The sequence below is a fragment of the Hyperolius riggenbachi genome, chromosome 5, assembly GCF_040937935.1.
Source record: "Hyperolius riggenbachi isolate aHypRig1 chromosome 5, aHypRig1.pri, whole genome shotgun sequence".
Lineage (NCBI taxonomy): Eukaryota > Metazoa > Chordata > Amphibia > Anura > Hyperoliidae > Hyperolius > Hyperolius riggenbachi.
Window position 1 is genome coordinate 241597927 of NC_090650.1, and position 72089 is coordinate 241670015.

Sequence of the window (72089 nt, forward strand, 5' to 3'; positions counted from 1 at the left end):
TGCAAAGCACTAGAAGGGAGTTTAAATGGATTTGCAAAGCACTAGAAGGAAGTGTGTTTTAAGTGCAGACACGACAGAACAAAATGTCATGAAACTGTAGGCTTACTGGCTCAGGGGAACAGAAAAATATTTTACAGACAGGGTGGTATATCTAGGGAGCAGTTTTTAATATTAATGCTTTAGCATCTAATGAACAATCTAAGTGATATAGACTTTGTCATGTATTACAGATAAGATGGAAAAGAAAGTATTTCAACCTAAATTTATAAAAGCTAGGTTGTGAAATTCCCAGCACACAGCCACAATAAGCCACAATTAAGCCTTATATTAAATTGTTAAAATAATGACATTATAAGCAATATGCAGTATGTTTTTTTTTTCTACAGTAAATTTTTATTTTAATTAATCTGATGCTGACCGCGTCATGCCGATTGGCGGGGCGTGGCCGCGGTAGCAGCCCCTGGACCGCCTAACGCCGATCGGAGTAAAGTCCTGGGGCTTCAGTTTGCAGGAGATCACGCGCAGGCTGTGCGTGCATCTCCTGCTTGGTAGGCGTTCCATGGGCGATCACCGCTTGGACACTGTTAGACGGCGAAACCACCGTCACAATTAAAATGATACCACATGTTTCATTTGATAACAATCTAAGCAAGTAAAGGGCAAATAACTCCAAAGTGTGCGTATGGCTTCTGCAGGCCCATTTTTATTGCTATTCTTTCTTTCAAGCACCCAGTCCAGACATCAGAAAAAGGCCACAAATGTCACCATTATGAAAATGAAACAACTAGGGCTATTTATTTAAGCAGGGCTAGATATGTAAGGTTTTGACAATTGTAGTTTTTACACAATTATCCCAAGTTTGATCATAATTTTATTTTTTTTGAATGACGGATTGGGTCTGTTCATACCAATTGTATATGGCACATGGGCCTAAAATGTAAGACACATCAAAATGTATTCTACAATTCAATTCAATTAAAATGAAGTCACATATACCTAATTTGATTACAAACTGGATGCACAGGTACTCATTTTTCTAAAGTTGCACCTATGGAGTTTTTGGAGTTTTTGCAGTTCATTACTGGTTTTTTTTTTTTGGGGGGGGGGGGTGCACTAATTGTTACAGCTCCATTCTTTGTTTGCATAGTCATTTAGGGACCCTTGGAACATATTTGACAAGAGTTAATTAAATGTGCTCTAGTCCCATGCTCTCACAGCCTACTGCACAAGCACAAGTATTGCCCATGCCTGTATAGTAGCGGGACGTCTGTAGATAGACCAGAAGATCATTCGCTTTTGAAGAGTCTTCAGGAGAAGACCTGTGTGTGACAAAGCATGCACTTGACCTGAGGAAGCGGCTTATGCCAAGAAATGTGTTGGCACTGTGCTTTATGTATTTCAATAAATTGAAACTCCCTTTCTGTATTAAACTCCTTTTAATTAAAAATGTAAAACCCTGCTACTATTTTTTATATTTGGGTGCCTCCTACACCTAGTCTAGTATAGTAGCAGGGAGCCACTCATGCATGGCTTTGTGCTACTGCACAGGCACTGGCCACACTTGTGTGTGTGTGGTACTACCGCACTGGTGCACAAACAGGAGGGCAGCCATGAGGAAGAGGATGCCAGTGATCAGTAGTGGGGTGATTAAGAATCAGAAAAGTCTCTAAATCATCCAGATACTGCCCTCTACTAATCAAATTATCTATTTTTCCAACAGGTTTTCTTCTTTTCAGTAGTGACACATGGGTTTGTTGCAAACTATGTGATTGTTGTACTGCAATTCCCACATGTTTAAAAAAAAACTCTGGGGCATAAGATTGCAAAGTGCTTGCAATTACCATATACTACCAACAAGTTCCTGAGGTCTATGATGGGTGAATTGCATGTTTAAACATGCACTATATGTACAAAATCCTCCATGGAAAACCACATCCATTCCCTGTGATGCAAGTGCAGTTGAAAAATTATCACTGTTACTACTATTTCCTTGCACCTACCAATACTACCATTATAGTGTTAAGAATGCACAGGGACCCGCAGGAGCCTGTGCATGTGAGTGATCATGTACATTAGGCATTGCAAAGACATAATGAATATCCACACCCCTGGAGCATTCGATTAAGTTTCAGGGGGTGAAGATATATAGTACGCTAATTGGCAAGTGCAATATTATTCAGGTTTTGGGCCAGTCCATGTCCTCATGAAGATTTTTCAACGTTTTTTTTTTATTCTTTTAAAACTCTGCTTAGAAAGAACTTGTACAAAGTTACTGGCTAGCCTGCCTGCTCGCTGCACACTATTCCCTGCAGTTGGACTGTGCCACTACGCTTTAGGGAGGGCAATCAAATATGAAGGGATTCCTAAGCATCCCTCAGGAGAAGTTAAACTAGTCCATAGCATGTAAGAGTTGTCACATTAATAATTACTATAGGTAATATTTACATAGGAAAATACTAATTTATGATGCATTTTTATGCCAGGACATTTCTGCATTTTATATGTATGATATACATATATTTTGAATTATATTTATTTATATTTTGAGATAGTGTTTATTTTAGTCTACAATTCTGTATATTGTTATATATCTACAACTGGTCAGGTACATCACATCTCTAAGGACACTCTGTGCACGTCTTTTTTTAGGTGCACTCAAAGGGGAAATAAAATAAAAATTACTTCCTCATGTCTCAGTTAGCTCAGCCCTTAAAATCTCTGATTTGGCCTGTCTTCCTTGTTTTATCTATACTGACTGAGTTTGGCAGGTGAAATCTATTATGGCTTTCCTTGAACTTGCTTAGGCAGGCTGTTTTACAGTTACAGCATCTAATAGAGGGAACAGGGGTTATATATTACTCCCATCACATTTACTTTCATCCTTTTAGTCTTACCAAAAAGGGTCATAATTCATAAACATGGTCTACATAAAACAACCTAATATAGAAAAATTGCAATGCTCCTAACGATGAATGGCATAAATAAGAAGAAAGTTGCAAAGTCTAAGAACAGAATATACTACTTAACATGAAACAAACATCAAGTAAAACACTTATAAAATTCCAAAAAGTTAGTTACAGGCAGATAATGTAAACATTTGAAATATATTAAAACCTATCTAAATATATAAATGTAAATTAAAAAAAAATCTGCTTTGCAATGCCCTATACTGCTACCCTACCCAGTGCTGCCTTTCTGTACATAGGGAGGATAAAATCTGAAGCAGCTGCCAGTCCTGCCACATGTGGCTTTATAGACTAGAGTACCAGTGGTTGGTAAGGAGTAGCCTACCTTCCATGTGAGCAACAGTGTCGGACTGGAAGGTGGTAAAGCTAGGGAAATCCACATGCTGGCCAAGCAGCAGTAATTGTGTGTTGCTACTCACACTGAAGACTTGCTACAGGTCTATTGGGAGTGATAACACACGGTTTCTGCTGCTTGGCCAGCAGGTGAATTTCCTCAGGTTTTTCACGTCCCAGTCCGACATTGTTGATCAACATGAAGAAGGGGAGTAAGTACAAATCGTAGGGACCCCAGAATAACTTTTATGGGGTCACCCAATGTTCCAACAACCTTCTCCATCTTAATTTGCTAATCTCTACTGCAGGTGAGCCCAGCTGCCAGAGGTCATATAACAAGTGTCATCATCAAGATCCTCACACTCATGACAAGGGTGGTCAAAATAACACCTTAGCTGGATGATGGACCTGTGTATCAGAGGGAGAGAAAACGGGTAAGTGGTTGGTGACCCCAAAGTAAGAAGTTGGCAACTCCCAAAGCTCTGGGCCTCATGCAGTTACTGGAGCTGCCCCATCTATATTTACTCCAATGGCATGAATCATTCTTAAGCGGTGACCTCATCCTAGACAAGAAAGGTTTCAAAATTTGGACCAAAATTATGCAACTGCCAACTGGATCAAAATAATTTGATAATAGGATTGAAAGTGGCACAGTTAAGACATAAGTTTACTTCAACTGTAATAAAATGGGCTAGGACTGAAAGAAAGTAAAAACTAAACAAAACCTCCAGGTTCCAGTTTATGGATATCTGGTAGGGGCGACAGTCAGTATTATGCAATGAATGCAGGAATCATGAGTACTTTCTGCAACAAAATAAATTCCTCAACTTTGCTGTATCAAATAATGAGTTAAGGATATACATAAAAAATGAAAAAGTGATAGCACTATACAATCATCACATGACTCCATAAACCTAACATGTTTCACCTCCTAATGGAGGCCTTGACATGGGTGAATTCAAGGTTCCCATATAAATATGAAACTACATGCATTGCTTTAAAATGTCAGAGTGTGTAGTCAACCGAAGAGTGAGGCAAAATGAGCCAGCACTATCCCTCTCATATATTTAGCAATATGTCTTATCACACCTATATCAAGAAACCTGTCCAAGGTGCTGCCCACTGGAAGTATGGCAGCCAATCAACACAACTTTGATGATATTGGTGCATATGCATAATGGATATCATATCCAAACAGATGGTTCTATAATAGCTACAACTGTGCCCCTGGACAAAAGTAACCTGACACCTTACCCCTCCAGCAACAAATTAACCCCCGAGGGCCACCTGAGCTGACTCTCAGACCCTTCTCCCCCCAATTCCCCCCAACATTATTGTGCTCCCCGAGGTCCCAGCAAAGTTTTTGGCAGCATAGCATCTCATGTTTCCCAAAGCTCTCATCATCACGGGGGTCACTTCTTTCAGTGACCCAATGCATATTATTGTGTAACAAAAGCACTAGGTCACTGAGAAGATGCGGTCAGGTGAGAATGAAAACGAGAGTGCATGGAGTGCAAGGACTAATAGAGTAGTGTGCCCACCACCAGGACAGGTGAGTTGCTATGCTGAAAAAAGCCAAGCAGAGACCCCAGGAAACACAAGTTTGGGGGAGGCCTGGGTGGGCCTTCAGGATTGTAACCTCTACATAGAGAAACATGTCTGTAATTAAAAAGAAGAATAAAGTGTCCAAGGTAATAGGACAAACTTCCATGGCACATACATGCCATATACAGTATTTTGTGTCTTGGTGTATACTGCAACCACTTTCAAAATAGAAAAGTATCATGCCAATGCTCCACTGAAGTCACTACATATTCGCTGTAACAGTCCCCAGAATGTCACCGGTATAGGAATGATCACCATGGCATGATGGCAGGTACAACCGTTTGCAAATCATTGGGCTGATGCAATTTTTTCCTAAGTGACATTTTCACACCTTGTCAGTATAATGCCTTTTAACCACTTGAGGACCACAGTCTTTTCGCCCCTTAAAGAGACTCCGTAACAAAAATTGCATCCTGTTTTTTATCATCCTACAAGTTCAAAAAGCTATTCGAATGTGTTCTGGTTTACTGCAGCACTTTATACTATCACTGTCTCTGTAATAAATCAATGTATCTTTCCCCTGTCAGACTTGTCGGCCTGTGTCTGGAAGGCTGCCAAGTTCTTCAGTGTTGTGGTTCTGCTATGAACTCCCCCTTCCAGGCCTCTCTATGCACACTGCCTGCGTGTTATTTAGGATTAGAGCAGCTTCTCTCTTATCTTTTACAAGCTGGATAAATCGTCCTCTGAGCTGGCTGGGCTTTCACATACTGAAGAATTACAGACAAGGGCAGAGCTGTTTGCAGGAAGAAACAAGCAGCCTGAAACTTCAGTGCATGAGAACTGCAGGGGGAAAGAAACACACAAATGATCTCTTGAGATTCAAAAGGAAGGCTGTATACAGCCTGCTTGTGTATGGATGTATTTTCTATGTGTGGACATACTGTACATCAACCTACTTCCTGTTTTGGTGGCCATTTTGTTTGTCTATAAACAAACTTTTTAAAACTGTTTTTAACCACTTTTAATGCGGCAAGGAGCGGCAAAATTGTGTCAGAGGGTAATAGGAGATGCCCCCTAATGCACTGGTATGTTTACTTTTGTGCGATTTTAACAATACAGATTCTCTTTAAGGACCAGAGCCTTTTTTTCCATTCTGACCACTGCAGCTTTCACGGTTTATTGCTCGGTCATACAACCTACCACCTAAATGAATTTTACCTCCTTTTCTTGTCACTAATACAGCTTTCTTTTGGTGCTATTTGATTGCTGCTGCGAGTTTTACTTTTTATTATATTCATCAAAAAAGACATTAATTTTGTCAAAAAAATGACTTTTTTAACTTTCTGTGCTGACATTTTTCAAATAAAGTAAAATTTCCTATACATTTGAGCACGAAAGTTATTCTGCTTCATGTCTTTGATAAAAAAAAAAAAAAACATTCAGTGTATATTTATTGGATTGGGTAAAAGTTATAGCGTTTACAAACTATGGTGCCAAAAGTGAATTTTCCCATTTTGAAGCATCTCTGCCTTTTCTAACCACCTGTTATGTTTCATGAGGTGCTAAAATTCCAGGATAGTATAAATACCCCCCAAATGACCCCATTTTGGAAAGAAGACATCCCAAAGTATTCACTGAGAGGCATGGTGAGTTCATAGAAGATTTTATTTTTTGTCACAAGTTAGCGGAAAATGACACTTTGTGACAAAAAAAAAAGTTTCCTTTTCTTCTAACTTGCGATAAAAAAAATGAAATCTGCCACGGACTCATTATGCTCCTCTCTGAATACCTTGAGATGTCTACTTTCCAAAATGGGGTCATTTGTGGGGTGTGTTCACTGTCCTGGCATTTTGGGGGTGCCTAATTGTAAGCACCCCTGTAAAGCCTAAAGATGCTCATTGAACTTTGGGCCCCTTAGCGTAGTTAGGCTGCAAAAAAGTGCCACACATGTGGTATTGCCATACTCAGGAGAAGTAGTAAAATGTGTTTTGGGGTGTATTTTTACACATACCCATGCTGGGTGGGAGAAATATCTCCGTAAATGACAATTTTTTATTTTTTTTACACACAATTGTCTATTTACAGAGATATTTCTCCCACTCAGCATGGGTATGTGTAAAAATACACCCCAAAACACATTATACTACTTCTCCTGAGTACGGCGATACCACATATGTGACACTTTTTTGCACCCTAACTGCGCTAAGAGGCCCAAAGTCCAATGAGTTCTTGTGAGAAAAAATAAAATCTTCTATGAACTCACCATACTCCTAATGGAATACCATTGGGCGTCTTCTTTCTAAAATGGGGTAATTTGTGTGGTTCCTATACTGCCCTGGCATTTTAGGGGCCCTAAACCGTGAGGAGTAGTCTTGAAACCAAATGTCGCAAAATGATCTGTGAAATCCTAAAGGTACTCATTGGACTTTGGGCCCCTTAGCGCACTTAGGGTGCAAAAAAGTGCCACACCTGTGGTACCACCGTACTCAGGAGAAGTAGTATAATGTGTTTTGTGGTGTATTTTTACACATACCCATGCTGGGTGGGAGAAATAGCTCTGTAAATGACAATTGTTTAATTTTTTTTACACACAATTGTCCATTTACAGAGAGATTTCTCCCACCCAGCATGGGTATGTATAAAAATACACCCCAAAACACATTATACTACTTCTCCTGAGTACGGCAATACCACATGTGTGACACTTTTTTGCAACCTAGGTGCGCTAAGGGGCCTAACGTCCTATTCACAGGTCATTTTGAGGCATTTGGTTTCTAGACTACTCCTTACGGTTTAGGGCCCCTAAAATGCCAGAGCAGTATAGGAACCCTACAAGTGACCCCATTTTAGAAAGAAGACACCCCAAGGTATTCTGTTAGGAGTATGGTGAGTTCATAGAAGATTTTTTTTTTGTCACAAGTTAGCGGAAAATGACACTTTGTGAAAAAAAAACAATACAAATCAATTTCCGCTAACTTGTGACAAAAAATAAAATCTTCTATGAACTCATCATACACCTAACAGAATACCTTGGGGTGTCTTCTTTCTAAAATGGGGTCATTTGTGGGGTTCCTATACTGCTCTGGCATTTTAGGGGCCCTAAACCGTGAGGAGTAGTCTGGAAACCAAATGCCGCAAAATGACCCTTGAAATCCTAAAGGTACTCATTGGACTTTGGGCCCCTTAGCGCAGTTAGGGTGCAAAAAAGTGTCACACTGTAAGGAAACGCGGAAAGGCCGCCGTCTCTCAAGGTGAGGCGGCTGTTTCCGCGTCCAGCATGGCGTCACAACGCGGAAAAAACACCGCATGCCGCATAGGCAGTGCGGCGGAATCCGCATTGGTAACGGCGGAATCCGCATCAGAGGCGGCCCCCGCACTAGATACATTGCATGACAGTACTGGTGTGGCTGGGACTGATAGTCCACCAGGATTCAGACTGCGCGAGCACAGAGGCAGAGTTTAAATAGCAGTTAGAAGGGTGTCGGCTGACCAGCTGGGTCAGCTGACAAATTCCACTGCTCTCATTGGACCAGCAATTAGGGAGGTCCTGGAAAGGTCCTAGAGTATATATACTGCTGGTTGTTCACTTGCTCTTTGTCTGGCGTGCGATCACATATGTGGGAGCACCCAGATCCGTAGTCAGATCCGCAAGTGTGCCGGTACCAGCTGGAGCTGTAATCCTACACTTAGCTAGATTCTGTTGTTAGCTAAAGTACTAGTTTGATTGTGATTATATGTTATGACTTTTGCCTGCTTTGACTATCCTCCTGAACTCTGATCTTGTACCTCGATATTTCTGATACTCTGTTGCCGAACCCCGGCTCGTTCCTTGACTCTGTTTCTGCCTCCTGATTTTGTACCCCGATATATCTGATACCCCGTTGCTGAACCTTGCCTGTACTTTGACTCCGCCTTTGCCTCCTGATCTTGTACTTTATCTGTCCGTGTGTGTACGACCTGGCTTGTCCGACCTCGAGAACCGACCTTACTGTTAGAGGCGGTTCCTCGTTCTGTTAAGTGATCCTTCCGCCAGAGGGTTACTTTCAGTATATCCTTCCCGCTGGCAGCCTGACTCCTCCCGCCTTGGAGAGCTCAGGTTTGCGGAAGGAATCTGTACAGTACGCCTTACTGTACTGAGGCCCTGTCCTCTAAGTGTTACTGTTACACCAAAACACTACACTCTACTCAGGTGAACAGAGGTTAGCTAGTATATCGGATTATCAGTGATACTGCAGATCACGTATAATCTGGTATACATCTGTATTCCCATTGATTCTGCAGATCACTGGTAATCAGATCCTCTCTGTGCTTCACCGATCGTTACACACACATGTGGTATCGTCGTACTCAGGAGAAGTAGTATATTGTGTTTTGTGGTGTATGTTTACATATAACCATGCTGGGTGGGAGAAATCTCTCTGTAAATGACACATTTTTGATTTTTTTACACACAATTGTCCATTTACAGCCTGTAAATGGACAATTGTGTGTAAAAAAAATCAAAAATGTGTCATTTACAGAGAGATTTCTCCCACCCAGCATGGGTATGTGTAAAAATACACCACAAAACACATTATACTACTTCTCCTGAGTACGGCGATACCACATGTGTGACACTTTTTTGCAGCCTAGGTGCGCTAAGGAGCCCAACGTCCTATTCACAGGTCATTTTGAGGCATTTGTTTTCTAGACTACTCCTCACGGTTTAGGGCCCCTAAAATGCCAGGGCAGTATAGGAACCCCACAAGTGACCCCATTTTAGAAAGAAGACACCCCAAGGTATTCCGTTAGGTGTATGGTGAGTTCATAGAAGATTTTTTTTTTTTTCACAAGTTAGTGAAAAATGACACTTTGTGAAAAAAACAATAAAAATCAATTTCCGCTAATTGTTGACAAAAAAATAAAATCTTCTATGAACTCTTCATACACCTAACAGAATACCTTGGGGTGTCTTTTTTTTCTAAAATGGGGTCACTTGAGGGGTTCCTATACTGCCCTGGCATTTTACGGGCCCAAAACTGTGATTTTTTTGAAAATTTCTCAAAATTACTGTTCAGGGGTATAAGCATCTGCAAATTTTGATGACAGGTGGTCTATGAGGGGGCAAATTTTGTGGAACCGGTCATAAGCAGGGTGGCCTCTTAGATGACAGGTTGTATTGGGCCTGATCTGATGGATAGCATTGCTAGGGGGGTGACAGGAGGTGATTGATGGGTGCCTCAGGGCGTGGTTAGAGGGGAAAATAGATGCAATCAATGCACTGGGAAGGTGATCAGAAGGGGGTCTGAGGGGGGTCTGAGGGTTTCGGCTGAGTGATCAAGAGCCCACACGGGGCAAATTAGGGCCTGATCTGATGGGTAGGTGTGCTAGGGGGTGACAGGTGGTGACAGGAGGTGATTGATGGGTGTCTCAAGGTGTGATTAGAGGGGGGAAATAGATGCAAGCAATGCACTGGCGAGGTGATCAGGGATGGGGTCTGAGGGCGTTCTGAGGGTGTGGGCGGGTGATTGGGTGCCCTAGGGGCAGATAGGGGTCTAATCTGATGGGTAGCAGTGACAGGGGCTGATTGATGGGTGATCAGTGGGTGATTAGATGGCAGAAAAGATGTAAACAATGCACTTTGGAGGTGATCTGAGGGTAGGTCTAGGGCAATCTGATGGTGTGGGTAGGTGATCAGATTGCCCGCAAGGGGCAGGTTAGGGGCTGATTGATGGGTGGCAGTGACAGGGGGTGATTGATGGGTGGCAGTGACAGGGGGTGATTGATAGGTGATTAACAGGTGATTAACAGGTGATCAGTGGGTTATTACAGGGAAGAACAGATGTAAATAATGCACTGGCGAATTGATAAGGGGGGGGGGAGTCTGAGGGCAATCTGAGCATGTGGGTGGGTGATTGGGTGCCCGCAAGGGGCACATTAGGGTCTAATCTGATGGGTAACAGTGACAGGTGGTGATAGTGGGTGATTGATGGGTAATTAGTGGGTGTTTAGGGTAGAGAACAGATGTAAACACTGCACTTGGAAGGTGATCTGACGTCGGATCTGCGGGCGATCTATTGGTGTGGGTGGGTGATCAGATTGCCCGCAAGGGGCAGGTTAGGAGCTGATTGATGGGTGGCAGTGACAGGTAGTGTTGGGCGAACAGTGTTCGCCACTGTTCGGGTTCTGCAGAACATCACCCTGTTCGGGTGATGTTCGAGTTCGGCCGAACACCTGATGGTGTTCGGCCAAACCGTTCGGCCACATGGCCGAACTAAGAGGGCATGGCCGAACGTTCCCCGAACATTCGGCTAGCGCTGTGATTGGCCGAACGGGTCACGTGGTTCGGACCCGAACGCGCTCTTATTGGCCGAACTGTCACGTGGTTCGGGTAAATAAATACCCGAACCACGTCATATCTCCGCCATTTGTCTGTGGGTTTAGCTTTGGGTAGGCAGGCAGGGTAGTTCGCGCTCCAGCCACGCTAGCCAGGGTCCCCCCAGTCATTGTGTCGCTGCTGGGAATAGTAGTACACCGCTCGCTCAGCCACACTATATAGCATTCTGTTTACTGCCACTCTGTGTACCTCGCTCAGCCACACTATATAGCATTCTGTTTACTGTTCTGTGTCTGCTGGGAATAGTAGTACACCGCTCGCTCAGCCACACTATATAGCATTCTGTTTACTGCCACTCTGTGTACCTCGCTCAGCCACACTATATAGCATTCTGTTTACTGCCACTCTGTGTCTGCTGGGAATAGTAGTACACCGCTCGCTCAGCCACACTATATAGCATTCTGTTTACTGCCACTCTGTGTACCTCGCTCAGCCACACTATATAGCATTCTGTTTACTGCCGCCACTCTGTGTCTGCTGGGAATAGTAGTACACCGCTCACCCGCCACTGTATAGCATTGTGCTCTGTGTCGCTGCTGGGAATAGTGGTACACCGCTCACCCGCCACTGTATAGCATTGTGCTCTGTGTCGCTGCTGGGAATAGTGGTACACCGCTCAGCCACACTATATAGCATTCTGTTTACTGTTCTGTGTCTGCTGGGAATAGTAGTACACCGCTCGCTCAGCCACACTATATAGCATTCTGTTTACTGCCACTCTGTGTACCTCGCTCAGCCACACTATATAGCATTCTGTTTACTGCTACTCTGTGTCTGCTGGGAATAGTAGTACACCGCTCACCCGCCACTGTTTAGCATTGTGCTCTGTGTCGCTGCTGGGAATAGTGGTACACCGCTCACCCGCCACTGTATAGCATTGTGCTCTGTGTCGCTGCTGGGAATAGTGGTACACCGCTCAGCCACACTATATAGCATTCTGTTTACTGTTATGTGTCTGCTGGGAATAGTAGTACACCGCTCGCTCAGCCACACTATATAGCATTCTGTTTACTGCCACTCTGTGTACCTCGCTCAGCCACACTATATAGCATTCTGTTTACTGCCACTCTGTGTCTGCTGGGAATAGTAGTACACCGCTCACCCGCCACTGTATAGCATTGTGCTCTGTGTCGCTGCTGGGAATAGTGGTACACCGCTCACCCGCCACTGTATAGCATTGTGCTCTGTGTCGCTGCTGGGAATAGTGGTACACCACTCAGCCACACTATATAGCATTCTGTTTACTGTTTTGTGTCTGCTGGGAATAGTAGTACACCGCTCGCTCAGCCACACTATATAGCATTCTGTTTACTGCCACTCTGTGTACCTCGCTCAGCCACACTATATAGCATTCTGTTTACTGCCACTCTGTGTCTGCTGGGAATAGTAGTACACTGCTCGCTCAGCCACACTATATAGCATTGTGTTTACTGCCACTCTGTGTCTGCTGGGAATAGTAGTACACCGCTCACCCGCCACTGTATAGCATTGTGCTCTGTGTCGCTGCTGGGAATAGTGGTACACCGCTCACCCGCAACTGTATAGCATTGTGCTCTGTGTCGCTGCTGGGAATAGTGGTACACCGCTCACCCACCACTGTATAGCATTTCTGTACTGCCACTGTACTGCTGCCAGTCAGCGTGTACTTTATGGATAAGTGAAATGAGGAAGAAATCCGGTGAAAGAGGGAGGGGCAAGGGAAGAGGTGTTTCCCCTGACGGTTCACGTACACGCCACAGGGGAGCACCCAAGAAAACCCACTCAATACCGCCCATGTTGTCCAGGACAACAACCCTCACAAATCCAAAAGAACAGGACCAGATAATTACTTGGATGACCTCTCAAGCGTCCAGCAGTGGGTTAAGCAGCACCAGCACATCACGCACGAGGTCCGAGTCCTCAGCCAGTTACAAGGAGCCAGTGGGCACAAAGCTGACACAACCGGCAGCGACACCACGCACACAACTGCCAGATAACCAGTCCGATGAATTACCTCAGGACACAATGGGGTATTCGCAGGAGCTATTCCCAGCCCAACAAACTTCCACCTTTCAAAGGTCAATGGAGGAACAGCCAGAAATGTTGTGCCCGGATTCACAACCATTAACTGTGGGAAATGCACCGCGCACTGAAATACAAGGCGAATCCGAGGAGGACTCTTAAACCCAAATCCCAGAGCAAGTTGGGCAGGAGGGGTTGCAATTGCAGGAGGTCGGCCGACAAGATCTGGAAGACGACGTTGGAGTGAGCTGCGCAGAGGTTGTTCTGGGGAGCTCTACTCCACGGCGGCGGCCCTCCACAATGACATATGACGAGTTTCAGGAGATGGAAGAGGAGGGTATGGACAATGTGGACAGAGACCCAGATTTTGTTTGTGAACGAGAACATCGCCGTCGTAGCAGCAGCACAGATGAGTCTGTTGAAGAACCCACTGCTGCACGAGTTCGCCTTGTGCCACAAGGTAGGCGGCGCGCAATTTCAGGCACCACAAGCATGGAAGTTCAAGTGAGAGGCAAAAGAGGCGCAAACAGAAATCGCCAGCAAGGCAGGTGCTCCAAAGTCTGGGCTTTCTTTGAAGACTGCACTGAGGATGGTACTATGGCGATTTGCAAGGTGTGCAAGACCCGCCTGAGCAGGGGGAAAAGTATTAACAACCTCTCCACCACCAGCATGAGCCGCCACATGCTATCCAAACATCCCACTCTGTGGGCAAACGCGGCAGGACAGGGTACCAGCAACACTGCCTCCCTTGGGGTCACCAGACTCACCACCAGACCCGCCTCAGCAGCAGCAGTAGCCCAGCCATTGCGTGGTTCACAACATTCACAAACATCAGACACTGACACTGTCACTTTCCGGAGTAGTGCTCTTGAGGTCTCCCAGTGTTCATCAAACACAACAACCAACAGCCCTTCAGTGTGCAGCCCTACGATTCAGTTGTCTGTCTCGGAGATGTTTGATCGCAAGAGGAAATTGCCAGCAAATGACCCCCGGGCCGTGGCAGTAACAGCCAGCATAGCCAAGCTTCTGGCCTGCGAAATGCTGCCATATCGAGTGGTGGAGACAAACAGCTTCAAGGGCATGATGTCAGTGGCCATCCCACGTTACGTGGTTCCCAGCCGCTACCACTTTGCGCGCTCTGCAGTGCCTGAGTTGCATGAGCACGTGGTCAGCAAAATAACCCGAAGCTTGAAGAATGCCGTTGCCTGCAAGGTTCACCTCACCACTGACACCTGGACGAGTGCGTTCGGCCAGGGTCGATACATCTCCCTTACCGCGCACTGGGTGAACCTTGTGGAGCCTGGCAGCGATTCCTCACCTGCGACGGCGCGGGTGTTGCCCACGCCGCAAACAGCTGCACCGCCGTCCCTCCCACTGGATAACAACAGCAGCACCTACCTCTCTGACTCCTTCTCCTCCAACGCATCTCAAAGCTGTACCTCATCCGGAAACGCTAACCCAGCAGCAGTAGGATCGTGGAAGCAGTGCAGCACAGCTGTTGGCATGCGTCAGCAAGCGTTGCTGAAGCTGATCTGCCTTGGGGATAAGCAGCACACAGGGGAGGAAATTTGGAGGGGAATAAAGGAACAGACGGATTTGTGGCTGGCACCGCTGGACCTGAAACCGGGCATGGTTGTGTGTGATAATGGGAGTAATCTCATTCGCGCTTTAAGGTTGGCTAAGCTGACACACATCCCTTGCCTGGCGCACGTGATGAACCTAGTAGTTCAGCGGTTCCTGAGGACATACCCAGGCGTGGCCGATCTTCTGTTGAAGGTGCCACTAGTGGACAAACATTGCAGAAATTCCAGTACTGCTTTGGGGGCACTCGCCAAGATGCAGGAGCGCTTCAATCTCCCCCACCATCGCTTGCTGTGTGATGTCCCTACGCGCTGGAATTCTACGCTGCACATGCTAGCCCGCTTTTGCGAGCAGAAGAGTGCAGTGGTCCAGTACATGATGGCGCAGTACTGAGGTGCATCCGGACAGCTGCCAAGCTTCTGTGGATCCGATTGGGCCAACATGTTGGACCTCTGCCAAGTCCTCCAAAATTTTGAGCAATCCACGTTGCTTGTGAGCAGTGACAACTCTTCAGTCAGCATTACCATACCACTGCTGTGTTTACTGAAGAGGTCAATGTTGAAAATCAAGGAAACAGCTGTCATGATGCAACTGGGGGAATCTGAAGGAGAAAATGATCAGCGTGATGGTACCAACATCAGGCCATCCGCATCAGGAAACGCTGGCCCCAGCAGCTATGACGAAGAAGAGGAGGAGGAACAGCTGGAGTTGGAGCAGGAATTTCCTGCCACCACTGACGAGGGCCAGAGCGGTGCACGTTGGACTTCCACAATTCAGCGCGAATGGTCAGCAGAAGCAGACCAGGAAGAAGGTGACGACTATGATGCATCACAACAACTATCACAACGCTCACAAGAGGATGATGAGGATTCTGGCAGGACTCTGGCACACATGGCTCAATTCATGCTAGACTGCATTGAACGCGACCCACGCATTGTGCGCATTCTGGACAACACCAATTACTGGGTTTATACCCTTCTGGATCCACGGTACAAACACAATGTTCCAAAACTGCTTGAAGAAAGAGTCAGACAGGTCAAAATGGAAGAATACCAGCAGGCCCTTGTGGAGACTTTAGAGAGGAGATGGACATCCTCCCCCTCCTCTAGCCAGTTGTACGCCGACAGACTGACTTCCGCAAACCCAGGATGACCAGGAGGGCAGCAAACAACACAAGCCGCAGCTAGTGCCCAAAAGGGAATGGTATCGGCAGTGTCCTTGGAGTGGGAAAATTTTATGACACCCATGCAGCAGCAGCCCACAGAACAGCAAGCGTGCAGATCCACCTCCAACACCGATCGCCTGGAGAAGATGGTCAAGGACTACATGTCAGATGGCGTAGCTGTGTTGAACAATCCATCTGCACCCTTCAACTATTGGGTATCGAAGCTAGACACCTGGCACAAACTGGCAATGTATGCAATAGAGGTGCTGGCTTGCCCGGCAGCCAGCGTTATGTCGGAACGCTGTTTCAGTGCTGCCGGAGGCATCGTCACAGATCGGCGTATCCACCTCTCCACAGAAAATGCAGACCGTCTGACTCAAATTAAAATGAATCAATCCTGGATTGGAAACGACTACGCAACACTCCTGGACCCCAACCAAGTAACATGAACAATGACCATCTGTGATGGGTTAGCGTTTCCGGTCCCTGTTTATTGAACCTCTCATCTTTATTACATTTATGACTGCATGGCGGCAAAAAGCATTGCTATATCCGCACGCTATTTGTCCTCATGCAAGGCCTGGGATGCTGTGTCTCAAAAAGCATGGCATTCTCCTCCTGCGCCTCCTCCTGTTCCATCACGTGTGCTGCTGCTGCTGGGTTAGCGTTTCCGGTCCCTGTTTATTGAACCTCTCATCTTTATTACATTTATGACTGCATGGCGGCAAAAAGCATTGCTATCCGCACGCTTCTTGTCCTCATGCAAGGCCTGGGTTGTGCCTCAAAGCGTGGCCTTCTCATCCTGCGCCGCCCTCCTCCTGTTCCATCACGTGTGCTGCTGCTGGGTTAGCGTTACGATTACCGGTCCCTTTTCCTGGAACCTCTTCTCTGTATTACATTTATGACTGCATGGCGACAAAAAGCATGTTACCTGTGCAAAGAAACATGACATTTTCCGCATTTAAAAGACAGTTTTTCCTTTGAAACTCTACAATCAATTTTCTCAAAAACTATAAGTTCTTTTTCAAATATTTTTTTCCTCTTGTACCCACTCCCAAGGTGCACATACCCTGCAAATTTGGGGTATGTAGCATGTAAGGAAGCTTTACAAAGCACGAAAGTTCGGGTCCCCATTGACTTCCATTATGTTCGGAGTTCGGCGCGAACACCCGAACATCGCGGCGATGTTCGGCGAACGTTCGCGAACCCGAACATTTAGGTGTTCGCCCAACACTAGTGACAGGGGGTGATTGATGGGTGGCAGTGACAGGGGGTCATTAACAGGTGATTAGTGGGTTATTTCAGGGAAGAACAGTTGTAAATATTGCACTGGCAAATTGATAAGGGGGGTCTGAGGGCAATCTGAGCAAGTAGGCGGGTGATTTGGTGCCCGCAAGGGGCAGATTAGGGTCTAATCTGATGGGTAGCAGTGGCGGGGCTGATTGATGGGTGATCAGTGGGTGATTAGATGGCAGAAAAGATGTAAACAATGCACTTTGGAGGTGATCTGAGGGTAGGTCTAGGGCAATCTGATGGTGTGGGTGGGTGATCAGATTGCCCGCAAGGGGCAGGTTAGGGGCTGATTGATGGTTGGCAGTGACAGGGGGTGATTGATGGGTGGCAGTGACAGGGGGTGATTGATAGGTGATTGATAGGTGATTAACAGGTGATTGACAGGTGATCAGTGCGTTATTACAGGGAAGAACAGATGTAAATAATGCACTGGCGAATTGATAAGGGGGGGGGTGGTCTGAGGGCAATCTGAGCATGTGGGTTGGTGATTGGGTGCCCGCAAGGGGCAGATTAGGGTCTAATCTGATGGGTAACAGTGACAGGTGGTGATAGGGGGTGATTGATGGGTAATTAGTGGGTGTTTAGGGTAGAGAACAGATGTAAACACTGCACTTGGAAGGTGATCTGACGTCGGATCTGCGGGCGATCTATTGGTGTGGGTGGGTGATCAGATTGCCCGCAAGGGGCAGGTTAGGGGCTGATTGATGGGTGGCAGTGACAGGGGGTGATTGATGGGTGGCAGTGACAGGGGGTGATTGACAGGTGATTAGTGGGTTATTACAGGGAAGAACAGTTGTAAATAATGCACTGGCGAATTGATAAGGGGGGTCTGAGGGCAATCTGAGCAAGTAGGTGGGTGATTTGGTGCCCGCAAGGGGCAGATTAGGGTCTGATCTGATGGGTAACAGTGACAGGTGGTGATAGGGGGTGATTGATGGGTGATTGATGGGTAATTAGTGGGTGTTTAGGGTAGAGAACAGATGTAAACACTGCACTTGGGAGGTGATCTGACGTCAGATCTGCGGGCGATTTATTGGTGTGGGTGGGTGATCAGATTGCCCGCAAGGGGCAGGTTAGGGGCTGATTGATGGGTGGCAGTGACAGGGGGTGATTGATGGGTGGCAGTGACTGGGGGTGATTCATGGGTGATTGACGGGTGATTGACAGGTGATCAGTGGGTTATTACAGGGAAGAACAGATGTAAATATTGCACTGGCGAATTGATAAGGGGGGGTCTGAGGGCAATCTGAGCGCGTGGGTGGGTGATTGGGTGCCCGCAAGGGGCAGATTAGGGTCTGATCTGATGGGTAACAGTGAAAGGTGGTGATAGGGGGTGATTGATGGGTGATTGATGGGTAATTAGTGGGTGTTTAGGGTAGAGAACAGATGTAAACACTGCACTTGGGAGGTGATCTGATGTCGGATCTGAGGGCGATCTATTGGTGTGGGTGGGTGATCAGATTGCCCGCAAGGGGCAGGTTAGGGGCTGATTGATGGGTGGCAGTGACAGGGGGTGATTGATGGGTGATTGACAGGTGATTGGCAGGTGATTGGCAGGTGATCAGGGGGGATAGATGCATACAGTACACAGGGGGAGGGGTTGGGGGGGGGTCTGGGGAGAATCTGAGGGGTGGGGGGTGATCAGGAGGGAGAAGGGGGCAGTTTAGGGTTAAAAAAAATACCGTTGACAGATAGTGACAGGGAGTGATTAATGGGTGATTAGGGGGGTGATTGGGTGCTAACAGTGGTCTGGGGGGTGGGCGGGGGGGACAGTCTGAGAGGTGCTGTGGGCGATCAGGGAGCAGGGGGGGAAATCAGTGTGCTTGGGTGCAGACTAGGGTGGCTGCAGCCTGCCCTGGTGTTCCCTCGGACACTGGGACCACCAGGGCAGGAGGCATCCAGTATAATAGGCTTTGTATACATTACAAAGCCTATTATACACTGTACGTGCGGCGATCCGGGTGCTAGTAACCCGCCGGCGCTTCCGAACGGCCGGCGGGTTACAGCGCGAGGGGGCCGGAGCCAGTCGCCGGCGGCTGATCGCGTCACGAATGACGCAATCGCCGTATAACCACGCCTGCCGCCGCCTCCGTCGATGGGCGTATTGCGGTCGTTTAGACCCAGTCTTTGCCGCCCCCCATCGGCTGGGGGCGGTCGGCAAGTGGTTAAACCACCAGCAAGTAAGAACATACTCAAAATAATTTTGATAGTACTTTCTAAACTCCTTTTTTGGTACCTTCTTAATTGTACAATGCTAAAAATGTATTTTGAAGAGATGACTAAAAATTATCTCCTAGGAGAAAACGCAGGAGAAAAAGTGAATTGCATATGGGCCATTTATCTGTTACTAGGCAAATGGACACAATGAGCTATACAATATGTAGGTGTAACGATCGGTGTAACACAGAGAGGGTCTGATTATCGGTGATCTGCAGTATCACCGAGAATGCAGAATATACCCGATTATTGATGATCTGCAGTATCACTGATAATCAGATATATCTACTAACCTCTGGACACTTGAGATGAGAGTGTTTGGTGCAACAGTAATACTTTGAGGAAAGCACCCAGGGAATGGGAGCAAGACAGTAGGATCTACTGTGACGGGTTAGCTTCTTTCCACAAGCCTGCTGCTCCCCAAGGGGCGGAGCCAGGCTGAGACAGTGGGAAGGACAGAACGTGAGTGACACCAGTGGAGGAGTGTCACTGACAGATCTGTGAACTATCTCCTAACAGGGGAGATAGTTCTCGAGGTCGGACAAGCCAGGTCGTAAACACATGGACAGATAAAGTACAGAGACAGTAGCAGCAGATACAGAATCCAGAGACTAGCCAGGTATCGGCAACAGAGAATCAGAAATGCAAGGTACAAAATCAGAGATTAGGAGAATGGTCAGGAATGCAGAAAGTCATAACAGATAATCAACAACGTCTAAGCTTGAGTGTGAACTCCAAGATTCTCACACTCCAGGACTAACTAGATCATACAAATAATACAGATGGTACAGAATTCCTAGACTAAGGTGTGAAATCCGTGGCCGTCAACACCTTGGAAACTAGTCTAGATAACAATACAGATAGTAACAGAATTCCTAGGCTAAGGTGTGAGTTCCGTGATCATCAACACCTTTGGAAACTGACTAATAAACACAGATACTGACAAGGTCTGAGTGCTACCACGTAGTGATCGCAACGCCAGACGCCAGAGAAATGACCAGCACCCAGTATATATACACTAGCGCTCTCCAGCGCCTCCCCTAAGTGCTGGACCAATGAAAGTTGCTGCAATTGTCAGCTGATCGGCCTGGTCAGCTGACCCTCCCCTCACTGCTATAAAGGCCCTGCCTCTCTGCGCGCGCGCGCGTCCTCCTAAACCAGTGTGAACTATCAGTCCCAGCCACACCAGTCATGTGTTTTAATGTTGCTACTGTATTGGATGCGGAATCTGCCGCCACGCTGTCTGAGCAGGCCTATGCGAGCAACTAGCCGCATTGGACGTGGAATCCGCCGCCTTGTAATTAGAGCATGCGGTGGTTTCTCCGCGCTCCGACTGCGCCCCAACTGCCATGTCAAACGCGGAATCAGCCGCCTCACTCTGAGTATTGGCGGCGGCGGCTTTTCCGCGTTTTCTCACAGTACCCCCCCCCCTGAGGAGTGGACTCCGGACAACTCCTACCAGGTTGCTCAGGATATCGAGTGTGGAACTCCCTTCTCAATTTGTCCGCATGCATGCGACACTCAGGTACTCGTGAGTCTAAAATGTTCTCTACTTCATACTCAGGTTGGTCGTCTACCATCACAGGAGGAGGAGGATTGGTACCCACATGGACTGCTGGCTTAAGCAGAGATATATGAAAAGATCTTACACCACGCATGCTAGCAGGAAGATCGACGGTATAAGTAACATTGTTGATCTTCCTGGTCACCGAAAAAGGGCCCACAAACCTGGAACCTAACTTGGCCGAGGGTTGTTTCAGGGTCAAGTGACGAGTGGAGACCCAGACCAGATCTCCTGGTCGGAACTTCCACTCTAAGGATCATTTCTTGTCAGCTTGACCTTTCTGACTTTGAAAAGCCTTTTCCAAATTGCTTTTCACGATTCCCCAAATGTTTTTGAACGACTTTTGCCAAGCCTCCAGAGCTGGAAACGGAGTGGAAGCTACTGGCAATGGGGAAAACTTGGGCAACTTCCCAGTTACCACCTGAAACGGAGAGAACCCAAAGGAAGCGCTTTTCAGATTATTGTGCGCAAATTCTGCATACGGCAAGAACTTGACCCAATCAGTTTGCGCTTCAGCAACATAACACCTCAAAAATTGCTCCAAAGACTGATTAACCCTCTCTGTCTGACCATTGGTCTGTGGGTGGTAGCCTGACGAGAATGACAGTTCCATGCCCATTTGATGGCAAAATGCCCTCCAAAATCTAGAAACAAATTGGACTCCCCGATCCGACACGATGTTTTCCGGAATGCCATGAAGTCGGAAAACATGAGTGATAAAAAGATCGGCCAACTCCTGGGCCGAGGGGAGTCCCTTCAAGGGCACAAAATGGGCCATTTTGCTGAAACAGTCGAGTACAACCCAAATGACCGACATGCCTTCAGACCTAGGAAGCTCACCTACAAAATCCATGGACAGATGGGTCCATGGTTCACTCGGGGTGGGCAAAGGCTGCAACATTCCCACAGGTGCCAGACGGGAGGGTTTACTTTTAGCACACACTGCACACTCTCTGACATACTCCTTGCAGGCTGTTGCCAAAGAAGGCCACCAAGCACATCTACCAATCAAGTCCTGTGTTCTGGAGGCCCCTGGATATCCAGCATTCTTGTGTGAATGAAACATCTGTAACACCTGGAGACAAAAGGGCAGTGGCACAAACATAACCCCTTCAGGCTTTCCTTCCGGGACATCCTGCTGGAAGGGACCTAAGGTCTCCGTCCAGTCTTCCCAAGTCTCCGTGGCTCCCAGTACTACTTTCTGTGGCACAATGGGTTCAGGTTCTGAGGGCTGTGCTGTCTGTGGCTCAAAACATCTGGACAAAGCATCTGCCTTAATGTTTTTACTACCAGGAGTATACGTAATTACAAATCTAAACCTTGAGAAAAACAGTGACCACCGAGCCTGACGGGGACTCAATCTCTTAGCCCCCTCAATGTATTCCAAATTTTTGTGATCCGTGTAGACTGTAATCGTATGTTCTGCTCCTTCTAGCCAATGACGCCATTCCTCAAAGGCCAACTTAATGGCTAGAAGCTCCCTGTTACCTATATCGTAGTTTTTCTCTGCTGGTGAAAACCTCTGAGAGAAATAGGCACACGGGTGTAACCTTCCCTGCAGCCCAGAGCGTTGAGACAGCACAGCCCCTACCCCAACTTCTGAGGCGTCAACCTCTACAATGAATGGATAGGAGGTGTCCACGTGTCTCAATATGGGTGCAGAGCAAAACAGTTCTTTCAGAGTGGAGAAAGCGGTCAGAGTTCGGGGGACCAATGGTTGGTATCTGCCCCCTTTTTAGTGAGACTGGTGAGGGGTGCAATGACAGTAGAGTGCCCCTTTATGAACCTTCTATAGTAATTTGCAAACCCGAGAAATCTCTGAAGAGACTTGAGACCTACTGGTTGGGGCCATTCCAAAACAGCAGAGACTTTGGCGGGATCCATAGAAAGGCCTGAGGTGGAAATTATGTATCCCAGAAAAGCAACAGATGTTACCTCAAAAATGCATTTCTCCAATTTAGCATAAAGTCTGTTTTGTCTGAGCTTGTGTAACACAAACATGAGCCCTGTGCTCAGAGAGGTTGTCTGAGAAGATCAATATGTCATCCAGGTAAACTAAGACAAATTTACCCAACACCTCCCTGAAAACTTCATTAATGAGTTCCTGGAAGACAGCCGGGGCGTTACACAACCCGAAGGGCATCACCAGATACTCGTAATGCCCGTCGGGTGTGTTAAAGGCCGTCTTCCATTCATCGCCCTCCCTGATCCGCACCAGGTTGTATGCATCTCGTAAATCCAATTTTGAAAAAATCTTAGCATTGGTGACTTGAGTGAATAAATCGTCTATCAAAGGTAACGGATAACGATTTTTAACTGTGATTTTATTCAGACCCCGGTAATCAATGCATGGCCGAAGGCCTCCGTCCTTTTTTTTTTTACAAAAAAAACTCTACTCCGGCAGGCAGAGCCGGGACAAGGTCCTCCAGCACCCAAGGCTGAGACACCAAAGTGCGCCCCCCATCCCTCCCACCCTAGCCATCACACACTGATTGCTATTAGACTAAGAGGCGCCACAGGGCCCACAACCTCCCCAACACCTTAATATCTAGTTATCTGGCTTGCAGTCACTGCCATGTATCCCCTTTTCTTATTTATTTCTGCTTCAAACACAATTAGGAATGCAGCTGAATGAATTCTGCGCCCCCTCCTACACTGCGCCCTGAGGCTGGAGCCTCTCCAGCCTATGCCTCGGCCCGGGCCTGCCGGCAGGAGACCGGGAAGGACGAATGAAACCCCTAGCTAAGTTTTCATGGATATACTCTTGCATGGCCACCTTTTCTGGCCCAGACAAATTGTAGAGATGACCTCTAGGGGGCATACAACCTGATCGGAGATCAATCGGGCAATCGAAAGGGCGATGTGGAGGTCATTTATCGGAAGCTTTGGGACAAAACACGTCCGAAAACTCCGCATATTGTTCCGGAACGCCCTCCACATGAATCCTGGTCTGGCCTAAGGTCACCTTCACTAAACAATGACGAAAACAATGGGCTGACCAACTCGTTAGCTGACCTGTAGCCCAATTTATCTGAGGGGAGTGAAGGTATAACCACGGCATGCCAAGGATGACTGTGGAGGTTGTCATGCGCAACACAAAAAACTGCAATTTCTCTCCATGCAGCACCCCTTTATTGACTTCCACCACTGGTGTCTGGGACAGAGGACGGTTACGTTGCAGGGGGGAATCATCCACTGCCATAACTTGGATAGGTGGTGTTACCGGGGTGAGCGGAATACCCAATTTCTTTGCAAATTCGTAATCCATAAAATTAGCCACTGAGCCCAAGTCAACAAAGTCTTCAGTAACTTCAGATTTATCCTCCCATGCAATCGTACAAGGAAGGAGCAACCGTTTCTCATCTAGGTAGTAGCGTTTCCGCTCCACTTGAGAAAACTCTGACCGACCAATCTGCATTGGTTCAGGTGGAGGCAAATCGGGAGGAGGTGGAGTTTCAGGGGGCACAGCGTGGGACATTATTTTCACATGGTTTCCACCCCGGGTCTGTCTCTGATAGCGCAGCTGGCGATCTATCCTGATGGCTGATGAAATGGCCTCATCGATAGATTTGGGCTCAGGCTGGCTTAGCATGAGATCGGAGACCTCATCTGACAACCCTGATAGGAAACAATCCAAAAGGGCAAAGGTGTCCCACCTGGCTGACACTGACCACCTCCTAAATTCAGCAGCATACTGTTCAACCGGACTCTTGCCTTGACGTAACAACTTGAGCTTCCGCTCAGAAGTCGAGGCAATGTCTGGATTGTCGTAAATTACTGCCATAGCCTTAAAAAATTCATCTACGGAGGTTAAGGCTAAATCTCCGGTGGGCAGACTGTATGCCCAGGTCTGAGAATCGCCTGATAACAAAGTCTCAATAAATGTAACCCTTTGGGCCATAGTTCCTGAAGAATTAGGTCTCAACTCAAAGTATGATAACACTCTACTCCTAAAATTTCGGAAGTCAGATCTGTGACCGGAAAAATTTTCAGGTACAGGCATACGTATGTCTGTGCTAAGAGCAGATCGCACTGTTTGAAGTTCCTGAATAGCCCCAAATATCTGACATGTCTGGGTCTGTTGGTTCAAAACTGCCGCGGAAAGTTGATTTACCGCGGTGGTCAGGACTTCAACCTGGCTATACAGTGCATCCATTTGGGTTTGGTCTGGCGTTCTGTAACGATCGGTGTAACACAGAGAGAATCTGATTATCGGTGATCTGCAGTATCACCGAGAATGCAGAATATACCCGATTATTGATGATCTGCAGTATCACCGATAATTAGATATATCTACTAACCTCTGGACACCTGAGATGAGAGTGTTTGGTACAACAGTAATACTTTGAGGAAAGCACCCAGGGAATGGGAGTAAGACAGTAGGATCTACTGTGACGGGTTAGCTTCCTTCCACAAGCCTGTTGCTCCCCAAGGGGCGGAGCCAGGCTGAGACAGTGGGAAGGACAGAACGTGAGTGACACCAGTGGAGGAGTGTCACTGACAGATCTGTGAACTATCTCCTAACAGGGGAGATAGTTCTCGAGGTCGGACAAGCCAGGTCGTAAACACATGGACAGATAAAGTACAGAGACAGTAGCAGATACAGAATTCAGAGACTAGCCAGGTATCGGCAACAGAGAATCACAAATACAAGGTACAAAATCAGAGATCAGGAGAATGGTCAGGAATGCAGAAAGTCATAACAGATAATCAACAATGTCTAAGCTTGAGTGTGAGCTCCAAGATTCTCACACTCCAGGACTAACTAGATCATACAAATAATACAGATGGTACAGAATTCCTAGACTAAGGTGTGAAATCCGTGGCCGTCAACACCTTGGAAACTAGTCTAGATAACAATACAGATAGTAACAGAATTCCTAGGCTAAGGTGTGAGTTCCGTGATCATCAACACCTTTGGAAACTGACTAATAAACACAGATACTGACAAGGTCTGAGTGCTACCACGTAGTGATCGCAACGCCAGACGCCAGAGAAATGACCAGCACCCAGTATATATACACTAGCGCTCTCCAGTGCCTCCCCTAAATGCTGGACCAATGAAAGTTGCTGCAATTGTCAGCTGACCGGCCTGGTCAGCTGACCCTCCTCTGACTGCCATAAAGGCCCTGCCTCTCTGCGCGCGCGCGCGTCCTCCTAAACCAGTGTGGACTATCAGTCCCAGCCACACCAGTCATGTGTTGTAATGTTGCTACTGTATTGGATGCGGAATCTGCTGCCACGCTGTCTGAGCGTGCGGCGTTTCCTCCGCATTCCGCCTTTCTGAGAGAAGCAGGCCTATGCGAGCAACTAGCCACATTGGACGCGGAATCCGCCGCCCTGTAGTTAGAGCATGCGGCGGTTTCTCCGCACTCCGACTGCGCCCCAACTGTCATGTCAAACGTGGAATCAGCCGCCTCACTCTGAGTATTGGCGGCAGCTTTTCCGCGTTTTCTCACAGTAGGTAGTAAATGCTGCTACACTTGAACCAGACTGCTGCTGACCAACCTTTGTTCTACACTCCAGTGGTCAGAGGTCACAATATGCTTATCACACCAGCTCATAACACACCCCCTAAATGAAGATGGACATCTCAGCAGGCTAGAGGTGTGGATTCCTCATATCAAAATCACTGGTTGATATAGATTTTTTCTTGCAATGACCTATAGGTGGACAGGAATTGTGTAGTGTAATGACTCCCAAGAACCAAAAATCCATCAATGAAGAATCAATAAAGAAGGAACAGAGAAGAATGGAGGAAGAATATATACATGCATATAGTTCTTGGCATGAATTAAGCTAATTAACCCTCCTATGGGAAGAGATTGCGGGAAATTGTAGGTTTTAAATGTGGCCCATAAATACATGCTGCCAAAACAGTAGATATGATGGTAGTGATGTGAATACAAAAATAAAGAGCTCACAAAAAACATCAAAATACCAACCACCAAAAATGAATACTACTAGACAGCTGACTGAGGAAAGAAAGTAAAGGGGCAGTAGTGTGTGTGTGTGTGTGTGTGTGTGTGTGTGTGGGGGGGGGGGGGGGGGGGGGGCAAATGGGAAATATTCATGTAGGTCATTTGGATTAATGGTGTTTAGATGCCTCATGTTTTAAGAGATATCTTTCCAAATAAGCCTCCTTTTCAGATAATCTTTGTTTCTGAGACCCCAAAATAAAAAGTTCATATGGTTATTGCTAAGTACCAAGTTTATGTGCCAAGTTTAATTAACACATTAAAAGTACAAGACAGCACTCCTTGGGCATCTCCTGACCCTCTGACGAAGGATTTTCCGAAACAGTGCTGTCAGGGTAATGGACATTTGACACTCTGCTACAGACTCTATAGGATCCTGTGCCTCCCAGCTTACATTATGTCTGCTTTACTAGGATCTAAAATTGCTGCATTTTTAGGGTCTGTCTGGTTATCACCATAGTTTTCTACCTTTTGGCATCCCCGGCATCACTTTGTCCTATTCATGTTGGACTTATTGCTGCTCACTGCTTAATGCTCCATATTATATTGATTACTATGATATATATCAGATATCCAGGAGCACCACTGTAGGCTTCAAAAGAAGTAATAGGTGTGCCAAGGTCCTCACCCCGGTACCCAGGGGGTCACAATATGCACTTCTCCAAAAGGACCGGCACCACACTGTGTATTTATAGCTCTTAAGGTTTATTAATCATGAAAGCAACAACAGACCGCTGTTTCGGCCCTTCCTTAGGCCTTTGTCAAGTTGCAAGGATCATACAGCATATAATGACAAACATGCATTCATATATAGTATTAAAACCGCCCCTCAGGGCCCAATGACCAATCATGTGAGCGCACAACTGGAGGACCTGATGGGAGACTGACCTGAGCCTGCAAACCAACAGCATACTGCCATTTCAAAAGGTCACTCACCTATCAGAGCAAAGCGGCGAGTTCCCAGCTGTACGGCATCAGGCAAAAATGCGCATCATAGCAGAAACCGCCGCCTCCATCCACGGAAGCGAGCGGTGTGACGTCACGGTCACATGACGAGTCATATGACTTGGTCAGCTGTTCAGTGGCAGCCAATCACATGCGCGCCTATTGCCATAGCAACTACAGCCTCCGCAACACAGCGGTGGGAGGTGTCAAGGCGGCCAAAGAGTCTGTCTACAATAAACAGACACATAACGTATGCCGCTACACTCACCACACCACAGCAAAGTCAAAGGGGAACTCCACCGGTCTCACCAAGAAGCGCTGTCACATGGGTCTGAAATTAAAAGATAAAAGATAAAAACATATAAATTTTAAACTAAAGAAAAATAAATACAGTACACATATAGAGTTCAGAAACAGAAACAGGAACACTACAGATTAAACACAAAAACTCAAATCCAACTCTCTATTAAGTCCTGCCCTCCCCATGGCATCCAGTCTCCTGATCCACCCCGCCTCCCTCCGTAGCAATTCTTTCTGTCTATCCCCTCCCCGCCATTGTGGTGGCACCCCATCAATGGCCATAACTCTCAGCTGAGAAACATTGTGCCCAAAATTGATAAAATGATCAGATACTGCCTGCCCCTTTGTGCCATTTCTGATGGCTGATTTATGTGCAGAAATCCTAACCTTGAGGCACTGAGTAGTCATGCCAATGTAAATAAAACTACAGGGGCATTTGATCAAATACACAACAAAATTAGAATCACAAGTGTAATGACCCCTAACATGATACTCAGTGCCCAAAGTAGGATGTTGGAATTTATTGTTCCTAATAACACTGTTGCACATATGACAGGACAGGCAGGGGAACATACCCATTCTTGATGACCGAGGCCGTGTCAGTGAAACCGACTTAACACGCAGTTTATCACGCAGAGTAGGTGCCCGTCGAAAGGACATCATAGGGGGGGACCTAAATTCTGGTACCCTTGGAAAACCGTCACTAAGCAAATGCCAATGTCTTCGCAATGACCGAGCAACCTTGTCACTACAGACATTATAAGTTGACACAAAGGGAATACGCGGTAGCTCCCTATTGTTCTGCCTTCGCCGCCGTTTTTGTCCTTGTAAGGTCTCAAAGGGGTACCCTCTTGAACGGAATTTCTCCGATAATTCAATTCTGCGCTTGGCCCGCCCGTCCGGTTCACTGACAATCCTCTCAATCCTAGAGTATTGGCCTCCAGGGATCCCATCCTTCACCCCATCAGGATGAAAACTCCTGTAGTGAAGGATGGAATTCCTGTCCGTGGGTTTAGTGTATAAATCAGTCCTAATAGTACCCTGTCTATTACATACCAAGACATCAAGGAACGGTATTTCTTCCACATCCCAATTAACTGTGAGCTTGATCTGTGGGCATTGTTGATGAATCCCCTGAATGAATTCATCAAGGGTACAACGTGGCCCCCTCCATACGCAAAACATATCATCTATATATCGCCACCAACAAAGGGCGTGTCTACGAAACAATGGATTAAGATACACAAAGGTTTCTTCGTATAAACCCATAAATAAGTTTGCATAGGAGGGGGCCACGTTAGAACCCATAGCAGTTCCGCGTAACTGTCTAAAGAACCGCCCATTAAATTCAAAATAATTTTCTTGAAGGACAATTTCCAACAACCGTATCAGAAATATACGCTGAGCATGACTACAATCTGTCTGCGTCATGATGTACCAGTCTACAGCCTCCACACCCCCATCATGTGGGATGGAGGTGTAGAGGCTCTCAACATCTAGCGTGACCAAGGCCATGCCCTCTTCAAGGGGTGGCAGTGACCTCAGTTTAGTAAGAAACATACCAGTGTCCTTGATGTACGAATCAAGGGACTGTACAATGGGCTGCAACAATCTATCGACATACCTGGCCAGTGGAACAAAAACCGATCCCACCCCCGCCACAATCGGCCGCCCCGGAGGGCAGTGCAAAGTTTTGTGAATTTTAGGGAGCACATATATGTGTGGCGTGGTGGGATTGGTTTGCTGTAAAAAATTAAACAATGGTTCATCAATTAGATCTCTGGCCAAGGCATCTCGCAGAACATCCAAGATACGCTTTTGTATCCTAGGTAAAGGGTCACCCTGTAATACCTCATATACACATACATCCGAGAGCTGCCTCTCAATCTCTCCATTATATTGCCCCTTGTCCAGCACCACCACTGCACCTCCTTTGTCAGCTGGACAAATGACAATATCAGTATTACTTTGTAAAGCTTTTAGGGCAAGGTTCTCATTTTTAGACAAATTACATGACACATGGAATAAACCGTCCTTAAAGTCACGTTCAATAACAGACAAATCTTCCGTTACTCTGGCAATGTAGTTATCAATAATAGCATGACTGGACGGAGTAAAGGAACTTTTATTGCGTAAACCTGAGTCCCTTAATCGCAATGTATCACGTCCTACGTCTCCAGAGACTCTGGAAAAATTGGGCATAACACTAAAGTAATGTTTGAGTTTTAGAGAACGGAAAAATGGCCATTGATGGGGTGCCACCACAATGGCGGGGAGGGGATAGACAGAAAGAATTGCTACGGAGGGAGGCGGGGTGGATCAGGAGACTGGATGCCATGGGGAGGGCAGGACTTAATAGAGAGTTGGATTTGAGTTTTTGTGTTTAATCTGTAGTGTTCCTGTTTCTGTTTCTGAACTCTATATGTGTACTGTATTTATTTTTCTTTAGTTTAAAATTTATATGTTTTTATCTTTTATCTTTTAATTTCAGACCCATGTGACAGCGCTTCTTGGTGAGACCGGTGGAGTTCCCCTTTGACTTTGCTGTGGTGTGGTGAGTGTAGCGGCATACGTTATGTGTCTGTTTATTGTAGACAGACTCTTTGGCCGCCTTGACACCTCCCACCGCTGTGTTGCGGAGGCTGTAGTTGCTATGGCAATAGGCGCGCATGTGATTGGCTGCCACTGAACAGCTGACCAAGTCATATGACTCGTCATGTGACCGTGACGTCACACCGCTCGCTTCCGTGGATGGAGGCGGCGGTTTCTGCTATGATGCGCATTTTTGCCTGATGCCGTACAGCTGGGAACTCGCCGCTTTGCTCTGATAGGTGAGTGACCTTTTGAAATGGCAGTATGCTGTTGGTTTGCAGGCTCAGGTCAGTCTCCCATCAGGTCCTCCAGCTGTGCGCTCACATGATTGGTCATTGGGCCCTGAGGGGCGGTTTTAATACTATATATGAATGCATGTTTGTCATTATATGCTGTATGATCCTTGCAACTTGACAAAGGCCTAAGGAAGGGCCGAAACAGCGGTCTGTTGTTGCTTTCATGATTAATAAACCTTAAGAGCTATAAATACACAGTGTGGTGCCGGTCCTTTTGGAGAAGTGCATATTGTGACCCCCTGGGTACCGGGGTGAGGACCTTGGCACACCTATTACTTCTTTTGAAGCCTACAGTGGTGCTCCTGGATATCTGATATACATTGTTTGTACCCACCACAGTCGAGCACCATGGCGGATGCAGAGACAGCGGCAGAGGACACTTTCTTTTATTCAGGAACTCAGGCTGCATCAATCCTGGCGTCCATTGAAACTGGTACTCCCTTTCTTCTAAAACCGGACGTTAAACCACTTCAGGTTGAGTACGAGACCTTGAGGAAATCTAAAATCAACTTGGAGGTCCATGCTAAAACTCTTGCGGAGTATTGCAGGGCACGTAGGATACCCCGTGCAATTCGTGCACATGTGGCTCCCTTGATTTTTCCCAAGGATACGGATTTCTGTGATGTATGGGTAAAAATATGGAACAAAGCCTCCTATGATGCGATGTTGCACACTATCGTGAGAATTCAGCAGGAGCTGCCCGTCTTGGATACTAAGATGGAAACGGTCTTAAAACAGATCAATGATTTGATGTCATATGACGACTATATCAAGTTTATGGAGGCTGTGGAGAAGAAGCTAGCTGAGTACTTGAAAATCCAGGAGGAGGCAAAACATTCTAAATTCAACCGTGACAAAACGGACTATGTATCCGGATATGTTTATCCATGGCAGAAACAGGTCACTCCCATACAGAACAGACTACCACGTCGTCAAAGAAGGATCCCTGGTAGAGGTGGTGTAGGCTCGGGTGCTGGGTCATCGGGTTCTGAGGATGTTCCCACATCAAGGGATAACTCTCCAGCTCACCCCCAAGAAGGAGGAAACGGAGGGGGGGCTGGCGGCACCGGCGGAGGGCCCAAAAACAAGCCTCCCAGGAATCCAATGAACCTGCGGCCCAGGAGGGGCAGATGAATAACGGCAACCTAGTGGTAAATATATCCTCCTATGTACTATCTGAGGTTGAGGAACATGTGCTCAACTTTGGCTTGTCTTTCAGTCCGACTTGTTTTCCTGATTTTTTTGAACTTGATCAGGATTTATTCCGATTTTTCCGTTCTCTAAAACTCAAACATTACTTTAGTGTTATGCCCAATTTTTCCAGAGACTCTGGAGACGTAGGACGTGATACATTGCGATTAAGGGACTCAGGTTTACGCAATAAAAGTTCCTTTACTCCGTCCAGTCATGCTATTATTGATAACTACATTGCCAGAGTAACGGAAGATTTGTCTGTTATTGAACGTGACTTTAAGGACGGTTTATTCCATGTGTCATGTAATTTGTCTAAAAATGAGAACCTTGCCCTAAAAGCTTTACAAAGTAATACTGATATTGTCATTTGTCCAGCTGACAAAGGAGGTGCAGTGGTGGTGCTGGACAAGGGGCAATATAATGGAGAGATTGAGAGGCAGCTCTCGGATGTATGTGTATATGAGGTATTACAGGGTGACCCTTTACCTAGGATACAAAAGCGTATCTTGGATGTTCTGCGAGATGCCTTGGCCAGAGATCTAATTGATGAACCATTGTTTAATTTTTTACAGCAAACCAATCCCACCACGCCACACATATATGTGCTCCCTAAAATTCACAAAACTTTGCACTGCCCTCCGGGGCGGCCGATTGTGGCGGGGGTGGGATCGGTTTTTGTTCCACTGGCCAGGTATGTCGATAGATTGTTGCAGCCCATTGTACAGTCCCTTGATTCGTACATCAAGGACACTGGTATGTTTCTTACTAAACTGAGGTCACTGCCACCCCTTGAAGAGGGCATGGCCTTGGTCACGCTAGATGTTGAGAGCCTCTACACCTCCATCCCACATGATGGGGGTGTGGAGGCTGTAGACTGGTACATCATGACGCAGACAGATTGTAGTCATGCTCAGCGTATATTTCTGATACGGTTGTTGGAAATTGTCCTTCAAGAAAATTATTTTGAATTTAATGGGCGGTTCTTTAGACAGTTACGCGGAACTGCTATGGGTTCTAACGTGGCCCCCTCCTATGCAAACTTATTTATGGGTTTATACGAAGAAACCTTTGTGTATCTTAATCCATTGTTTCGTAGACACGCCCTTTGTTGGTGGCGATATATAGATGATGTGTTTTGCGTATGGAGGGGGCCACGTTGTACCCTTGATGAATTCATTCAGGGGATTCATCAACAATGCCCACAGATCAAGCTCACAGTTAATTGGGATGTGGAAGAAATACCGTTCCTTGATGTCTTGGTATGTAATAGACAGGGTACTATTAGGACTGATTTATACACTAAACCCACGGACAGGAATTCCATCCTTCACTACAGGAGTTTTCATCCTGATGGGGTGAAGGATGGGATCCCTGGAGGCCAATACTCTAGGATTGAGAGGATTGTCAGTGAACCGGACGGGCGGGCCAAGCGCAGAATTGAATTATCGGAGAAATTCCGTTCAAGAGGGTACCCCTTTGAGACCTTACAAGGACAAAAACGGCGGCGAAGGCAGAACAATAGGGAGCTACCGCGTATTCCCTTTGTGTCAACTTATAATGTCTGTAGTGACAAGGTTGCTCGGTCATTGCGAAGACATTGGCATTTGCTTAGTGACGGTTTTCCAAGGGTACCAGAATTTAGGTCCCCCCCTATGATGTCCTTTCGACGGGCACCTACTCTGCGTGATAAACTGCGTGTTAAGTCGGTTTCACTGACACGGCCTCGGTCATCAAGAATGGGTATGTTCCCCTGCCTGTCCTGTCATATGTGCAACAGTGTTATTAGGAACAATAAATTCCAACATCCTACTTTGGGCACTGAGTATCATGTTAGGGGTCATTACACTTGTGATTCTAATTTTGTTGTGTATTTGATCAAATGCCCCTGTAGTTTTATTTACATTGGCATGACTACTCAGTGCCTCAAGGTTAGGATTTCTGCACATAAATCAGCCATCAGAAATGGCACAAAGGGGCAGGCAGTATCTGATCATTTTATCAATTTTGGGCACAATGTTTCTCAGCTGAGAGTTATGGCCATTGATGGGGTGCCACCACAATGGCGGGGAGGGGATAGACAGAAAGAATTGCTACGGAGGGAGGCGGGGTGGATCAGGAGACTGGATGCCATGGGGAGGGCAGGACTTAATAGAGAGTTGGATTTGAGTTTTTGTGTTTAATCTGTAGTGTTCCTGTTTCTGTTTCTGAACTCTATATGTGTACTGTATTTATTTTTCTTTAGTTTAAAATTTATATGTTTTTATCTTTTATCTTTTAATTTCAGACCCATGTGACAGTGCTTCTTGGTGAGACCGGTGGAGTTCCCCTTTGACTTTGCTGTGGTGTGGTGAGTGTAGCGGCATACGTTATGTGTCTGTTTATTGTAGACAGACTCTTTGGCCGCCTTGACACCTCCCACCGCTGTGTTGCGGAGGCTGTAGTTGCTATGGCAATAGGCGCGCATGTGATTGGCTGCCACTGAACAGCTGACCAAGTCATATGACTCGTCATGTGACCGTGACGTCACACCGCTCGCTTCCGTGGATGGAGGCGGCGGTTTCTGCTATGATGCGCATTTTTGCCTGATGCCGTACAGCTGGGAACTCGCCGCTTTGCTCTGATAGGTGAGTGACCTTTTGAAATGGCAGTATGCTGTTGGTTTGCAGGCTCAGGTCAGTCTCCCATCAGGTCCTCCAGTTGTGCGCTCACATGATTGGTCATTGGGCCCTGAGGGGCGGTTTTAATACTATATATGAATGCATGTTTGTCATTATATGCTGTATGATCCTTGCAACTTGACAAAGGCCTAAGGAAGGGCCGAAACAGCGGTCTGTTGTTGCTTTCATGATTAATAAACCTTAAGAGCTATAAATACACAGTGTGGTGCCGGTCCTTTTGGAGAAGTGCATATTGATTACTATGATGTATTACCATTGACAGAGTGTCTATATTGAGTGTTTGTCTCAGCTTGTGCAATATTGTTGTTACATGTGATTGTCTATCTTTTTGATTATGTATATTTAATACAAATACTTTTTGCAACATACATTTTGGTGTGCAGGTGTACTTTACTTTTAATGTGTTGTAGGGGCTATTAGCCTTATTTATCATACCTAGCACCCAGTTATACTAATGGCATATGCTTGATTGTGGGTGTGCATACCATATTCTTATACACCAAGTTTAATTAACACACATGTGATAAATTTTGTCCAAATTGGAGGCCCCTTTTCCCTTATCTATATTCCCTTATGTAGGGCAGGGAGAGTTTACATTTTACATTTTTCTACAGTCAATAAATTATAATGTTCTAAATGTCTTCTCACTACCAGAGTCAGAAAAAATGGAGCCAGGGCTTACATTAGAATTAGAGTTGTCTTGAACCTCCGATTTTAGGTTCGCGAACCTCAAACGCAAACATGCGAAAAAAGTTTGCGAACATGAAAACTTTTTGAACCAACCCATAGACTCCAATGGGCAGGAGAACTTTCAAAACTACAAACACTAATTGTGGCCACAAAAGTGATGGAAAAGATGTTTCAAGGGGTTTAACACCTATAAGGAGGCATGGGGGAGTGGGATACATGCCAGAAATTCCGTGGAAAAAATCCAGATTTGACACACAGCTGGGTTTAAGGGCAGAAATCACATTGCATTGCTAAATTGGAGGCCTAAAGTGCTTTAAAACATCTTGCATGCGTATACATCAATCAGGTAGTGTAATTAGTGTACTGCTTCACACTGACACACCAAACTCACTGTGTAACGCACCGCAAACAGCTGTTTGTGTAGTGACGGCATTGCTGGACTGGTGCGCGTGATGGCGAGAGTGCACGTGATGGCGGTTTTCAAGTCCATATGGTCAGGCTGAGGTAGCTGAATGACAGAACAACAGTGACTGAGTGTCCAGCTGATCGAATTTGGTCTGCGCACAATGAAGCAACGACCTTATTATCTTCTTGAGTCAACCCCAACGCACTCATTTAGTGGATCATTGCTTCATTGTGATACGCAAGCCCCATTCACCGTGGCAAGGTAACAATCACGAAAGGAAATTGACACATGTACATGCCTTTTGTTTTGTTGTTGCAGCCGCAGTGCAACCAGAAAAATTAGGCAGGCATGTACACGCACCAGAAAAATTATTATAGTGCCCACTGCTAGTAGCGGCCTTAAAAACTCAGGAATCCACCTGGAGTCCTGGACCCTGTTGGTGGTGGCGGAGAAGGCAGTCAAGCAGCCTGCAGGCAGAGTCTTGGGGCAGGCAGTCACACGGTGTGCAGGCAGAGATGCTGTGTGTGGGGACTGTCTTCAGGGCAGGTCTGACCATGCTTTGCAGACCAGGCATCCATGGTCAGATGGACCCTTGACCCAATGCTGTGTGCCAGAGATGCCACCACTTGCCTTTCAACATCACGGTACAGTTTGAGTATTGCCTTTTTTGAGAAATAATTGCGTGATGGTATCTTACACTGCGGTGTGTCGCTTTGCTTTTGTGTGCTTCTTTTTCTTCAGGTGGTCAACCTATTGCATTTTGTGATTTGTAATCATCATGTGCCTTCATAAAGTAGTTGTCCATACGTGAATCTTGGTCTTTCCACAACTCAATTTTCGGTGGCAGAGAGTACAGATGGCATTGCTCTCATCTGAGGTAGAGACACAAAAACATTTCCACACCACTGAGCCCTGGGATGATGGCACTTTGGTGATGGCTGCCGATGGAGTGTTAAGTGGGGTACCAGAATCAGAGCCGGAGGAGGAAGATATGTCACGCTTCCGTGCAGAAGCTGAGGAAGATGAGGTGTTCTATGTTAAATAGTTAACTATGTTCTGACAATATTGGCACTTGCCTTCTTCTGAACACTGTACTTTGGTCGAGGGCCGCACAAAATCACGACAGTACGACCTCGAACAGACCTGCCGGATGGCCTGCCTCTGCCTCTTGTTTTGTCCTTACTGGGTGAGATGAAGTGAAAGGTATGCACAGACTTGACTAATACGGTGTGCGGTTACACAGGTCGGGTGCAGTGAAAAGGTTGCCGTGACTGCTGGTACAACAATGTGCAGCCACACAGGTGCAATGAAAGGTGACTGCTGGTACAACAATGTGCGGTTACACAGGTGCAATGAAAAGGTTGCAGTGACTGCTGGAACAACAATGTGCGGTCACACAGGTGCAGTGAACAGGTATGCAGTGACTGGTATATAAAACTGTGTGCTGTTAAACAGGTGCAGTGAAAGGTATGCACGGACTGGTATTACAAATGTGCAGCTGTCACACACAGAGGAGCAGTGAAAGGTATACACTTAATGTGCTGGGCCTGGCACATTAGAGCAATTAGCAAGGGCCAGCTGCGACACACAGGGCTGTAATATGCAGTGTCAATGGCACAAATGTGCAGTCACACACAGATGTAGTGAAAGGTACTGACTGCTTGTATAATATATGCAGCTGTCACACACACAGGTGCAGTGAAAATGTAGGCACTGAATGGGCTGGACCTGGCACAGTATAGCAATTAGCAGGGGCCAGCTGTGACACACAGGGTTGTATATGTATTAACTCTCAAAAGAGCTGTTTTGGAGTGCTTTTTAGCAATTAGTATCAGCAAGGAGCAAGCTAACAAGCCTAACAAGAGCCTAACTAAGCTTTCCCTATGTCTCTGCAGCAACCTCTCCCTACTACAGCAGCAGACAGAGTAAGATCATGGCCGACGCTGCTGCCTTAAGGAGGGGGGGGGGGCTCCAGGAGGGAGTGCAGCCTGATTGGCTGTCATGTGTCTGCTGACTGTGATGTAGAGGGTCAAAGTTTAGCCCAATGATATAGTATAGGGGCGGGTCGAACTCACCATAAAGTTCATGTTTTAACGCGAACGCGAGCCAGCGATGCTTGCTCGAATAAGTTTGCGGCCTAACCGTTCGGGACAACTCTAATTAGAATATGCAGTGCAATATTCACATGTTCAGGTCCCCATGGTTTCTTATGGAGCAAGACTTCCACTTTTTCCAAGAAATCCTAGATTATTTAGGACTGTTAGTGGATTATTCATAGAATGACTATGCAGAAACTAAAAACTTAGGATGTGGTGTCTTAGCTTAGCTGTGCAATTATTCGTTGCATCTTAATAGAGGAGTTTTGAGAGCTTAAATATAGACTTTAATAGTCCATTTAATTAATGCAGCTAGAGGTTTGATTCCTAAACATTGGATAAAAGCCACCCTCAGTTAAGTAATGGATTTATGTTATTAATCATATAAAGGAGATGTAGAGTTTGCTAGCATATGTTATGGATCCATTGAAAAGTTATAGGGGCTTTATGGAGTACTGTATGTTCTGGGAAGGGGAAATTAACAAATGATCAAAAATGAATTCTGAAGATTACACAATTTGACAATGCTATTAGCAAGATTGCACAATAACTACTGTACATGTGGTGATTATAGCCTTACTGCGAGTAGAATACATAGATTTTTGGTCCAGCATCAGTATAAATATATATTTTTTCCTTTTTTTTTTTTTTTTTTTTTACATTCTGTATGGAGTTTTGGAGTTTGTGGCAGTGAGTGTGTGTGTGTGACAGTTGTTGTTTTTTTGTTTGTGTGGCATGATAACTTATTATTATTATTATTATTATTATTATTATTATTATTATTATTATTGTTGTTGTTGTTGTTATTAATATTATAGTGGCAGCATATTATGCAGTGCTAACAGTTATGATTTTTCCAGTTTTTGCAGCTAACTGCCATATGCACTCCTCCATTCTACACTCCACAAGGAAATGTAGGATGGGTAGAGAATGGTTTATATTGAAAAAAAGGATGATGTGGTCATACTACATATCCAGTAATTTAAAACATTATTGGTTAGATGTTTTAATAGCATAAACAACCCAGGTAAACAAAATGTGATGGGCAGGTGAAGTCTCATATTGATGTTATAGTATGGCAGATATTCAATTAAAAAATGGTGTCACTGTGCAGTCACTACCTGGGCTTCTATTGCTGTATCCCTCTTAGAAAGGTTATTTACTAATGAGTGATCATTAAGTTTCTTTTTTTGGAGCCACGGCCATCTTTCTGAATTAAAGGCTGAGTGGGGAAGGCACTTCCCCTCATCTGCATTGAGTGGTTACTTTATTCAGCAACCCAATTTTGTGAGTATGATATTCACAACTGCTCTTTACTTCCACCATATTGGTAATGTATTACACCAGATTGGGCTCCTAGTGTCTTTGCGTTTTTTCTTCTCTCCAACACTCGACCCCTACTCGTTTGTTCATTATTTTGGCCACAGACGAAGTAACTGCCATTCTCTAAGTGCATATGTAAAAATAAAAATCCCTGAGAATACACATGAGAAAATGGCATTTTAAAAATTTTATAATTCTTAGAAATAATTGTCCTTTAAGTGCTGGCAAGTTAATGCCTTTATGTAGCTAAGCAATTAGCAATTTTTACCAGCAAAAATGATATTACATAGGCCTCAATTCACTAAGATCATGCTGGAGATAATAAGGCAAGAGAGTTCCTTAAGTTACCTCCTCTGTAGTTAATTTACCTCCTCTGTAGTTATTTTACCTCCTCTGTAGTTAATTTACCTCCTCTGTAGTTAATTTACCTCCTCTGTAGTTATTTTCACATGCAGTTAATTAACAGCCTGTCTTTAACTGGAGTTATTTTAAGGATTGAAGAGTTAACTTAAAGACAGAAGAGTTAACTTTAGGTTTGCCTGAGGTAAAAGGTTTCCTGAATACTACATGCCTTATCACCATGGTAACAACTCTAGAAGAGTTATTAAAGACAGGAGATAATTTTAGTGAATTGAGGCCATAGTCTGCTAAATTAACAAACATTTTACTATGACCTAACTTCTCCCTACTCTTGCACAGAACCCTGTGCTAGTGGGCCTCTAAACCTAACCCCATAGTGGATTCCTAACCTTAACCCCCTGCACCTAACCTTAATACACACCTATGATACTAACACCACTCATACACCTAACCTTAACAACCCCCTGTCTAACTTTAACCCAGATGTCCTATAAACAGGATGCATCTTGCCCCTTTTTTAACTGCTCCCCCACCTGAACAATACCAGCCTGCATGACCCATGATGTGAAAGCGAGAGTGATCTGCAGGAGTTTAAAAAGGTTATATAGAAATATTATTGCTAAGAAATTTTTTGCTCTTGAGTTTCATTCATAGTATTTGCTCCTTCATGTATACGTTTTCATGCAAAACAAGCAGATTTGTATCATTTGAAATGATAAAAGGATACCCCTTTTCAAAATCCGAATTGATCTGCATCCAGATGCCCAGATATCCGGATACGGATCGGACATCTGCATCCGAACGTTCTGATATCCACGTACATGCGGGTATCCAAAAGCATTATCCGGGCTATCCAGGCGGATTCGGATATCTGGATAGAAAAAATCGAAGTGGCCTATAAGTAGCTTCCAAAGCGTTTTTTGAGGTAAATGATGCATGTAGCATCATGTTTTTTTAAAGGGAAACACTAATTTATTATGTGGGGAGTTAAAAAAAAAATGGCTGTAAATTAACATCAGGAGTAGGTTCCAGACAGCGGTCGTGAAGCCCACATTGTGTCCGAAGTCCAACCGCACATCTGGAATATGACAGTTTTCAGCTCAGACACCTCCCAAAAAATTACGCAGCAATCGTGTTTAGATAGTTCATCATGGCACTTAGTGTGTTTGTACCACGGCTCAGTAAAAATTTTTTTGAACCAGGCTTATGACTCAAGACGGAGCCTGGAGGTTGTGGTGGTAAAGGGTGGTAAGGCAGGCATAGTGATTTCCAGCCACTTCATTTCCCCCTCTTGCCAACAACAGGGGCCAGGAATTCACCAACTACCCAAGCCTGGTTTATTTTGAGGAACATCAGTCTGTCCACAGACTGGGTGGACCGACGAGAGCACTTCTCAGTGACCACGCCACCGGCCGCACTGAAGCACCTTTCGGACAGCACGCTGGAAGGGGGGCAAGCAAGGAATTTCAGGGCGTACTGCGCCAGCTCGCTCCAAATATCCAGGTGCTTGACCCAGTAATCCAAGGGGTCCACAGGGGTGTCGCTGTCAAGCCCGCTGTAGGACCCCATGTAGTCTGCCACCATCTGGGTCAGGAGCTGGTTCTGGCTTTGATAGCCACATGCTGCTGCAGGCACCTCCTCAGTTGGCAGCTGTACCGGCATGGCGTACAGCGCTTTTGTGAGAGTAAGCAGGTTTGATGGGCGCCTGCTGCTGATGGACGCAGGCACTTGCTGATGTGCTGGATGGACTATGACAGCAAGGGGGTGGGAAGTCGAAGTCTGGGGGAAGGCTTCCTCCAAGCGCCAAACCAGGGACCGCTGCAAATCCTTCATTCGGCACACAGGGTCTCCTCCTGCAGGCAGGAACTGATGCAGCTCCCCCTTCAGCCGTGGGTCCAGCATCAGGGTGATCCACATGTCCTCCCAGTCCCGAGCACGCATCTGCGTGACCCTTGGGTCACTGCGCAGACACTGAAGCATGTGCGCTGCCATTGGGAAGAGGGCTGCCATCTCTGCTGACACATACTCTGAATCATCACCCCCAGTGCTGTCCTCCTCCTCTGATTCCTGAGCCTCCCCCTGCTTTCTCCACCCCCGCACCACTGCAGCTGCACTCGGCCGTGCCTTTTCATCTTCAAGGTCAGGGACTTCCAACTCCTCCAAGTCCTCCAACTCCAAGTCCTCAACCTCCTCCTTTTGACGCACAGAGGTGGACTCTGAAGGTTGCTGCTGCTGCTCCTGCTGGATCAAGGCCGCCTCTCCCACTTCCAGCAGAGCATCGAGGGCCTTGTCCAGCATGCACACCATGGTCACCCACTCACACAGTGATGCACGGTCCTGGCTGACCATGTTGGTGGCCTCCAGGAAGGGTGCCAGCACCAAGCACACCAGCTGCATTTTTCCCCACTCTGCATTGAGGATGATGTCCAGGAGGTGGGTGGTACCGGTCCCGAACATGGTGGCGTCCGCGGTGGCTCTGGCCAGGTATAGGTTGACAGCCTGCCTCTGTTCAACAAGACATTCCAACATGGCCAGGGTGGAATTCCACCATGTTGGAACGTCTATGATGAGACGGTTTTGTGGCAGGTTCAGCTCCTTCTGCACGGCTTCCAGGGCCGCTGAGGTACCGCCCAAGTGGCGGAAATAACCCACCGTTTTCCGAGCCGCTTTAAAAGGTGGATCCATCCCCTGGTAGGTGCTCAGAAATTTCTGCACCACCGGTTTCAGGACGTGGGCCAGACAGGGGATGTGGGTGAGGTCTCCCCGGTGGATAGCAGCAACAAGGTTGGCCCCATTGTCGGACACCACCTCTCTGACTCTGAGGCCTCTGGGGGTCAGCCAACTCTCCTCCTGCTCTTGAAATTTTTCCAGGACGTGGTCTGCTGTCAGTCTGTGCTTCCCCGGGCTTACCATCTCCAGCAGCACTTGGCAGTGGTGGGCCTTCACACTGCTGCTGAGGCGGGAGCATTTGGCGGCGGCAGGTTTGCTGGAGGGTGGAACCAGACCACAGGAACCTGCTGCACTCTTCCTGACCCTGCTGCAGGGTGGCACCACCACTGGATTGCTGCTGTGCCCAATGCTGCTGTCCCCTCCTCACCCCCTTCCACCAAACTGACCCAGTGCCATGAAGGACAGATAGCGGCCTGTCCCGAACCTGCTGCTCCAGTAGTCCATGGTCACATGGACCCACTCACCCACCGCATGATCCAGCCTATGCTCTATGTTGGCCATCGCGAAGCGGTGCAGTGGTGGGATGGCCATGCATGAGAAGTAGTGCCGGCAGGGTATTGGCCAATGCGGCATTGCGCTCTGCAGGATCACACGCATGTCGCTTCCCTCCTGCACAAAGGAGTACGGGAGGAGCTGGGAAGACATGGCCCATGCAAGCAGGCCGTTTAGCTGGTGGATGCGACGGCTGCTGGCAGGCTGAGCCCTGACCACAAAGGACTCCCTCAAAAGGGTCTGTTGGGGTTTTTTGATTGCATGGGAGGAGGAGGAGGGAGCAGAGGAGATCACTGAGGAGGACTGGCTGCCTGAACAGGCCTCAGTGTCGGCAGGAGTGGCACTGGCAAAGGGGGTTCTGGTGTAGCTTTTAGTCAGAACACTGCCAGCGCCAGCTTCCTTCAGCCTCTTGAACTCTTCATGCTCTTAAAGATGTTTGTTGGCCAGGTGGTTGATGAAGCTGGAGGTGCCGTAGTTGGAGGGGTTGCAACCTCTGCTCAGCTTCACCTGGCACACATTACAAGTGACAAACTTGCTGTCCACTGAGGGTGGATCAAAAAACTGCCAGATTGGGGATTGTAATTTTCTCTTACGCCCTAATTGGGCTGCTGCTGCTTTTTTTCTCCCTGCGGTGTTTGGGCCTGCCGTGGTTGGGGCCTGGGGTTGAGTGGTGCGGCTCGTGGTAGCGGCAGAAGATAACACAGCAGGCTGTGGATCCTGCATTCCACGCCCACTGCTGCTCCTGCCAATGTCAGCAATGCTGATCCTCCATGCCAGACCCACACATGCCTCCTCCTCTTCAGACTCAGAGCCAACATCACCCTCCTGTGGTTGGTAGTCACGGTCCTTCATCTTTTCATCATCATAATTATCACCAGCATCATACTCCCCCTCCTCAAAAAATTGCTGGGATGTTGATGACCTCCCCAAACTCCTCTTCTGCTGACACCTCAGGCATGGAATCCCCCCCAACAATTACTCTCACCATCTTTGATTCCTCCGCAAACCCCAGTGTGACCAGAATGTCCTTCTCAAAGTCAGTGGTAACAGCCCTGATTGCGCTCGCGGTGTCTGAACTACAGAGCACACTGACTAAGGGTAGGCTGCCCGCTGGGGTCGACATGATGACCGACGAGTTCTCATGCACTGCTGGGCGTCTGCTGCTGCTTCTGTGAACAGGAGTGGTGGTGGGGGTGGAGGTGTCTGTTGTAGAGCTGGTGGTGGCCTGCTCATCCACCATCAGCTGAATCATAGGCTCGGCGTCTTTCTCTTCCAATTTGCAGTGCCGACCCTGCTGAAAAATGGCCGCTACACGCTGCTGCGCATCTGCAGCGTGACTCCCCCTATCAGCTGGGCGCCCAGTGCGTCCACCGCCAGTGGCTAGCGGCGGAATGGACACTGGTGCAGCAGAACTGCTGGCGGTGACGGTGCCAGCAATCTTCCCTCTCTTCTTGCCCTTGATGCCCTTCCCCCAGCTGCCAGTGCCAGCAGACATACTGCAAGTTTGTGTGATGATGATGTCACTAGATGGATGTGGGGTACTTGCACTTAACTAAAATTGGGGTAATTGGTGTTGGACTTGAATGAATCTGCACGGAGTGAGCAGAGTAGAACACAGTGTGCACACTAACTGTCTGTCACACGCACTGACACTCAGAGTCAGCAGCACAGCAGAAATGCAGTAATCTGTACTAGTAAGCTAACACAGACACTGTACTACTCTAACAACTAGCACTGAAGTACTAAATAACTACACAATAATACAGTAATCCCTATGCCCTAAACTATACTGTAGCTAAGGCAGGCCTGGCTTGTGTGCACAAACCGCACACACACAGATACAGACACTTAACTAGCAGAGCTGCTGCAAGCTGCAGCAGAGACTGTCACAGTCAGACGCACACACTAACTAAAATCACAATACAACAAACTACTAGCTAAACAACAATAAAACAGTGTTATAGTACAGGTGTTAATGTGCAAAAACGCTGAGTTTAACACAGTAGAAAGCACTTGCTTTAGCCATACAGCACTGGAGTGTCTCTCTCAGTGTGCAGTCAAAAAGCAAGGTCGAGTTCCCTCAACATGGCCACCTCTTTATATACAGGGGGGGTTGGCCAGAGTTCCCCTGTATTGATTGGTTGCTAGGGCTTCTGTTGGGAGCCCTCTGATTGGCTCAATGACGTCATCTCCTTAGTTACAGTATTCGGATTCGGATATCCGATGGATATCCATGGATATCCGGGTATGTGACCAAATATCCACAGATAGCTATGCGGATTTGCACAGAAATTCGGAATCCGAATCGGATAGCTGAAAAAACTTCGGATATCCGGGTTACCCAGATATTCGGAATCTGGATGAGCATCCCTAACAAATATGTGCGTGCAAAGCAGATTGCTTTAAGGTTTATTTTCTATTAAACAAGAACATGGAAACTCATTAGAACTGAATATTAATTAACATGAGCTGTTAGTGTTAATACATTTCTATATTGTTGAAAAACATAAAAAATACACTTGTACTGTAAATGAGGCTTTAGGCTATTTAAAACCAGATGACATTATAATATGTTAAGAACATATGATATATATATATATATATATATATATATATATATATATATATATATATATATATATATATATATATATATATATATTAAACAGAAAGCTTCTACAGCATTACAAAGTTAAAGGGATACTGTAGGGGGGTCGGGGGAAAATGAGTTGAACTTACCCAGGGCTTCTAATGGTCCCCCGCAGACAACCTGTGCCCGCGCAGCCACTCACCGATGCTCCGATCCCGCCTCTGGTTCACTTCTGGAATTTCAGACTTTAAAGTCTGAAAACCACTGCGCCTGCATTGCCGTGTCCTCACTCCCACTGAAGTCACCAGGAGCGTACTGCGCAGGCACAGACCATACTGGGCCTGCGCAGTATGCTCCTGGTGACATCAGCAGGATCGAGGACACGGCAATGCAGGTGCAGGCGTTTTCAGACTTTAAAGTCTGAAATTCCAGAAGTGAACTGGAGGCGGGTCCAGAGCATTGGTGAGTGGCTGCGCAGGCACAGGATGTCTGCGGGGGACCATTAGAAGCCCCCGGTAAGTTCAACTCATTTTCCCCCGACCCCCCTACAGTATCCCTTTAAAGAAAAAAAGAAATGCTGCATAGAGGGGATTAAACCCTGCCAATGGCAAATATATTTGTGAAGACTTCTGGACACCAGATAATGAGTTTAGGTTGCCTCCAGATCCACATATATGATTAAGAGAAACTGACCTGAGGCAAATGTGTATTTTTATTTTGGGAACTAAGACTACAATAACTGCGTTTTTCTTGATACAGTCTTCCTGCAACAATAAATACACTCCTATATAAATCACATTTTAACACCTACATGTTTCTTTGTGTTGTGAGATTTTTCTTCTTCTTCATGAACTCCGTGTGGTGTGAAAATAATCAACAGATGAACATTAATAAATGTTAACATACCTAGCAAAACAAACAAAAAAATTATATATATATATATATATATATATATATATATATATATATATATATATTTATATATATATATAATGTAAATTTAAAAAGCAGAGGAACCCTGCAGCAAATAAGTGAAAAAGTGAAAACATTTAAATTGCCCTTATTTTTGCTCTACACAAGTGGGTGAATGCAGTTGAATCAGTATTATTCCACCATTTTAAACATGCTTACTTATGTCTAAAACTCCCTTTTCCAAGTTTTGATGCTGTGTAAATATAAGTAATAACTGGGCACAATCATTTGAATATCATTACAGTCTAATATTTAATTGATAACAATACAAAGATGAAAATAGCATGTGTTAAACTTGGTAATCATAAAGTTTCATTAATAATATGCAATTTTTTTTGCAAGTTGTAGATAATAAAAATGATGACACTTTGACCCTCGTTCAATTCACTTTTTCTCCTAAGTTTTATCCAACGAGATATTTCGTCTGTTTGAAAGAAATTTTCTGCACTTTTCAATTTGGAAAAAGTACCAAAAAGTAGGTAAAAGTACTGTCAAAATTATTTTGAATATTTTCTTGCTTGCTGGTAGCTTAAAAGGCACTTATTGATGAGGTGTGAAAATGTCACATAAGACAAAACTTAGGATAAAAAGTGAATTGAATAAGAGTCCCTGTATTTCTATTTACTGTTTACTAAAATGAATACTTTAGGCAAATGTGTAAGCAATCTCACAAGACTCTTGCCGAAATTTCCCAAGGTGTGGTGTTTATCTGATTGATCCCATTGTGGGTTGTTTAGATATCACCAATCCCCTCTAAAGGCCCATACACGCTCAACAGTGGTCTTTTATGCAGCACAATTATCAAACAACTTTTGTTGTGAAACAAGTTAACAACCAAAAAAAGTTGCTTGCTATTGTTCACACAACTGATAAGACTGATAAGACGTCAATCTAGCTGTTGGATTGACGTCTTATTAATCTTATCAGTTGTGTGAACAATGGCAACAACTTTTCTGGTTGTTCAACTTGTTTCCCAACAAAAGTTGTTTGATAATTGTGCTGCATGTTGAGTGTGTGTATGGGGCTTCACCCTTATTGTCATGCATGTCATTGGGACAAAAAGTTTATGAACTCCCGACAGTGGATTTGGAAGTTTCTTTTGGAGAGGGAAGTAAAGGCAGTTATCTATGCAAGGAATTCATTCCCAACACACATGCTCCTGATAGCTATAAGAACTGATGTTCTTAAATACCATGGGGGGGGGGGGGGTACATATTGTTTTCTGAAACCTGCATTTAAAAAAAACAACTTATTTTTTATCTAGAAAAAGCAAAGCTCTGATGTATGCTATCATTGAATACCTGCTATGTCTAGGTCTTCATTTTGTCCTAAAGATTGGTTTCAGATAATAAAAAGAGGTAAGAGTGTAAGGGCAGTGTGAACCTGCTCTAGAAAACATTATTTTCAGGTCTGTGTGGACTTTTAGAGTCCAAATAAGTGTAATTTAAAGTGGTGTACCAGTTAAACCTTCTGCACTAGAGCAGGCAATCTACAATAACACTAATGATACTGCTTTGGTGATTGTTACATTAAAAAAAACTGACACCTGTATTTTACCTTTATTTACTTTTCCATTATTATGGAGTTTAACTGCTCTCTTTTACTGTAGTTGGCAGAGACGCCTGTAGAAATTATAGTAGGGAAAGATTTGCGTTTTCAATAATTGACAGAGATATGTGCAGTCAAACATTAGTCTGAGCAATACAAAATCTAATTTATTTTGTTTTTATTATTATATGGACAAAATTGAGCCACATGTAGGTCAGCAATAATTTCAAATATATTCCGTATTTGCCCATATATTGTTTGGTACAGATAATGTTTGATCTAAATTCAACATTTTTTACCTAGGGTTCAACTTTAAGATTCATTGTGACACTAAAAAGTGCAAATATAGTCAGGAAGGTGTTTATGTGATACCAGTTGTAAGGGATGACGGAGTCGCCGCCGGAACACACATGGCGGCGGACTCCGCATCCCAGGGGGATTCCGTTCTGCTTCCGGTGGGGGCAATAAGGCAGGTGCCCGAGTCCCTAAGTCCGACGGACTCCGCCGCACGCTTGCTGCCCAGAAGGTTCCCCGCCCTCTCGCCGGCTCAGTGTCTCCAGGTAACTCGCGTGCGCGAGGAGACAGGAACTTTATTGTTCCCGAAGAGGAGTCAGCTGACCAGGCTGGTCAGCTGACTCCAGCAGTGCTGGGGATTGGCTGGGCGGCTGGGGGATGCTGCTAGAGTGTTCCCCAGCATAAAAGGAGTGGTCTGTCATTTGCTCCTTGTCTGCTGTTGTGAATACACTTGTGTTAGCGCTCAGACCTTAGCTCAGTGCCCTGGTGTTGATACTAAGGATTTCACACCTTAGTTAGGATTGTATTTTGATATTGTATCTGTGTTTTGACTTCGGCTATCCTTGACTACTCTCTCGCTCTACGTTATTGTACCTTTGCCCATCTGATTCTTGTTGCCGACCTCTGCCTGATTTCCGATTACTCTTCTGCCTTCCGTTCCTGTACTGCTGCCGTCATCTCTGTTGCTGAACCCCTGCCTGTCTGACCTTTCTCCCTTCAGTGGAACGTCTCCCACTGGAGGGTTATCTCTGAGGCTTGCCTCTCCGAGACGCCTGTCCCAAGCAGACGATTACTGCTAGGGGTCGAGATTCCTCACTCTGCCTGGTTAGAGGATCTCACGCACATGGTTTCCATTCAGAGGTAACCACACCTCTGAGGAATTGCCGTGTGGTGGATATTTCCACACTTCCGTGATTTATATTACTGTCTTTATTGTGCTCTTTTGCTGGTGCCCAGAGGTTAGCAATATATCGGATTATCGGTGATTCTGCAGATCATCAATAATCGGGTATATATCTGTATTCTTGGTGATACTGCAGATCGCCAATAATCAGATTCTCTCTGCGTGCTGACACCGATCGTTACACCAGTCCAATTAGATTTTTATTAGAAATATTTCCTTTAACTGTTTTATTATTTCTTGTTTTACTTCATGGTTTGATTGCTTTATTTTTACTCAGTGTGCCACAGATTATTCTAAATTCTTTAAATGTTTGAAACACTTTGAATTATTTCCCAACTGAATTCTTTATTATGTGATATAAAATATAAGTGGCTTGTTTATTGTTAATAGATTTTAACATTTTGACTATTAAACAATTCATTTGAAAATTATTCTTACTGCCAACTATTGGAACCAGTGTCTATGTTGTTGTTATTATTATTATTATTAATAATTTATGCATTGCATTTTCTTCTCAGGATAGTTTAGTTGTTGTTTTTTTTTTTTTTTACTGTTTGGTTTTGTTTTGTTTTCATTTCACTTGAAGTTAAGTGCATTCTAAATCTTAAAATATAAAACGGTGGCACATAATTTAGAAACAAAAAATACCAATTTGCCTTCCCCCAGATTAGCACCAAATACAGAGAAAACTAATCTTTACCGGTGCACTTACCACAAAATATTAACTTCAGAAAGTGTGTGCCCATGTTAATACCTGCAGATAAAATATAAAGCTATTCTATTGACTATTGACCTCTATCTAGAATTTCTCTGCTAGGGCCTTACATTTTAGTAACCCCAATAATTTAAGAACAAAATATTTGTGCTGCTAACTTCCTAATTGAAATCTAATAACCGTACTGTTTATGTTCATTTTGATTGTTGCTAAAACAATCTACCAACTGTGTATCTGGAGTTATGCTGCTACCAGTACCTTCTCCCCTTGCAGGGGACTAAATGAGAGAAACCTGAAGTGTAATTTTTTGTAAAAATGATATGCTTGCCTGAATAGGTGGCTTTCAAACTGCACCTGACAATTTTAAGAGTGAGTGAGTGACATACTTATGAAGGGAGGTCCAGGAGATCAGAGAAATCAAGGAGAGTCTTTTCTGTGAGAATAAAAAGAAGGAACAGAAAAAGGAGAGTAGAGCCAAAGAGAAGAGAAGAGCCAAAGTTCTGTATAGGCTGCATGTAGGGGAGACTTTCCTCTCTCTAGCTCTCCCTCCTTCCTCCTTCTAGTAATAACGGAAAGTTTCCCTATAAACTCCCCTTCCACCCGGCCACCAGGGTGCCCACCTCTCTCAACCCTGGCAGTGTGGCGTGTATGCAGCATGCAGCAGAGTGGACATACATTACCTAGTCCACTGCTGCATGCTGTGTCCCTTGATCTCCTTTTAGTTCATGCCATTGTGCTTGCAAACGCCTCTCTACAGCTCCTGGTATCATGTGACATTGGGAGTCACATGACAACGGAAGTTGGAGAGACAATATTATACGGTCACCGGCATGAGCAAAGAGGAGGACTGCGATGGACTACGTGATAGATGACCTCTCTGCTGCAAACATGCATACGGAGGTGAGAGAGGCAGGAACCAGGGGGTGAAAGAGGAAGCAGCCGGTGGATTGATCAGAGTAATCCATCCATATGTGGGCAAATGAGGGAGCTGTTGTCCTGCTACAAAAGCTACTCCATCTGATTTTGCTACTAGTATCAAAATCTGACAATATAAACAAGGCAACCTAGCTGAAACATGATCCTCTGCTCACTTGTGTTTACAAGCAAGGCTGAGGTGACTCAGTGATTGGAGGAGAAAAGAAAAAACGTTAAGGAAGAAATTACATCAGGATTTTGCCTCAAACTGTGGGCAAAAGACATGGTTCCCACCAGGAAGAGACTTCTCTTCATTTACTATATACAATTCACTGAAATCAAAATGTGGACAGTACAATACATGTGTTATGTAAGTAGATCAATTATTTATCTACTTATATGTGTTTTTTTTCCTGGCATAGTATGACTAATTCTCCTGCTTTAAAAAGATGTCAGTCAGTGGCCACCAAGTCTGACTTTAGCAGGTAAAAGCAAAGACCCTGTGTATGGAAGAATCACCAAATTTGCAGGGTATGTTAAGGGGAAAAGTGGGAACAAGAGGAAAACATTTTTTTAAAAAGACCATGTCGTTTTTGAAAAACGATTGATGTACTCCTTACCCATTTCCACAGAGTTAAAATAAAATAAAAATGCAGCCACAAAAAAGTCCTTTAATGTTCTTAATTAACCATAAATACTTACCTTTCCTTACTCCGTCGACAGTATCCTTGGAAATGATCCAGCATCGTCTCTTCTTGATATCCGATTAACGACGTAGAAAGACGCACACGCTAATCCCTGCCCTGACAAACAGCGCTGATCCCATTTCCAGCCCTGAACTTGCTATACTAAGTATAGAAAGACTCAGATGAATGGCATTCTGAATACTGCTACAGGATCATTTTGCTGACATTTTTGACAAGTATTGAAAATCGATTTTCTCAAAAAACTACTAGGTTTTTTCTCCTGTTCCCCATTTTTCTCCCTAACATAACCTGCAAATTTGGCGATTCTAGCATTGTAAGGGAGCTTTGTCATTAACGGCTAAAGTTATTATTAGCACACAATCATGAGCACACAATCATGTAGACTACACTAGATAAGAGAGGACCCTGCCAAAGGCTTACAATCTAAAGTTAGCAGACATTGACTTCACTGTTAAATGCAAAGGCACATTTTTTACAGAGAAAATTTGCGGTAAAAAAGAGAAGTACTTATTTCACAGGAACTGTTTGCCAGTGAACTAGTTCACCCATCCCTAAAGTTGGCGCCACTAACTTCAAAACTATTTTCCCTCAAATTCTGCCATTACATTGTCGAAAGTGTGAGATGCGAATTTTAAAGAAAGATAATTCTGCAAAATTCTGCAAAAAATATTTGGTTAGCAACTAATTTGCCACAAGATCAAACTTTAAAAATGTTTCTGTTTATCCCTAGGTAGCGTTGGAGTAGAGGCAAATTAGTTATGTCATGGTAAATGATGAACTGGTGCAGGGCCAGTCAGTTTGCAGGTAGGCATTGAGAAGAATTTGCAGCTGTTTAGTTGTGTCCTTGGTAATAAATCTGGTTGTGTCCTTGGTGAGAAAGTGGCAAAGGCAAGAGATGTTCTTTAGGGGGAGGAGAAAAGAGGTGTTTGTTTTTGTTTGTTAAAAACCTGTGCAATGTTTGGGATACATTTACTACCGTCATTACAACCCAAAGGGTTGAATTAATGTCTTGAACATAATTATTGAAGTCATATCTACCTCCGACGTGGCACGCTAGTTAATGTGGCACACTAGGCAGCATGTACGGTAATTAGCAACATTCTAACATTGCAGTCCTTAAGAAACATGGCCGCTACAAACTCCTGCCTACTTTACACACAATTTTGACATACCTGGAGTCTCCTGACCCAGCCACAACCAATAGGGCCGACTGATAAGGACCTACCATTTCTAACACACTAAATATGGTGGACAGATTCCTAGCCTACACTGTGCTTTGCCTGTTGATGCAAGGACATATGGACATCATGTGCAAAGCAAGGGATCCCGGGCACCGGAAGACCCCTTCACAATGAGGAATCTATTTAGCTAATGGCTGCGCAGGTCACATTCACTTATACCCGGGAAGTACTGTTTTCTTACTACCCCTCAAGCACCATTACTCTATCTTCGTTTCACCCTACTCACTCTTTAACCTTACATGACTTGTGGATGTCCTTATTCTATGCCGATCACCCTCATTGGTAATTTAATGTTCACAAAGCTAGCATTATCTCCTGCCCCCACTGTTTTTGTTTGTTGTTTTTGCACAGACACTAAATTGCACAGATATGGATGCTAGAGATGGCCCGAATGGTTTGCATGCGAACGCGAACATGCAAACTTCAGTCATTCGTGACCGCGATTGAACGCGAACTATATGCGCATTCGACCCGCCCCCTATACTACAGCATTAGGGTCAACTTTGACACATGGTAGCAGACAAGGGGCTTGATTCACAAAGCGGTGCTAACCTACTTAGCACGTCTAAAGTCTTTAGACGCGCTAACCAGGGTGCTAAGTAGGTTAGCACCGGATTTCTCAATCATATCGCGCGCTAACTTTGCGCGTGTAAAGTTTTACGCGCGCTAAGTACCATAGGCTTTAAAGGGCACTTCGCGCGGTGCGCCCTGCGCTCTGTGCAGTACGCGCGTAAAGTTTTACGCGCATAAAGTTTTGTGCGCGTAAAGTTTTATGTGCAAAAAGCATGTTTAGACGTGCTAAGGGGGTTTTCACAGGCGTGCTAACAGTTAGCACCGCTTTGTGAATCAAGCCCAAGGTCAGCAGACACATGGTAGCAAATCAGGCTACACTCCCTCCTGGAGCCCCCCCCCCCCTTATAAAAGGCAGGCAGTGTCGGCCATTTCACTCACTCGTGTGGCTGCAGTAATTAGAGAAGGGAGAGCTTGCTGCAGAGACATTAGGGAAAGCTTAGTTAGGCTCTTGTTAGGCTTGTTAGCTTGCTCCTTGCTGATACTTATTGCTAAAAAGCATCCCTCAACAGCTCTTTTGAGAGCTAATGTTGTTCTTGTGATCTATTTCTTGTTGTGTGTGTGTCCCACAGACACTTGTTGCATATAGGGCTGTGTCAGTCAGTCGCAGCTGGCCCTTGGCCCCTTGGTAACTTCTACTGTGCCACAGTGCCACTGCCAGGCCCAGCACATTCAGTGACTACCTGTGTGTGTGACAGCTGCACATTTGTAATACCAATCACTGCATACCTGTTCAGTGCACCTACCTACGTGACCGCACGCAGTGGTATAGTATATACCAGTCACTGCACCTGTTCACGGTACCTGTGTGTGTAACAGCTGCACATTTGTAATATTAGTCACTGCATACCTGTTCACTGCACCTGTGTGACTGCACATTGTATTAGTCAAGTCAGTGCATACCTTTCACTTCATCCCCCCAATATGGGCAAAACAGTCAGAGGCAGGCCACCCGGCAGGTCTGTTTGAGGTCATGCTGTCATAATTTTGTGTGCGGCCCTGGACCAAAGTACAGTGTTCAAAAGGCACGTGCCATCAACCCCCAGGGTTGTCAAGACGTAGTTAACTATTTAACACAGAACACCTCATCTTCCTCAGCTTCTGCACGGAACCGTGACATATCTTCCTCCTCCTGCTCTGATTCTGCCACCCCACTTAACACTCAGTCGGCCGCCACCACCAAAGTACCATCATCCCAGGGCTCAGCGGTGTGGACATTTTTTTGCGTGTCTGCCTCAGATAAGAGCAATGCCATCTGTACTCTCTGCTACCAAAAATTAAGCCGTGGAAAGACCAAGACCCGCTTAGGTACAACTTTCTTACGAAGGCACATGATGACAAAGCACAAACTGCAATAGGATGACCACCTGAGGAAAAGCAGCACACAAAAGCAAAGCCACACACCGCAGTGGAAGATACCAGGCTCAGTGCAGTTTCTAGGCTAAAATGCACCCAGGGCGAGGGTGTAAAAACTGCGCCCCCCCCCGAGCAAGGTATGGGTGCCTGCAGTATAGGTTAGCCAGGTCTAGTTGCACTTAGTATAGGTCCCCCCAGTATAGGTAGCCAAGAATAGGTACCCCAGTATAGGTAGCCAGGCATAAGTGAGCCAGTATAGTTGCCCCCGCTATAGGTTAGCCAGGTAGGTGCCTCCAGTATAGGTAGCCAGTATAGTTGCCACCAGTATAGGTTAGATAGGCAGGCGCCCCCGGTATAAGTTAGATAGGTAGGTGCCCCAGTACAGGTTAGCTAGGTGGGTGCCTCTAATATAGGTAGCCAGAATAGTTGCCCCCAGCATAGGTTAGATAGGTAGGTGCCCCCAGTATAGGTTATTTAGGTAGGTGCCTGCAATATAGGTAGCCAGTATAGTTGCCACCTGTATAGGCTAGCTAGGTAGGTGCCCCCAATACAGGTTAGATAAGTGCCCCCAGCGTAGGTTAGATCGGTAGCTGCCCCTCAGTGTAGGTTAGATTAGGTAGCTGCCCCCCAGTGTAGGTTAGATAGGTAGCTGCCCCCCAGTGTAGGTTAGATAGGTAGCTGCCCCCCAGCGTAGGTTAGATTAGGTAGGTGCCCCCAGTATAGGTTAGATAGGTAGCTGCCCCCCAGTGTAGGTTAGATAGGTAGCTGCCCCCCAGCGTAGGTTAGATTAGGTAGCTTCCCCCCAGTATAGTTTAGATAGGTAGCTGCCCCCCAGTGTAGGTTAGATAGGTAGCTGCCCCCAGTGTAGGTTAGATTAGGTAGGTGCCCCTCAGTATAGGTTAGATAGGTAGGTGCCCCCCAGTATAGGTTAGATGGGTAGCTGCCCCCCAGTATAGGTTAGATTAGGTAGGTGCCCCCCAGTATAGGTTAGATTAGGTAGCTGCCCCCCAGTATAGGTTAGATTAGGTAGCTGCCCCCCAGTATAGGTTAGATTAGGTAGGTGCCCCCAGTGTAGGTTAGATTAGGTAGGTGCCCCCCAGTATAGGTTAGATAGGTAGCTGCCCCCCAGCATAGGTTAGATTAGGTAGCTGCCCCCCAGTATAGGTTGGATTAGGTAGCTGCCCCCCAGTATAGGTTAGATTAGGTAGCTGCCCCCCAGCATAGGTTAGATTAGGTAGGTGCCCCCCAGTGTAGGTTAGATATGTAGCTGCCCCCCAGTGTAGGTTAGATAGGTAGCTGCCCCCCAGTGTAGGTTAGATTAGGTAGTTGCCCCCCAGTATAGGTTAGATAGGTAGGTGCCCCCCAGCGTAGGTTAGATTAGGTAGCTGCCCCCCAGTATAGGTTAGATTAGGTAGCTGCCCCCCAGCGTAGGTTAGATTAGGTAGGTGCCCCCCAGGGTAGGTTAGATAGGTAGGTGGCCAGCATAAATGTTTGTAGTTTTCAAAGTTCACCTCCCCATTGAAGTCTATTGCGGTTCGCGAAAGTTCGCTCGAACCGAACTTTTACGGAAGTTTGCGTTCGAGGTTCACGAACCGAAAATCGGAGGTTCGAGCCATTTCTAATGGATGCACATTATTGAGAAAATTATTTGGTGACAGTAGCATGTATGGGGGTATCACGCTGATACGTTATGAGGTAACGTACAAGTGTATACACAAACAGTAGTACGTAAAGCGTAGTCAGGATCAGGCCGGAGTCGTACACAAAGTCTGAGGTATCGAGGTACAGTAAAGCAAGGCAATATCGTTGTCAATAAACAGGCAGGGTCATGCACATAAGTCAGATGTCAGTCGTATTGTAAGGATCAGGCAATAACGAAGTCAGGGTCAGGCCGAGTCGAACACGTGTATCGTATGGCAGTGGTGCAGAAGGACGAGACAAGAGCGAGGTCAAGAGGCAGGTAAAAGTTGGTACACAGATAAGTATACAATAAGATGTTACTTCAATATATTACGATAATATATAATATAACTACAAAATACAAGACTAGACTAACTAGAGTACATATATACAGTATATTGTCTACACAATATATTAATGTAGCTCTCGAATCTCACTACTAAGGCCAAGAACCAGCGAACTGATTAGTATCAAGGCCAATGAGCAAGTGAATACTCTGGCCTTAAATACCCAGGAGACAGAGCACAAGCCCAGCCCCCAGAAATGACAGCACTTCCTGAAAAAAGTAGACACACCTCCTCAGCCTATAAAGACAGCTCTGAGCTGTGCACGTCCTGCGAGAACCAACACGCCGACCCACATCTATAGGGGAGCCAGGGATGCCATTCTGATTCACGTCTACAGGGAAGCCGGGGTTGACTTTGATCAAAGAGGAAGAGGAAGCTTGCTCCAGCTGCTCCAAACTATCAGAGCAGTTTGCAGAGACCACACTAGGTAGGTTTGTTACAGGGGGCTTTGCTATTCACTGCTTAAATTGTCATGGTATTTTGCAAAAGGTTTTCATGAATTTTTGCATTATAATTTTGCCTCATAATAGTGAGTTAAGATGCAAAATTATGATTATGTGAAATTCGTGCTCATCACTAATGGTGAATAGTTAATTTTATTACTGTGTGAAGATCTAAGCACTGATTGGGCATTTTTACATTTAAAAGGAAGAAGACATATATGTCTCTGTATGTTACATTACTTTTGTACGGTTCTGATCCAGTTCATGCCTGCTAGGCAAATTGTGGCTACTAATAGTGGGCGCTTCACGGTCGCTATTTGTAGCTGCAGTTTGCATAGTGGTTGACCCATTTTTGTCCGGCTTTTTTAACTGCTTCAGTTGAGGGACAGATAGATAACAGTTCTGTGTAATTCAGTGCTGTGTAGCTACTTCCCTATGTATTCTACTCCTTGTAGTTCACCAGCTAGGGATCCCAATAATCTTTTTTAAGTCTAATTGTGATTCCAAAAGTCCTTTGCAGGACTGATCCTGCTGTAAATGTTTTTGTTACTGTTTGTGCAGCGTATTGTATTACTAGAGCATTCCGTGTAAGGCCCACACATTGATGCTGGTGGTCATTGATCACAGGCACTTTGATCAGGGAATGGGATCAATCACTGATCAGTCTAATAAAGGGAGGAGACATGAATGCACATGTGGGAGCGTGCAGGATCATGCACAGTGGTGATTGCAGAGAGGTAAATATATCTACGCCCATACGCCCATCGAGCTAAGATGAAGTCTCTAGAGGCATAGATATACTGTTGCCAAACCGACAACTGGTTAATGTGAACATTTGCAATTTTTAGGCCAAATTTTCACAAAAAAGTCAAAAATGACATACATTTTACAAAATGATTCTCAAAAGCATTTTTGCTCAAAAGTAAAATTCTACATTATTTTCTCAAAAATTTATGCAAAAAGAATATCAGCTTTTTCGCTCATCACTTCCTAGAAGACATGTCGGAAGTTTAGCGCCACTCCCATAGGTGGAGGAGAAGCTAATCCAGTCATCCGGACGGTTGCCTATAACAGCTCACCGCCGTTCTGCATGGCTGCACTAGGCAGCTGAATTAAGACAGCCCTAGCTGCCCTGCCACAAATTGTCTGAAACGAGGCAACTTTGGCAGGGCTGTTAAAATGTTATAAAAGTGTCACTGACATAACTTTTTTGCGACACCAATTGTTTCACACACATAACTCTGTGTGTGTTTATACTGTTACAGCAATTAAACTATAAACTACAAATATTTTTTTAGGCAGGTAAATGCCACAGAATTCAGGCTACCGTGGCTGCAGCTAACATTTTTTAGGAAGGTAAACCCTGCGGCCATTCTGAATAACTTAATTTGCAAAATCTAGAAACATAATGTCATTTTCCTGCATTTGTGCATAAAAATAGCCTCCGTGTAAGACACATCTTTTTTGGGGGAAAATTTGCCATCAATCCCCCTCTGTTATGCCCCTGCCAGGATTTCTGGACCGTTTGGACACATTTTTAAAAGGAAGTGTGGCTCTAAATATGCCATGAAGGTTTCACAAGTTTGCCTGCCATTAAAGTCAATGGGGTGCGCTTCTCACTGCCAGTTTGCAAACTTTTGCAGAAATGTTTACGAACGGTCCATGATGTTTGTCCAGCACTAGTATGCAGTGCTTTGTGTGAACTTGTGTCCTTGCTCAAGACTGGGTGGCAAGTCCGTTGTATTTCCTGTGGTTATTTATGCAATGGTGAAACTCACATTGCTTGTAAACATATTCCTCTAGTACCAGTTATTGAATGGGATGTTTGGCATATTTTTCCTAGGAAATGTCTTTACAAAATTCTTATACAAATGTGCTTTTGTTTATGTTTCAGCTTCAAATATGCTTTAGATTCAATTTCAACTTTAAAATGTTAAACAAATCTGTTCATTTTAGAGAGTTCGCAACCAATTTGTTTTACAAATATCTGTTGACATAATTAACAGTGTCTTTAATAGAGCTTTGTAATATATAGGCAATTAAAATCTTAAAATAGCATAATCATAAGAGCACAAGAACAGAACAAAATGTAATTACATTAGATCGTTTGGACACCTAAGTTGCAATGCACAACTATGTTACATTTAAGTTTTACACTGATGAAAAAACAAATACCAAGCCTTATGACATGCACATTGTATACAGAGGTGAGTTTTTCTTCTTGAACTATTTACCTACAGAAAATAAGTCAATATGTTGTGAAATAAATCCAATTATAATTTCCCAGAAGAGGAAACAGCTGATTTTTACCTTGTTCTACCAGACTATGATTTACTTACCGTACATTTAAGTGTAACTTGCTAGGTAGAAAAGGAAGTTGTTTTAATTAATTTGAACATAAGGCTTGTTGAAGTAGTTCACTTATTATTGTATAACCAAGAGTTTAAGGCAGAACAAGCAGTCAAGATCACTAAGGTCAATTTATCAGGCATGTGATAAGGATATACAGCATATAATCTAGGCCATGCCCTACCGCATGTTTCCATCTCCTGGGGAAAGAAAGGGAAAAAATAGCAGTACATCACTACTAACGGTGTTCATTATTTTCTGCACTACATCAAGCAGGCTATGACTGCTACACACTTTTCCTGAAATTAATGGCACAACACAGCTGTGTAATGAATACAGAAATCCTGTGTATCTGACTGTTGAGCTAATCCTTTGCCTTTAATAGTTTCTTAATGACTGAAGCAGATAAATATGTGAATCAGGTACGATGACTCCACTCTGATTCCACTGACTGCAGGTCACTGACACAAACAGTGCTGGAGTCAAAAGATCAGCGTGACAGTCATGCTACTGCCATCATTTAAAGGGAATAAAGAGGTCAGCCTCAATAGTCCTCTTAATACGCATATCCTTCTAGTGAGGACATATGTGCAATTTATTTTTTTATTAGGTGAATGGCATAAAGAAGAGTTTTATAATATATTTCAAGACATTTTACACGTTTGTATAAAACACAATAGGGTTGATTCAAAAACACACCTTATGAATTATTTTTCAAATCTATTACTCATCATTTATATATAAAAGTAGTAGATTGGGCACATAAATGTTAGGAGAAAGTTTGTAAATAAATTGGGAAAGTGTAGTAAGAGTAGTAGAGAAAATGTGGTGTGTTTCAGTGTGTATGTAATGTAAATATACAATTATTATCACACTGCGCCACAGTTCATCCAGAATTATATCACCAAATACAGTCACTGGGATCGCTGCAGATAGTCCAAGTGCTGGATAGCCCCTGATGAGTCTGGCATTGAGGACGAAACGCGCGTAGGACGGAGTTGAGCATCTGACGTCGCAAGGAAGAGATCAAGCGCACGGACCGGCCGGTCAACGCAATAGCGCACTGATTCAAACCCCGCAATAGAGAGGAGGTGGAACGGGTTAGCGTGGATTCACCGAGACGCACCCAGGTACCAGACGGGGAATCAGAAGGATGGGCATTGGCAGATGATCTTGTTTGACATGTGCAAAAAGCTTGTGGAGGCGTAAGTATCTGCTTGCATGCAGAAGCATTGCAAAACTGTATTACCCTATGTGACTTTTTTCTTTTATTTTATATTGAGCAATTTTATCAGAGGAATAAAGGCAAGACCTTGTAAGAGGCCTATTTTAAAGATACAAGAATCGTGGAGCTTGATTGGCTATTCATTATGCAGCGCAGTTTCCACCTGGCATCAGAGGTGGGCTGAATCTGGTGAGCAGCTTGATTGGCAGCACATTGGAGTGGCACTATCACAGGGTGATGTTAAGGACACACGGTGGATATAGTGCTTGAAGTAAACGGAGTTGTGAACTGTATTACCCTATGTGGAGATTCTTCCTTTCAGAATCGTATGAAGTGGAATATATTAATACCACATATGACCCACCTGAGCATTGAGGTGGTTAGAATCTGGTAAGCATTTTAGTGAGAGGGGACGAGGGACACAGAGTGGTTGGCTTTTGGAAGAGCACAGAGCACGGGCTATGTGGAATAATTAAAGTAATGCACCACTCAGATTGAATGTTATTGCCCTATGTGGAGATGAGATAAATCCGCACTTCCAGCTTGTTGCAATGGTGGGATGTGCCAGGAACTGGAATAGACAGCAAGCAATTCCTTTCGTGTATAGGTAGAGGTGAGTCCGACACCATCCACTTGTATGCTCTTAAACTTTTTGTAAGATATCCGACATATCAAACTGCCCTATGTGGAGATTTATTTTTTTCAGGTCTGGAGAGCACAGCAGTTTCTTTGAACTTTCTATTGAATGTAAATATATGTGTGAGAGTATATGTATATGTATATATATATATATATATATATATATATATATATATATATATACACAAAGGAGTATAAATAAGTGGGCTTGTGGCAATGCAATAATGGCAAAAGCAGGAAACACAGGAAAAGTCTCAGCTCCTTCCAGTCACACAGCAATCAGCTGTTCATTTTTCACATAGTCATGACACCTTTATTTATAACCTCAGGTGTCCAAAATTGCCAATGTGACATGCTCACTGGTAATGTAATTAGAAGCTATATATATATATTTATATATATATATATATATATATATATATACCACTATGTTGGTTATGAAACCAGCCAATCAGCCCCAGTGCTGTATCAGTCAATAGGATTATGGCAAGGAGGTGGATCTTGTAATGTAATGCCATAACCATATGGTTCTGTTGTGAGTAGGGGATGCTGGGAGTTGTAGTTTTACAACGAACAAAAGGAATCCAGCACAGGAGATTTGGGCACTGCCGGCGCCACCATAGACCGTAATAGGAATTAAGGCCATAGCGGTGCACAGAGTGTAACGTTGGCGCCGTCAGAAGACGGAGCTGAAGTTACATTTAAAACACTGTAATACGGCAGCCAGCAATAGCTGGAAGCCGAATGACATCATTACAACATTCCCCACTATCCACATGGACCTAGGGTATTTAGCGCAGCCGGGATTTGTGCAGCAGCAGGATCAGCCATATACTGGCTGTATCCTGTGCCCAAGTCTCCCGGCAGCCAGCTATCTCTTATGTGTTTTACAATGCTAAAGGAAGACCTCAATGTTATGTTTTGCTTCTGAACTTGAAATCCCAGCATGCCTTCAGGCACCTGAGAAGCATAGAAGAAGTCTTGGGGTTTTGTAAAAAACCTTTTATTATTTTCTGTTGTGAAGGTGTACAATGTTGTCATAACTGTGTGCAGTAACATGGTAGAAAGGAATTATGGTGACAGGATGATTATGAATAGTTGTGGCCATGGACATGCAACCTACGACATGTGTGTATATACACTGAGGGCTGAATCCACTGCTGAATGCTTTGGGATTTATCTATGCTGCGTTTGGGTTTTGAGAAAAGCTCTCCCATTGACTTGCATTGAAATCAAAGCAAAAATTATGGCAAAAATCAATTGTCACAATTTTTCAAAAAGCAGCATGAATGGATTGCAAAGTGCTCAGCACCACGGCTCACCCCTAAGAGTTGATGGCATTTATAGGAGGCAGCAGATGGTACGTGTATTTAGATTAGATGCCACAATGTGAAATTGCATTTGAAAAAGCAAGTAATGCTTTCCTATGGACATTTCCAGTCAAATTTAAAAATGTGCGTTTTTCCACGTGTAGGAAAAAAAATGTTTTGTAATTGTTATTTTTTGCACACTGCCTGTGATTCCTATTAGTGGCGTAGCTAGAGATCATGGGGCCCCATAGTAAAACTTTCATGGGGCCTTCACATGTAGGCACTCTCAAGCTATGTTATCTGCCCCTACCCTATGGATGGGGCAAGTTAAATTCTCATGAAATCAACACTGCACATAGTTCATGGGCACTGAGACAAAGTCAGAGAGTGGAGAAACACAAGAAAGTTAGTAGTAAATACATTAAAGGAGTACAGTGGGGGATGGGGGAAGAAGCGTTGAACTTACCTGGGGCTTCTAATGGCCCCCTGCAGACGTCCTGTGTCCGCACAGCCACTTACCGATGCTCCGATCCCCGCCTCCGGTTCACTTCTGGAATTTCCGACTTTAAAGTCAGAAAACCACTGTGCCTGGGTGGCCATGCCCTCCCTCCCACTGACGCCACCAGAAGTGTATTGCACAGGCCCAGTACGGTCTGCGCCTGCACAGTATGCTCCTGGTGACCTCAGTGGGAGTGAGAACACAGCCACCAGGCACAATGGTTTTCCTACTTTAAAGTCGGAAATTCCAGAAGTGAACCAGAGGCGGGGACCGGAGCATCAGTGAGTTGCTGTGTGACACACGATGTCTGCGGGGGACCATTAGAAGTCCCATGTAAGTTCAAAGTTTTTTTCTCCCTATCCCCCAACAGTAGTCCTTTAACTATTTCCTGGGCCCCCTATGCTCCAGGGTCCCATAGCAGCTGCTATTGCTGTTATGTCTATTGCTACGCCCTTGATTCCTATTGCTGACAATCAGGCAGGAACCCTATTTGGGGGAACTGCATGCATTTTGCCATGATGCAAAATTGCATGTGAAGATGCACGTAATGCTTTCCTATTGCTATTTTTCGTACTCCCTGTGTGATTCCTTTTGCTGACAGTCAGCTGCTGTCACCTGACGTCCCATGTAAGTCCCATGTAAGTTCAAAGTTTTTTTCTCCCTATCCCCCAACAGTAGTCCTTTAACTATTTCCTGGGCCCCCTATGCTCCAGGGTCCCATAGCAGCTGCTATTGCTGTTATGTCTATTGCTACGCCCTTGATTCCTATTGCTGACAATCAGGCAGGAACCCTATTTGGGGGAACTGCATGCATTTTGCCATGATGCAAAATTGCATGTGAAGATGCACGTAATGCTTTCCTATTGCTATTTTTCGTACTCCCTGTGTGATTCCTTTTGCTGACAGTCAGCTGCTGTCACCTGACTGCATGTGTTGAAAATGCAAGGAACTGACTGTGAAAATCTGCAGCCATTTTACATGAAATTAAGTGGAATCCCTACCTCAGCTGCTATCACAATCTATGCATTGTGTTTGGCTGCACTAAGGAATATTGGCATGCAAATAATGATTGGCTGATAGTGTGTTTGACTTGTCCAAAAGAAAGGCATGTTGATTGGGTAATAATGTAATAATTTATTAGATTTTGAGTGGTGTTTAGTGTAGGGGAGGTTTAACATCAATTATGTCTGCAAAATGTTTTCAGTGAGTCAGGACACACACATGAAGAATAGAGATGTTGCGAACATAGAATTTGCTGTTCGTGAATGGTGAACACGAACTTCCGCAAATGTTCGCAAGCAGGCAAATCTGGGGAGCCACCATAGACTTCAATGGGCAGGCAAATTTTAAAACCTACAAAGACTGTTTCTGGCCACAAAAGTGATGGAAAAGTTGTTTTAAGGGGTCTAACACCTGGATAGGGGCATGCCGGAGGGGGATCCATGCCAAATGTCACACCAAAAATTACGGAGTTGACGCAAAGTCTGGTTTTAATCCCTAAAGGGCAGAAATCACATTATGCACAGCTCTGGGTGTCAGTGGGCTGTGGAATGTCTCACACAGAGAAATACAATAGTACTATCAGAATACAGTGAAATAATAATGCATTGGAGTGGTTCTGTGCCTGCAACAGCAGTAGTGTGCACACAGCTCTGGGTGTCAGTGGACTGTGGAGTGTTACAAAAAAAACACAGGAGAGCGATGTGTTAACCCTCAAAAGGCCTGTTTGGGGTGCTTTCACAGCAAGTGAGGACCAAGAACACAGGCCTAGCTAATGCTTTCCCTACCTATCTGCAGCAAGTCTGATCCTGCTCTCACTAATAGTCAGCAGCCAGCAGAGAATTAATTCAATATGTCTACCGCTACTGCTTTTTGATAGGGGGTGGGAGATCTCGGAAGGGTTGCTAGTTCATTGGCTGCCTTGTGTTTGCTCACCATCGTGCACACTGGCCTCAGTGAAAGCTTGGCGTTTTACCCCGCAAGGCGGTCGTGGGGCCATGCACCCCTGGCGCCCACAGCTGCCTCCCAGTCACCCATCCACAGCCATAGCAACTGGAGCATAAGTATAATTTTTCAGTATTCATACCAAATGTGTTTTTTTTCTACGTTTTGCTCACTGCATCAGCTGTATTCTCATAAAGCGGGAAAAAAGGGCGCAGGCCGCTAGTGGACAAAAAGGGCGCCGCCATTCACTCTCATAATAAATAACGTTTAATGGGCGCTGAGCAGGAAAAAAGGGCGCAGGACATAAATAACGTTTACAAACGGCGCCAGGAGATTTTTAATGATTTATAAGTGTGCTTGTGGTAATTTACGTTTATAAAATGCACCTGTGCAGAATAACGTTTATAAAAATACTAAACATATCTATATATATAATAGAGTAAGTGCCTCAACCTTCAAGCAAGAAGAAGAAGTAGCGCCCTGCCCCCAGGGCCGGTCCAAGCAAGAAGAAGGGGCTGGTCCAAGCAAGAAGAAGAAGTAATGTCATATCAAACCAAGGGCAAAGAGGGATAATTTGCATATACAGTAGCAGTGCATTGTGGGTAACCACAAATGTTCACTTATAGCTGAATTATTGCAGATTTGCTTCTGTTTTAAGAAGGAAAATTACACCAAGCTTTGCTTTTTTTAGTAGGAGGGCTTTTTGGTCTCTTTTATCCTCCTATACATTCTTAGTAGTTTGGGTCACCCTGAGCTGCTTGGTTACTCTGTTGTACTGGTCCAAGCCCTATCTCATACAGCCATGTCAATTCCTGCTATGTACTGATGAGGACCAAAAGTCTGAAATAGGCTGTTACATGTGGGTTTGATATGACTGTGTAAAATTTAAAGCTATAGTGCCTCATTCACAAAGCGTTGCAAACTGTTTAGCATGTGAAGTGCTGTTCGTGGTCTTTTGCGCGCGCAATTTGCTGTGATTCGTGCACTTTTGCGTGCACAAAGTGCCGTGATTTGCGGCAAATTGCGTGCACAAAAGACCGCGACCGCGCAAATCGCAGCACTTTGCACTCGCAAAAGTCCACGAACAGCACTTCACTTGCTAACTGTTTAGCTCACCCGTGCTAAACAGTTTGCACCGCTTTGTGAATCAGGCCCATAGGCTTGCTTGACTTACCAAGAGTGAAAAGGGATAATTTGCATATTCAGTAGCAGTGCATTGTGGGTAACCACAAATGTTCACTTGTAGCTGAATTATTGCAGATTTTCTTCTGTTTTAAGAAGCCAAATTACACCAAGCTTTGATTTTTTTTTTTTTTTAGTAGAAGGTCATTTTGGTCCCTTTTATCCCCCTATAAATTCCAAGTGGTTTGGGTCACCCTGAGCTGCTTGGTTACTCTGTTGTACTGGTCCAAGGCAAGCCCTATCTCATATAGCTATATCAATCCCTGCCATGTACAGATAAAGACCAAAAGTCTGAAACATGCTGTCACATGTGGGTTTGATATGACTGTATAAAATTTAAAGCAAATGGCTTGTTATACACCAGTGGTTCTGGATGCTTGCTTGGCTTACCAAGGGTGAAAAGGAATAATTAGCATATTTAGTAGCAGTGCATTGTGGGTAACCACAAATGTTTACTTATAGCTGAATTATTGCAAATTTCCTTTTGTTTTAAAAAGGCAAATTACACCAATTCAGTGGGTAGCATTGCAGGAAATGACGACAGTGGAACGCACGCTGGAACACGGAAGAGGTGAGGCATCCCCGCCCGCTGCCTCTTACTAATAGTGGTGGCTGCTGCTGAGCTTAAGCTGGACCCAGGTGAGGGAGGGGGGTCCTGCTGAGCTTAAGCTGGAGGGGGAGTGCACATGGGGGACCCAGGTGAGGGGGGTCCTGCTGAGCTTAAGCTGGAGGGGGAGCGCACATGGGGGACCCAGGTGAGGGAGTGGGGTCCTGCTGAGCTTAAGCTGGAGGGGGAGCACACATGGGGGACCCAGGGGGGGGTTCCTGCTGAGCTTAAGCTGGAGGGCGAGTGCACATGGGGGACCCAGCTGAGGGGGGGGGGGGGTTCCTGCTGAGCTTAAGCTGGAGGGGAAGCCCACATGGGGGACCCAGTTGAGGGGGGGTCCGATCCCCCTCCCCGCCGCTGTGCCCAATACCCCCTTCCTGCCCTCTACCCCCTTATGCGGCGTATGCTACGCCGCGGGTCGGCTAGTTAATCTTATTTAACTAATTAAAACATTATTTAAAGTTTTATCCCTTACTGTTTGTATAACATTATTATTCACAAAATAAAGCGATCAGTACGTAACGTAAATTGCAAAATATTTTTTGCATCCACAATTAGTAAAACATTATTATCCACATAATAAAGGGGGGTCTTAGGTTTAGGCACCACCAGGGGGGTCTTAGGTTTAGGCACCAACAGGGGGGTCTTAGGTTTAGGCACCAACAGGGGGGTCTTAGGTTCAGGCACCAACAGGGGGGTCTTAGGTTTAGGCACCAACAGGGGGGTCTTAGGTTTAGGCACCACCAGGGGGGTCTTAGGTTTAGGCACCACCAGGGGGGTCTTAGGTTTAGGCACCACCAGGGGGGTCTTAGGTTTAGGCACCAACAGGGGGGTCTTAGGTTTAGGCACCAACAGGGGGGTCTTAGGTTTAGGCACCAACAGGGGGGTCTTAGGTTTAGGCACCAACAGGGGGGTCTTAGGTTTAGGCACCAACAGGGGGGTCTTAGGTTTAGGCACCAACAGGGGGGTCTTAGGTTTAGGCACCAACAGGGGGGTCTTAGGTTTAGGCACCAACAGGGGGGTCTTTGGTTTAGGCACCAACAGGGGGGTCTTAGGTTTAGGCACCAACAGGGGGGTCTTTGGTTTAGGCACCAACAGGGGGGTCTTAGGTTTAGGCACCAACAGGGGGGTCTTAGGTTTAGGCACCAACAGGGGGGTCTAGGGGTTAGGGGTAGGTACAGGGAGGGTTACTTACGCACCAACAGGGGGGTCTTAGGTTTAGGCACCAACAGGGGGGTCTTAGGTTTAGGCACCAACAGGGGGGTCTAGGGGTTAGGGATAGGTACAGGGAGGGTTCTGTGTAAGAGTAGGCTTAGGTATAGTTTTAGTAAAATTTTAGTAATAATTACTAATGTTTTACAACACTTATTACGAACGTAGTTATATTTATATCATCGTTATAAAGAATATTTCCAGATTTTATTATAAGAACAAACCGTAAATGAAGGTTATTCACAATAATATAGAATTATAACAATTAAACATATATTATTGTTTTTTTAATAAACGTAATTATAAGTTTAACTTTAGAAACAGGGAAGATTAACGTTTTCACAATTTCCGATTTCATAAACATTATTTAATGATTTATAATTTTGTTAAACATTATTTGTAAACGAAATATAGCACACTATTTTTATAAACCCTATTAATGATTAATTATTATTTAGAGTTTACACCCCGCGCCCTTTTTGTCCGGGCGCCCTTTTTGTACGTATGCGCCCCACCATATGTCTAAGTAAACTATAGTGCCAGACATTCATTGCTTGTTGTATTTTGCCTTGTGTCTGCTGACTGTAAGGTAAGGGGTCAAAGTTTAGCTCAATGATAATGTATAGGGGTTGAATTGAACATGCCAAATGTTTGCTGTTCGCTGCAAAAGCAAACAGCCAATGTTTGCAGAATACTGCTTGCCAGCGAACTGTTTGGGCCATCTCTAATGCAGAGGTGTTTTTCACCACAAACATCACAGTGCATCTGTGAATGCACTTTCTAAACACAATTTTTAACAATTGTTTCATTGTTACATTCGAATACACTGTAATTACAAACATCCGCATCAAGCAGAAAAAAGCAGAAAGCTGCGTGATTTGAAATGGAAAAAAATGCAAAATATGAACAAATGCTAATTGTAACGATTGGTGTCAGCACACAGAGAGAATCTGATTATTGGTGATCTGCAGTATCACCAACAATACAGATATATATCCTATTATTGATGATCTGCAGAATCACCAATAATACAAGTATGACTAACCTCTGGACACCTGATAAAGTGTAAGTGTTTTGGTGCAACAGTAGGCTGTCTCCCGTGGGGCGGGAGACGCAGATAACAATGAGCATGGACCACCTGAGGAGCAGGTGGCCCTTGGCTGTGTGTGAACTATCTCCTAGGAAAGGGGATAGAGATAACCTGCGAGCCAGTGATTCCCTGCAATACTTGGAATCAGACTATACTGCAGCCAAAGGACTCCTAAGGGATAGAGCCCCTGACTGGACTGCAGAGAGGCCTCTCTGAGGAACAGGAGGTCTCTGCAGCTACCTGACACTTGGCGTAGTAGTGTCACAGGTAGTACAGACAGACTGAACACTCAAGGTATGAGTGACAGCCAGAAGGGTCGGCCAGGCCAGGTCGGCAACACACGAGCAGATAAGGTACAGAGACAGAAGGCTGAATCGGTAACCAGGTACAGGCAGGGTTTGGCAACAGGTAGGCAGATATGCATAGGTACCGAATCAGAAAGCAGGAGAGAGGTCGAGAGAGCAATTGGTCATAACAGATAAAGCAGAGGCCTAGTCTAGAGTGTGAGGTCCGTGGTCTCAACACCCAGGAACTGGTCTAAACTATAACACAGCAATGGCACAGTATTCCTCAGCTTGGGTGTGAGGTCCTTGGTCACAACACCCTGGAACTGGTCTAAACTATAACAAAGCAATCACACAGTATTCCTAAGCTTGGGTGTGAGGTCCTTGGTCACGCTGTCTTGTATCAAAGCTCTTTTAATAGCACCAAAGTGGCAGCAGTGACAGACTGCTGTTTCGGTTTACACCTTTATCAAACTGCTCAAAGCCATGGCTTTGAGCAGTTTGATAAACGTGTAAACCGAAACAGCAGTCTGTCACTGCTGCCACTTTGGTGCTATTAAAAGAGCTTTGATACAAGACAGCGGTGCCGGTCCTTTCTGTTTTATCTGGACTGCACTTCCCAGGAGGCACTGGGGAGAGACCTTGGGCACGCTGCATACTCTTTTTTGGAAACGGTGCTCCCTCTCTTTTGTTTAGGTCCTTGGTCACAACACCCTGGAACTGGTCTAAAGTATAACACAGTAATGACACAAGCGTAATCTGGCTAAGTGTGAATTCCCAGGTGTGCATGGGGCTGGAGGAAGCCCCAGATATGTGTAAAACATTTACTTTAGTCCAGCTCTGGTACACTTTAAGCATGTATCAGCCCTGTGGGTGATATTTTATATGCGAAGAGTGCAGCCATGGCACTGTCTAATACATGGTAAGGAAGTAAGATAAATATGACAGCTTCATATTGGGTGAGGCAGCCCCATTGCTTTGGGCCGTAAAGTCATTGCTAATGTTGCAGTATGTGTGCTTTGTGAAATGTATTCATTATTTTTGGAGCTAGCACTGACCTGCTCCTGTATACCCCTAGTGTGCAGTATGTGGAGCGAGACTCCTGACAATCCTCATGATATTTTGTTGTGCATTTTTCATTGCATATATCATTAGTGGGTTTTGTTGCTGTATGTGCAACTGCAAAGCTATGTTGCATACCTGTATCTGCCTTGTGATGTAATGCACTTAGTTGTCATGTGGGTTTCTCATCAGGTGATGCAAAACTGTACCAGTAAAATGTAGCCAGAACTGTTAGTGTTTTTTATTGCTGTCTATATCACTGGTAAACTATGATGCATACTTGTACTGGCCTTGTGAAGTAATGCATCAGTTGTCATGTAGGTGTGTCATAAGCAAATTGTGCATGTAGCCAGAACTGTTAGTGTTTTTTATTGCTGTTTATGTCACTGGAAAACTATGTTGCATACTTGTACGGGCCCTGTGATATAATGCATCAGTTATCATGTGGGTGTCTCATTGGGTGAAGCAAAAGTGTGCATGTAGCCAGAACTGTTAGTGGGAAAACACAACCCTGAGGCCCTTCCACAGTGAGCATCTAGGTACTAGGTTCTGGCTGGGGTGGGAGCATCTAGATGCTGGCTGAGGTGGTTTGGAGTGAGTTTAGATACTGGGTGCTACTGGGATGGGTGGGAGTGAGTATCTAGGTACTAGGTGCTGCCTGGGAGGTTGCATCTAGGTGCTGGCTGGTTTGAGTGGAAGGTAGCATCCAGATGCTGGCTGGGGGGTTTGGGAGCATCTTGGTGCTGGCTGGAGTGGGTGGGAATGAGCATCCAGATGCTGGCTGGGGTGTGTGGGAGCATCTTGGTGCTGGCTGGGGTGGGAGTGAACATCTGGTTCATTGGCTGGGTGGGGAGGGAGGTAGCATTTAGGTGATGACTGGGATGGAGGTTGCATCTAGGTGCTGGCTGGTTTGGGTGGGAGTTAGCATTCAGGTGCTGGCTGGGGGGGATTGGAAGCATATTGGTGCTGGCTGGGGTGAAAGTGAATATCTGGGTGCTGGCTGGGTTGGGTGGGAGGTAGCATCTAGGTGCTGGCTGGAGTGGGTGGGAATGAGCATCTAGATGCTGGCTGAGGTGTGTGGGAGCATCTTGGTGCTGGCTGGAGTGGGAGTGAACATCTGGGTCCTGGCTGGGTTGGGAGGGAGGTAGCATTTAGGTGTTGACTGGGATAGAGGTAGCATCTATGTGTTGGCTGGGGTGAATGGGAGGGAGCATCTAGGTGCTGGCTGAGGTGGGTGGGCCTAAAGCATCTAGGTGCTGGCTGTGGTGGGTGGGAATGAGCAT